This window comes from Anopheles merus, chromosome 2R (assembly GCF_017562075.2).
Source record: "Anopheles merus strain MAF chromosome 2R, AmerM5.1, whole genome shotgun sequence".
In the NCBI taxonomy this organism is placed as follows: Eukaryota; Metazoa; Arthropoda; class Insecta; order Diptera; family Culicidae; genus Anopheles; species Anopheles merus.
In genome coordinates, this window is record NC_054082.1 from 62,805,203 (window position 1) to 62,877,291 (window position 72,089).

Genomic DNA, 72,089 nt, shown 5'->3' on the forward strand with positions numbered 1-72,089 from the left:
TGCCTGGATCGCGACGTATTCGATTACCTCGGGTGTGGGGAGAGGTACTCTGTTGAAGCTGTGACTGCTACGAATACCAATTAACACTCCCCCACCACGCCTATCGCTAGTTGGATCACGTCGATCTTGACGAATAATATTATATTCTGGGAAGGTAATATTTTTATCGGGTGAGAGCCAAGTTTCACTTAGGGCCAATGCGTTACAATTGTGTTGCCCTATAAGTATTTTAAATGAATCAATTTTACCTAAAAAACTTCTGCAGTTCCACTGTAGTATAGTGGTCATTGGAGGCATTAATCATCCAAACGGACCATCATACTAACACAAGGCCATTTTGATAACCACTGCTTGACCATTCCTCTTAGGAAGGGAAATGCCAGGGGAATCAATCCAGTAAGGGGTTCCGGGAGGTGGAGGGAGTCAAGGAGAGAGTGTAAAATTTCTGTCAGGCTTGGGAGGGATGGCCTGGAGAAAAATCTGGGTTTGCTAGGGAACGCCAGATTGCTGGGATTGAAATGGTTATGGGAACGTGGATGGGTGCGAGCGTCACAGGGGGGTTTGGAGCCCTGGGGTTGGCGGGGGTCGCGTTGTTGTGACGTCAATGTGCCTTTTTGGGTGAACCTTAAATAAATTTTATTTTTTTTTGGTACCCGTGCTGTATGCAATCTTTTAACTCCATTTAATGGTGCCAGATTGGGCAACGGTTCATTACCCTCCAATAGGGAAACGTTATCGAACGGATTCACACTTGAGGTCGAAAAACATCAGCGTACAAGACGGCCCGTTTGTGTTCTGATTGTTTTGTTTCGGTACACAGAACACAACGACATTTCGTGCCATTCCTGCTTGCAGTGAATGCATTAGGCATGGGACAATTGTGCGAAACCTATGCCGCACACTCAGTTCATTATAGTGTGCGGTTGATCGCCGCACGCGAAAAAGTGAACGGGTAGGTCTTCCGCACGCATACAGATCTGACTGAAATGTGCTCCGAACAAGATGCAAGATAACTGTCGGTGTCTTAGACTGAACGAAAAAAAAAAAACATTCGTTTTGGGTCGGCAGAATTTTTCACACACAACGACACAAGAAGATCGATCGCACTTTGAGCGAGAAAGAATGCACATATTGCTAGCGTGGTCAGATTGATCAATCGCACACAGCCACACAAAAAGAACTCCTGCCGCACCCTGACGCCATACTGAGTGAGAAAGAACACTCATAGCCGATGGGACATTCGCACACAGCCGCACGCGTGCTCAGTTGGGTCAGTCGCACACTACCGCACAAAAAGAACTCTTGTCGCACACTGCCGCACCCGCGTTCTGTTAGTTCAGTCGCTCACTGCTGCACGCGTATTCAGTAGGGTCAGTCGCGCACTACCGCACAAAAAAGATCTCTTGTCGCACACTGCCGCACGCGCGTTCAGTTAGTTCAGTCGCACACTGCCGCCCTCGTATTCAGTGGGGTCAGTCGCACACTACCACACAAAAAGAACTCTTGTCGCACACTGCCGCACGCGCGTTCAGTCGCACAAAAAGAACTTGTTAAGTGCACAGCAACATAAAAGAGAAAGCTTGTAGATTTTACTCGTTTAGATCAGCTTTCGTTACAAATCAACTTAAGTATATACAGTCTGTTCTCGAGCTACGTTTTCTAAGTTATTGTGTGCAATTAGTATAATTGGCTCAAAGGATTCTCAAATGCAAGATAAATTAATGTTTTGCCAAAAATTTGAGAGCCTCTTAAAACCCAGAAATATTAAAATTTTCTGCATTAATTGTGATACATACATGGTTTAATGTAAAAACCTAGTTACCTAGTTATGCATAAACCGCGTATCTCTTACTGACTGTATTTATAATTAAAAATGCAGCCTTAAAAGCAGTAATTTCGGTTCTTGCATTAAAATCTCGATAAAATTAAACATGATGTTTCAAGAAATGGTACATGCTCTAATTGAGCGACTAACCTAGCGCACGCGTTCAGTTCATCATACTGAACGAACTACATCGCACGCGTTCACTGAAAAGAATCAAGTTGCCCAAGCCTAGAATGCATTTCTGGGTTTCGGCCTTGCATTCGGATGTTGAATGCGATCCCTTGCATTTGCCACACTTCACGGAGTTTGTGCAGTAAGGCTCTGAATGTCCAATATGGCTACATTTTGTGCAGCATGCTATTTTTTGCACAAATGGTCGACGGATGGGCACTCTGAGTCCTTCAATGTACAGCGTGTTTGGCAGGACTGTACCCTCGAAGGTGATCCGGAGTGAGGAAGTCTCACGGAACACCTTCTTTCCATCGACCGCACTTGAAGCGTAAAGTTTTTTAACTTCAATGACCTTTACCCGTGGCGAAGATTGGTGTAGAAAAGCCCCTTGTCCGTACTTTAGGATGTTCTCTAAGGGGTTATCTAAGTCATCAATGACACCGACGACTTCCACCAATCCACCGGGAATATATACCCGGTAATCCTCCGTATAGGACGGATCGGCCGCAATAGCATTGGCTTGCATCCGGTCTTTTGCGGTGACCCGCAGCTTGTTTGGACGCGGGCGAATAATGTCTAAGACATCTGGATATTTTTTATATACGGATGCCGTAATTGCTCTTACATCGAGCTGTTTATTTTTCGGCATAAAAATACATCATGTATCCCGTTTTAAGATGCGGGATATGCTCGGAATCTGAGATTCCCTTTCAACGATTGACCCATCAATTGATCACGGAACGTTGAAGGTAAGGGCTCTTTACCAGCCTTTTTTTCGCATTCTGTCCTGGATCAGAACTTTTTCGCTTCACTGTAGTAAAGCCCTCCTCCGATTCATCCATCAGCTCCGCCTCCATGAGAGAGTCGGAGCGAGAAAACGAAACCTAACCCCAAACGACCAAAACGCGATGAATGGGTAAAACTATGGACCTGAGATGGGGCCCTATCTCAGTACCCAAACTGGTACCCAAAGGCAGTCAATTTTGGACTTATTTTTTGAGAGAGAGCGAAAAAAGCTGATGCTTCTCCCTCTTCTCACACTTCTCTCCAGAATTTCATTTGTATGAGTTCTAGAAGAATAGGAAAGGAGAGGAGATGTAGCAAGTGAATTAAATTGATGAGGAGGGGACACATTCATCAGTCACCGCTATAATTCACAGGAGTGAATTCTACACGAAGACGTGTTTTTTAACAAAGACGTGTTTGATCTAGTGAAGGAAAAGAAACGCGGACGCGACTGCTTTGGTTCAGTTCTAGTTTGTAAGTCGTTTATTAACAATGAAAAAAATGTCTTATATTCTATTTTACTTTCTAGGTTAACCCGATTTTCCGGGGTACGCTTTTTCCTATCTTTGCCTGGATCGCTTGTCTCCTTTCTTTTCCGCGAGGACCGAGGATGTAAATGTTCGCCCGCCCTATTCTATGTTTCGCATGAAGTTTTTTTTACCGCGATCCTTTTGCCTGTTTATTGTGTTTTATTGATTTACCCTGTTCTAACGTTCGTCGTGCGCGGGCGTGGGTTGTTTATGCTATTGCCGTGATTGGATGCATGGATCGCTTGCGATCCTAGCCCATTGTTTTATTGCACCGGGTTGTGCGTATGCAGATTTCATTTCTGATAATCGTTTGTTTAGGGTAGCGAAACTGGCGATCCCTAGTTATGGTTACATCCTGCTATGTTGAGTCATGCTCATTAATTGGTGTTTTCATGAAACAGTGTTTATGCAGCTGCATGTTATAAACAATTTATAGCTGTGCGATCTTCTATTTATTTTGAAACTGCGCCTTGCTTTTAGTTGATTTTTACATGAATCCTTTGTGGTGATTTCCGAAATATTTTTTTTATTAATAACAACTTTTTATTCCGTCCAATCGAATAGTCGCGTCTATCCTAGCTAAGATCAATCGCAAGACAGACGATTCTCCTCCTCTCCTCGAAAAGCCTCCTATTTTGACATTTCCATACGAACGGATGTATCGCCTCTCGCTATCTCACTCTCTCTGCGATTAGCCTGATTTTTATTTTGAATGCGGCGATACTTTTCGTTAATCGCTATTCTATCTTAACTGTTTTCATGTTTCTACTTAATAAACTTATATTTTGTAACGTCCGGACTAATATCGCCCACTGTGCACTCAACCCGAACCCCAAACGCAGCGGTATATACGCATTATACCTTGACCGCTGGAGCACCCGGTGTGCTAGATGAACTGTCATAAAATAAAGCTCTCTTCTAGGCGCGACATTGAACTGAACAGACGTAAGCCACTGACTTCTGTGTTTAATTAATTGTGTGCTCTTCCGAATTGTGCTAAATATTATTAAAACGGCCAATTAACCTTCCGCCACCCGTAAAACGCTTGGTCGTTACATCTCAGAAGTGGGATAACCAACAAAAAATCGCCTACAAAACCGCCTGCTAGCCGCCTTACCAGCCGGTATACGTGTGTCTGTGTATGTGTGTGCGTGTGACATAATGCCATTTCATAAAATGGTAGGCAAAGACGAATTTCGCCGGGCGCTCCTCGAAGCCGGCGTCGACGTACCGAATACCGCCACCGTCACACAACTTCGGCAACTTTACGCCTCTCTCGAGCTGGTCGCTCGTTCCCCCCGTGCGGCGCAGCCCACCACCTCGGCTATGGCATCAGTTTCCGCTTGCGCAAACCATCCCGAGGCCGCCTGAATGGAGCTGATCGACAACCTTCATTTCGTCGCTACTCCTGAATCTGTGTACCGCCTACTCCGTAATCGTCGGCTGCAGCCCCAAGAATCTGCCCTCCGCTACCTGTTCGATATGCAGCGCATAGCTGGCCAAGCCGACATCTCTGATTCGGAACTGATCCCGATCGTCATCGATGGCTTGGGAAGCCCGTCAATTACTTCAAGCCTGCATTTCATGCCCCTCACGATGGAAGATTTCCGGAAGAAGCTGAAGCTTTTCGAGTCTTGCCGTCATCTTCGAGCCATCAAGCCCCCTTCCGCCGATGTTCGGGCCCCGACGAACAGCCGTATGGAACGGCCCCAACTGTCGCAGGAACCTGTCCGCTGCTTCAACTGCTCCCGATTTGGACACCTTCAGAGTGCCTGCTCCAAGCCGAAGCGCCCACCCGGCGGATGTTTCCGCTGTTTCCAGACTGGGCACGTCTACCGCAATTGTCCTGAACGTCGGGCCAACGCCACTGTTGAGGGCGGTATTAGCTCGGAAGATACTCTCGGCACAAACCAAGAGGTGAGTTTGACATTTTTACACCCTTCTACTAAGCGTACCACCCTCAATCGCGTTCGTTCCCTTCTCGATACGGGGAGTCCTGTGAGCTTCATCAGTGACACAGTAGTACCAGCTAGGCTGCTAGGACCTCTTTCAACAACTGAATATTGCACTATGGTTAAGGGACCACTTTATTCTCGAGGACGAATTAATTGCACAATCCAGTTTAGGGATCATTCTGTTCGACATTCTTTTATTATATTACCTGGAATTGCGTGGCCTGTCATTATTGGTCGCGATTTACTTAATTCTCTTAATATTTCCCTTACTTATTCATCTTTTTCAAAATCATGTATTACTAAAACCCCGTTGACGGAACTTGAAGAAGTCGATACAACTCTTCCAGAAAAATTAGAAGATGCTATTAGGAGTATTTGCTCGCTCGATGTAATCGAAGCCGAAAATGAACTGGATTTAGGAGATACTCTATCCTTAGAGCAGCGTTCTTAACTCATATCTTACTACTCTTAGATCTGTCTTAGAAAAGATTAAACAGAACAATTTGGAACTCCGTCATGATAAATGCAAATTTGCTCACGAGGAAATAGAATACTTGGGCTACAAAGCTAATTTCAATGGAATTCAACCTAGTGATCGGCATATTCAAGCCCTTACCAATTACCCTATGCCCACTAACCTGAAGCAGCTTAGGCGTTGCCTTGGGTTGTTTTCAGAAGGATGAAGCATTTAATTTCGATTCAACTTGCGTACACGCTTTTGAAGCCCTACGTGACAAACTTGTTCATTCCCCTGTTCTTTCCATCTTCGACCCAAAGCGGGAAACCGAATTACACTGTGACGCGAGTTCTTTTGGTTTTGGTGCCATACTCCTTCAAAAACAAGATGACAATAAATTACACCCTGTCGCTTACTTTTCCAAAACCACTTCAAAAGATGAGTCCAAGTTACACAGCTATGAACTTGAAACTCTTTCCATCATTTACGCTCTTAAGCGCTTCCACACTTATGCTCATGGGCTCCCCATTAAAATAGTTACCGATTGCAACTCCCTGGTTGAAACCCTTAAGAACCGTAATGCTTCCGCTAAGATTGCCAGGTGGTCCTTGTTTCTGGAAAATTACGATTACACCATCTGTCATCGCTCAGGTACCTCTATGCCCCATGTCGATGCACTGAGTCGCACTGAGATTGACCTTGACTTCCAGCTTCAAGTAGCTCAGACACGTGACCCATCTATCGAAGCTCTTAAACATCGGTTAGAATCAGAAGAAGTTGACGGATTCTTACTTCAAGATGGGCTTGTCTATCGCGACATACCTGATGGTCAACCTCAATTGTATGTCCCTTCGGAAATGGTCGACAACGTAATTAGACACACTCACGTGCGAATTGGCCACCTAGGAATTAACAAAACCTTTAGAAAAATTAGTCAGCATTATTGGTTCCCCCATATGAAGCCCACCATCGACAAATTCATTAAGAACTGCCTCAAGTGTATTGTTTATTCTGCACCTCATCATACTAATGCCAGAAATATGTACAGCATCCCTAAAGAACCTTTGCCCTTCGATACAATCCATATCGATCATTTAGGTCCACTGCCTAGTTCCCCTTTACGCAAGAAGTACATACTTGTTGTTATCGATGCTTTCCTTAAATTAACCAAACTTTACCCAACCTCTTCCACTAATGCAAAAGAAGTGTGTTCTGCCCTCTCTCAATACATGTCTTACTATAGCCGCCCTAAGCGGATTGTTAGCGATCGTGCTACTTGTTTCACCTCCACCTTGTTTGAGGACTTTTTGGAATCGCATAACATTAGTCATGTCCTCAACGCCACCGGATCCCCACAAGCCAATGGACAGGTAGAACGGGTGAACCGCGTGTTGCGTCCCATCCTTAGCAAACTATCTGATGCTCCAGACCAGGCCGATTGGGTGTCCAAGTTGCGATCAGCTGAGTATGCCTTAAACAATACCGTCCACACATCTACGAACTTCTGCCCCTCTGTCTTGCTCTTTGGTGTTGAACAACGCGGTAAGATTCCAGATGAAATAGTCGAACACTTAGACGAAAAATTTGACCAAGTGCCTAGGGACTTAGGAGCCATTCGGGCTAAAGCGTTAGAAAACATAGAAAAATCTCAACGGAAGAATGAGGATTATTTTAGCAAGAAGCATAAACCACCACAATGCTACAAAGAAGGTGAATTAGTAGCCATACGTAATACCGATACGACCGATAGCGGTAATAAGAAGCTCAATCCCAAGTTCAGGGGACCGTATGTCATTCATAAAGTGTTACCTCATGATAGGTACGTGGTACGTGATGTAGAAGGATGTCAACTCACACAACTACCCTACGATGGGGTTCTAGAAGCGAATAAGTTGCGACGTTGGACCGAGTCCAGTGATTAGGAAATTGAGGGCAATTTATTGTTCAGGATAGCCGAGCTGTAACGTCCGGACTAATATCGCCCACTGTGCACTCAACCCGAACCCCAAACGCAGCGGTATATACGCATTATACCTTGACCGCTGGAGCACCCGGTGTGCTAGATGAACTGTCATAAAATAAAGCTCTCTTCTTGGCGCGACATTGAACTGAACAGACGTAAGCCACTGACTTCTGTGTTTAATTAATTGTGTGCTCTTCCGAATTGTGCTAAATATTATTAAAACGGCCAATTAACCTTCCGCCACCCGTAAAACGCTTGGTCGTTATAATTTGTATGTTCTTATCTGATTATCTGATCATTATTAAATGATTGTTACTTGCCTTATTTGAATCTATACTATATATTTATTTTCCTGGCTGCTCTCGATCCCTACATCCTTGTTCCCTCTTTTCTGACGTTCGTCTTGACTGTCCGTTAAGTTTAAAATGTGAACTTATGAGGTTTTTTAATGAACATGGTTTTATATAATATATATATATATATATATATATATATATATATATATATATATATATATATATATATATATATATATATATATATATATATATATATATATATATTATCTACTATTATCGTTGCGTCAACAACCGCCAATATCGAAAATTTGACATTGGCAGGTGGTGTTTGGGTTATCGGCGTTCCGTGTGGACCACCGATGCGAATTGAAACCCGCTGTGCAAAGCGACGGAAGAAATCAGGGCGTTCGGAGAATTTTATCATGCCTTCCTTTTCTCTCCAACAGCAAATTTGTCAAGCAGCCAGTCGAGCTACCCGTCCCTGGCTCCGCCTCATACCCCTCGCCTGAGCGCGGTGTCGAAGGTTTGGATGTGTTGGTGCGTCAGACGACCAATCGCTGTCAGCCGTCGTCCGTGCCTTTTCCCTCCATAACGCTATCTCTTTCTCGCGTGTGGTCAATGCTCGCGAGCTGTTGTAGCGCTTAAAAAAGCCGTTAACAAACATTGCGACGATGAAGTTTAATTTTCACAAATCAAACCAAAAAAGCCCAATGAGTTCAAACGCTGCCAAGTAAAAATGACTAAGGAATCGCTAGCTCACGCTGGAGGGTTTGCTGTGCAATTCGCAGAACCCTAAACCGCATTAACACATTCAACCCGGCGCTGATTTTCATCAACATTCTGTTCCGCCGGCATCTAGAACGCAAGTTGATTGTGAAATCAGTATACTGGAAAGTCCACTGGCAGTCCCTGGGGTTTGCCATCGAACTGAACGTGTTAAGCATTAAGCATAACTTTATTACACTAAGCTTTTTTGCTTTCGTATGGTGTAGATTACGTATGGTGTAGATTAGATATGCTGAGCCATCTGCGCAAGGGTGTGAGTGTGCGTGTGTGTGCAAAACTGTCGCCGAATGTATGCTCTTCCGGAATGTTATAATCCATCGGAAAGGAAGGTGTTCATGAAAAGCGGAAAGACGAATTGAGACCCCTGTAAATGGTAACTGATGACCGGAGGGAGGGGGTACTGGCACACAGCTGTTGGGAGATTTAACAGTATATCTAAATTGCCAGCAGAGGGAGGGAGGGGGGAGGGGGCTTAGGCCATGGGACCTTTACGATCATCGGTCACAGGCCCTACAATTATTGCCGGCATGAGGGGGGAGGCGGGGGGGAAATGGTTCTCCCGCCACGGGGCCCCAACGACCATCTTTCCGCGGGCCCTTGTCGCTAATATTCTGTCCACTTGTAAATATACGCCATACTACATACTAGAGATCTTCGGCGACCACCTAGTCCGTCTACCGTTAGATCCGCCGCTGGTTCATGACGGTGTTTTTTTGTTGAGGAGGTGCATCCTTCCTCCTGCCTGCTGCGTATGCACCGGACAGGAGACAGTGTGGCAGTATGCAAGTTGCACGCTGGATAGGAGCGGTCCCGCAACACCGCCGTCATTCCTCACATCTGCATGCTCGTCGTGAGTTCTAGCCGCGTATGGATCGTCCGCCGTAGCAAGGGCTGACTATCCGGCTACGTGTACGTCAAGTCCTGAAAAGGCCAACATGATCGCGTAGGCCGTAATGACAAGAATAATAATAAGAAAAAGAACTTTGAAGCGGCATCCGTACCGGGGAAGAGTTGTTATGACTTTGTTGCTGCCGGGTGTCCCGCCGTGGCGCGACAAATGCACGGAATACACTTGAACAAAGGACATGAACCTACCGAGCCTTACCCATTCCAAGGCAGTGCCGGTCGCACGGCGTCATGATACCGACTCTAAGTCAACAAGCCGCGATATTCTGGACGGACAGGTGCAGCACCATACGCGCACCGTAATAAACCAATCCAGAATCCTCTTTTGTATGAGTTCAATTCAAGTTTTGATTCCACTTGCGTCTGCTAGCTGAATTGGAAAGAAATGTGCTACATATCACACGCACGTTTGCTTCGATCGTGTTTCTTTTTAACACCCCCAACAGCAGAGCCGATCGCAAAGATGGTGGTGCCCATCCGATAGTTGTGTTGTCTCTCAGGTAGCGAAATCGAGAATGCATGGACTTTGTAGCCGCAACGGATGAAAATGTACGCAACAGAATCAAATAGTTTTGGGGTTTCCACACGCACGCACACACACAAACACGCACGCACGCACACACGCGAGCACGCAACCCCCAAACCCCCCCCCCTCCTGCACGAACCAGAACGACTACCTTATCGGTAGAACGGCTGGTTCAGCTATCTTGTAGCGCATCCTCATTCAAAGCGCCGGGCGGGGTGGGGAATCGCGGCATGATAGAGTGAACGGTCACTTTCCCCGCGCTGTGTGTGTGTGTGTGTGTGTGTGTGTGTGTGTGTGAGTCGAGACCCGAAAACGCGAGACAGATTTCGGCACATTAAAAAAATAAAATTTATTGCCACTATACACTGTGTTAAATGATGCTTAGAAGGTCGTTGAAGCATCAAACATGCTAAAATTAAAAAAAAATAGATTAGTATTAGACGTTCTTCTACGCTTGTTTTAAATAGGCTTCTTCACCCTCGATTGGCACGGGCATCGAATGGTCTCATCAGCAGCGGCAAGAAATAAAATAAACCATCAATACACCGATAACACTTTAAATCCCAAAACAGCTTCTCCCGCATCGTCTCAAGGTCACACACTAATTAATAAATTCTAACACCCACCAATAACAATACACAACTGCAATGCACGTATGAGTATCAACGCATACACCACAACACCCAATCAGCTGGCGGCGGAAGCCACGGGCTGAAGCGCAAGTAAGGCAAGGCAGGTTGAGGGAGGGAGAAGAAGCGGACGAAAAATTGGGCGCCAATATTTTTAAAATTTTTGACCGTTTTTTTGCTCCGCCGCCATAAATTGTTTGTCCATTTCGCCAACAGATGGCGCTAACCCTGCGCTGAAATCGCTGAAGTCCCGCGCGGGAGATCAGCCAAAATCTGCGCTGGCCAGCGCAGGCTTTGGTACATTTCCTGCGCAGGAAACTGCTTGAATTTGCGCAGCGGGAATAGTTGTGTATATTTTCGTACAGTATCTCATTGTCACGGAACCTTACAAATGTTACTGCGCGGTTGAATCAGGAATCGCGAATCGAGTCGATGGAAGAAGGGAGTACGACCGAGGGGGGAAAAGAGGAAGCACAGAGAAAAACGCTGCACATTCACTCATACATTCTTACAGCAGCAGGCAATTCGCGAGAACATGAAATCGGGAGAGTATATTTTAACGCTCGCGAATGAGCGCAAGCAGGTGCGGTATAGAAGATAGAGCAAGACAGCCCAGTTTTTGTTCAAGCTAAGTCCAAAATGTTTTCTTGGGACTGTGTGACGAGAAAGGATAGGTAAACAAGAGAGGATCACTTACCACAAATAGACACACGAGAGCGAGAGTACACGACGAACGAGCGCTACGCACCTGTTCGACGAATGCGCTCTACACTCACAAACCTACACAACAGTACACTCGCAGCGCGTATACACGCGCTGCACACAACTCTACGCACTACACACTGTACGCACTATACACTAAGCACAGATCGCTTTCCGATCGTTATCACACGTATTCCTTTGCAGTGCGTATGGTCGAGGTTGTCCGGCAAAAAATCCATCCACTTGGAGCGCATATCGAACACGTCTGATTCGCTTCGTGGTTGGGGACAGAATGATCCGGAAGCTGTTAGCAAACCTAAAATGTAAAAAAAACAATGGTAAGAAAATTTAACTAAGGATTGTATTGTATTGTATTTACTTACGCTTGATCAGGTAGTTGCACAATATCTGTTTCTTTTCTCAATTTCTTACGAGTATTCCTCAACAACAGTTGTTCTTCTTCGTCATCATCATCATAATATTGCATGTAATTCATTTTTAATTTGTTTTTAAGTGGTAAAATTACAACAAGAAACACACAAATCAAACTGTTAAAATAACAAAAACAAGAATGACATAACAATCCAAATGACAGTGACAGAGCTTAATACTAGATTATAAACGCATGAATGGTGCTGTCATACGTTCATTTTGAATTGAGCGACGAATGGATCGCGACGAATTGTTTCAACTATTATTCGTGGTTCGCGATTTGATCGTAGTGGCATGCGACTCGAAGCAGGCGGTTTGCGATTTGAACGTAGATGGAAACAGGTGTAATTGTTGTCTGCACGATAAAACACAAATATTTAAAATTGGAAAACAGACCATCAATCATTGAACATTTTGACGTATTGCATTTTCTTCTATCCCATAGTGGCGACTGCCCCCCTAAATGGCAGATTGAAGTACAGGCGGTCCCCGAAATACACGGTACCTCTTAAAGGGTTTCTCAAGCCAGCTCAACGTCGTAACACTATTTTTCGAACACGTTAAACGATTGTCAACATCGTACATACAATTCGAATCCGTAAACTCTTTTCGATTTGGTAACACGTGTTAACATGCGCCCCTCATACTTACTTACTTACTTATCCGGCGCTACAACTGCTTTGCGGTCTTGGCCTGCCTCAGGAGTGTCCGAAACCGCTCACAGTCTCGCGCCTTCGTCTTCCAGTCCGTTATCCCGGCCTTAATGGCGGACGCCTCCACGCCATCTTGCCACCTCAATTTGGGCCTACCACGCCTCCTCTGTCCTTGTGGACGGCCTCAAAAGACTTTACGGGCTGGGTCGTCCGTTTCCATGCGTACAACATGGCCAGCCCACCGGAGCCTGGCGAGCTTGATACGCTGTACGACAGTGAGGTCGCCGTACATCTCGTATACCTCGTCATTATAGCGGCTCCTCCACACATACGGGGCCAATTATCCTTCTGAGCATCTTTCTCTCGAAACGCGACTAAGAGGGTTTCGTCAGATTTGGACAGTGTCCATGTCTCAGAGGCGTATGTGAGTACCGGAACTATATAGGTGCTATATAGTCCCAGCTTCGTCCGTCGCGACAGTTCTTTGAGGTGAACTGCTTTTTCAGGCTGTAGAATGACCGGTTGGCCCCCAGCATCCTTGCGCGCAACTCAGCTTTCATACTGTTGTCGTTGCTGACCTTTGACCCCAGATAGGTGAATTCTGGGACGACTTCAAACGTGCGTTCACCTATCTGTACATCGCGCCTATGTAAATTCTGATTATTTATTGGTAGGCCCGCTGATGTTGCCACCATCAGTTTGGTCTTTGCCTTGTTTATCTGCAATCCGAGGCTCTCTGCCACCTGCTCAATCCCTTGGTAGGCTTCTGCTACATAGGAGAGCCGCAGACCAATGATGTCTATATCATCAGCGTATGCCAGGATCTGGGTTGACTTATAGAAGATGGTTCCCGTAGTCTCCACCCTCGAGTCGCGGATGGCCCTCTCTAGCACCAAGTTGAATAGGAGACAGGCAAGCCCGTCCCCCTGGCGCAGACTCTTGGTGGTAGCAAAAGGTCCTGAGAGTTTTCCATCCACCCTCACCTGGCATGTGACGTTGGTCATAGTCATTCTAACTAGCCTTATCAGTTTGGCCGGGATTCCAAATGAGCTCATAGCGTCGTACAGTTTTACCCTGGTTATGCTATCGTATGCGGCTTTGAAGTCTATGAAGAGATGGTATGTGTCGTTTCTGTATTCAGCCATCTTCTCCAAGATCTGCCGCATGGTGAAGATCTGATCAGTGATTGATTTTCCGTTTCGGAATCCTCTTTGATAGTTTCCTACTATCTCTTCGACGTGCGGGACAAGGCGATCCTGAAGGATCAGGGAGAATATTTTATAGGCGGTATTCAACACCGCGCCCCTCATAGTCGCACATTTTCATCATTTCTACGATGGTCAACAGCTGTACGTCGGACGCCTACAGCCACCGGGATAGCCTCCCCGACTGGCAAAGTATTGTAATGTACAAAATGAAACAATTGAAGACACGACTGTTCAGCGTGAAGGCTAATCAAAAATTAATATATTTCTTTTATCTCAATGTGTACTGTGATCACATGATGTAATCACATGGCATATCTTCTTTTTTAATTCCATTTTACGAAAAATGGAGCGAACCTTTCTGGCCGTTTAATATTTCTTTTTGGTCGTCCTATTTCGATCTCTAGTTGTTGTCTTGATTCTTCATTCTGTTGTCCAACCGGACGATCAACAGAATTTGATGGTTGTTCTTGTTCTTTTGATGGAAATGCTGGAATAGGTGCGATTGTTATTTCTTGTTCATTTTCCAAATCTGCTGTTTCCTATTGTGGAATTGGTGGTGAATCAGGTGCAACTATTATCTCTTGTTCGTTGGTGATCTCCAAATTTGCTATTTCCTGTTGAAGTGGTGTAACTATTGTTTCTTGTCCATTTGTGGTCTCCAAATTTGCTATTTCCTGTTGAAGTGGTGTAACTATTGTTTCTTGTCCATTTGTGGTCTCCAAATTTACTTTTTCGTTTAAGTCCAAACATATCAACCAAAATATTTAAGGGACTGTTCGATTTTTCATCTGGTTGATCACACGTTTTTGACATTAGTTGGTTGATATAGCTTCGAATGAGTTTTCGACTTCCATGTATATCGGTTAATAAAAAAGTGTAATTTACCTTTCCAATCCGCTGGATGATATCACCAGCTGCACAACTCCATTTGTTTCTTGAATACATTTTCGCGTAGAGATTTTCTCCCTTCCGAAAGCTTCGTCTTACTTGTTTGATGGGACTTGATGTTCCTTTTCGAGTTCCAACAAAGTTAACATCGTTTTCATTTTCCTTCCTAACATGAGTTCAGCTGGCATTTTTCCGTTTAATTTTCTGCATGGTGTTGAACGGAAAACCTGAAGGAAAACCTGTAGAGATCTCGCTATTTTTTCTCTCTTCCGCACAAATCTCTCTTCCTGGCCATTGGACTGTGGGTGGTATGGAGCTGATTTTAAATGATTAATTCCATTTTCTTTATAAAAATTATGCAATTGCGTGGATGTGAATTGACTTCCATTATAAGAAACAATTGTTGATGGATTCGCATACCGCGCAAATAACTCTTCGAGGAATTCTATAGTGGATGATGTTGTTGCCGATGGCATAATCTTCACCTCTGGCCATTTCGAGTAAGCATCCAGAACGATAAATAAAAATTTATCGAAAAGTGGACCCTCAAAATCAATGTGAATTCTCTCCCACGACCTGGTTGCTTGTGGCCATGGCTGTGGTTGAAGTCGGCATGGTGATTTGGCTTGGCTCATGTAACTAACACAGTTTTTAACGAAATTTTCAATGTGTTTGTCTAATTTCGGCCAAAACACGTGACTTCTCGCTATTGACTTCATGCGTTCTGTCCCGGAATGTCCCCGATGAAGCTGTTTTAAAATGCGATTTCGGAATTCTTCTGGAATTGCTATTCGATCTGCCATCATTAGACATCCTTTTACTGTTGAGATGGCTTCTCGATGAGCAAAATATCCACGAACTTCTTCATTTTCGATAGCTTTAGCTCGTCTAGGCCATCCTTCTTTAAACAATTTCTTAACATCCTGCAACACAGGACACCTTGATGTAGCATTTCAAATTATGTTGAATGTTGGAGGTAACGAACTCTTCATCTGTTTTGGAGTAATTGTTCATGAGCCGCGAGAGAACGTCCGCATATCCAAAATTAGATGTAGATATGTATTCTATTTCAAAATCAAAGCATAATTATGCTAAAGCCCATCCTCAAAATAAAACAACCGCAGACAATTCAAAATGACCGTTTCATAACCTTTACATTCCAACATAGTGGCCACCTAAATTTACCAAATTTACTTCTTTCCATTACTTCACAAAATGCCTTTATGATATCTAATTCACTCCCTCAAACGGAAGAATACTAATTCGATTCGCTGGCCTCTTATACAAGCCGTTCATAGTCCTGATACTAACAACTCTCACTACGCCATCTGGGCCAGGAAATACCTCAGCAATCCGTCCCATTAGCCAATGGTGAGGAGTCTTCCCATCCTCTTTCAACAGGACCATTTGTCCTACCTTTAGCTCTACTACTGTCTTGCCGCGTTGATGTTCGTTATGTAGTTCGCTAAAATATTCCCAACGCCAACGCGCCCAATGATTCTGTACCACTCTACGCAATTCCTCATACCGCTTCAATCTATTGATTGGTACATCACCCACGTCAGGCTCCGGTAGAACGTTCATCGGAGCCCCGATTAGAAAATGCCCCGGCGTCAATACATCAAGTTCTTCCGGATCCTCCGACAACGGTGTAAGCGGTCTGCTGTTGAGTTGAGCTTCCACTTGTGCCAGTACCGTCGACATCTCCCCAAATGCCAGCTGCCGATCACCAACAACCTTCAGTAGGACGCGTTTTGCCGCCTTTACCGCTGCCTTCCAAAGGCCGCCGTTCGGTGCATGGGGCGGGATGAAGTGCCAATTAACGCCAGCGCCAACAGCATACCTCGATATATCCTCCACCGCCGAATCGCTGTTCATCAACGTGTAGAAGTCATCGATCACCTTACTCGCTCCTTACAAGTTGAGATCGTTGTCAGAATAGACCTCGCTGGGCAAACCACGTCTTGCCACTAACCGACGAAACGCCGCTAGAAATGTATGAGTTGATAGAGACTCCACAAGCTCGATGAGAACAGCCTTTACTGAAAAACACACAAAGATTGAAATATATGCTTTTTCAGCAGCTGCTCGGCGATGCACCGGCTTCAAGTAAATGGGTCCACAGAAATCAACCCCTACGATCGAAAATGATCGAACTGGCATAGCACGAGACACGGGTAGCTGTCCTGGTGGTTGTTGAACTAACGCGGGATTCATCCTGAAGCATACTGGACAGCCTCTGCAAACACTATTGACCAAAGATCGCCCTTGAATTGGCCAAAATTCTCTCCTGAGTGCGCTCAATGTTGCAGTTGGCCCACCATGAAGTGTCAATCGATGATAATATTCTGCCTTTAGCCTAGTAAATCGTGACTTCTTGGGTAGCGCCAACGGAAATCTGCTACAAACTTGCCACCAACTCGGAGTAAACCATCACCGTCCAAAAAAGCTCCTAATGTCTTCAGTGATGATTTGGGACGTACCGTTTGTCCAGAAGACAACTCCTTTATCTCAGCCGCAAAGTAAATGCGTTTTTCTCTTTTCACCAGTCGAATTTTTGCCTCTGCTAGCTCGCTCACCAACAAAACACCTTTGTGTTTAAGATCCAGCTTTCGTTGGCAACAACGAATAAATCTCATACAATACGCAGTGATCCGCAGTAATTTGTCATAGTTGGAAAATCTATCACACCAATCATCGCTCTCGCTACTTTCTGCGGCCACCAATGAGCTCTTCCTTCGTTCCAATAACTCCTCTTCGGGAATTGCCAACACACTGCTGGCATTTTTCTTCCTCCGATAGTTGTAACCACCCGGGACCATGGACATGGGAATATTGATTCTTTTTAAAGATCAAGTGCGGTCCAGTTCGCTCAGTGAAATGAACTGATCGCGTGCGGTGGTTCGTTCGCTCGCCCGAGGTGGTATGATGTTGTACGACGATTGTGTGATTAAAATAGATTCCATCCTGTTTTTTGCAAATCTGCTCCAGCAAGTAGTACAAACTGTATGGTGTTTATGCAATCAAAAAAGTGAAAAAATCAACATTTGAAAATTTGGCATGAATAATTAATGATGTTATATTTTACTTTTCAACTTTTATTTATAAGTAAATTCATATCACTTTCTTATAAACAAAATCGATTTTCAGCTTAGCTATTGAGAACTCCTCAAATAAAATTTAAGAGTAAAAATGTATTTATGCAAAAATTGAATCGTTTGGAAGTTCCTAATCAATTTCTCTGATCAGTTTTTGAATTCAAACAATTGAAACTTAATTTTAAAGTTCTTAATTAATCTAAAAACCGTTGCGTTGTAGAAAAAGTAGCTCAGTAAGTTTTTTAGAATCCAATCGCGATCTTTTTCCGGTATAGATTTGTCCAGCTTTTGAGAATACTCGTTCGCATGGCACGGATGTGGCTGGTATATAAAAAATACCTTGTACTAATTTATACAGGTTTGGAAACCTAGATTGGTTTTGCTTCCACCATGCCAAAGGGTCAGTTTCTACTTCAGCATATTCCGATGCAATGTAATCGTCTAGTCCTTGGTTTGCTTTAGTTTTAGGATCGGACACCACTTGTCTAATAGATATTCTACTGACAAAGTCTCCAAATAAGTGTTGACGATATTGATCCTTTTCTTGGTTGTCTTGACTTAGAGAGTTTGATGTGGCTGTATCAATAATGTTCTGATTTGGATAAATTGTTTCGATAATATCGATAATAGATTGATATGTTTGTTCGTATCTGTTTTCTTCGTTTTCAAAACTTTGACGTTTCATACGTGGATCGAGTAACATTGCTTGATTTACGATCGTATTTCGAAACATGGGATCAAATCTTTCTTCAAGACCATGAATCAAATAGTTTCCTAATTTTCGCACTGAACTTTCAAATTCTTCGTTCAACAAATCAGTAGTTTTAGTTATGAGAATTTTGATAAGGAGTCCCATGTGTGATAATGTAACGGTTTTTTTCTGATGAAGCAATTTTTGTAGCGTAGTCGAAGTTTTGTACAATTTTGATTGCCTGCTCTATCACAATCCAGTCTTTGTTTTGCACAGAAGTTTTCATCTTAATTGTATCTAAACAAGATAGTAATGGTATTTTGTTCTTAAAAACCGTTCCAGCATATCGTAAGTCGAATTCCAACGAGTAACAATGTCTTGTTTTAGTTTAAGAACGGGATAATTTTATTGGGTTTGTACTTCGGAAAGTTTTTTAGTTGCCGTACTGCTTTTTTTAAAGAACGTAACAATACGTTTTACTTCGTCAACTGTGGTTTCAATTGTTTCTTCTATCGGTTTTTTACCAACTAAATTTAAACTATGTGCAAAACATGGAAAATGATTTACTTGTTTTAGTTCCTTTGCAGCTGAGTTACTCGCGTTGTCAGTTACTAAAACAACTACTTTCTCCGTTATATCAAACTTCTCTGTTACTTCATTTACCCACTCTGCAATATTATGGCCAGTGTGTTGATACGGAAACTCCGAACATTCGAGTAAATTGGAACATAACTTATTATCGTTATCGATGTAATGTGCTGTTAGTGCATAAAAGCTAGTATTGGGGGCCTTCACGATTCTAGTTAGTTTTTTGTATGGAGTTTGACAGTTGGAGGCTGAAATCATGTAAAAAATCCATACAAAACCACACAAAAAACTAGCCTGCGATTTTCAGTCTAGATTATTCTAGCTTCTAAGCTAGAATTAGATTCGAGTACCTGCTCGAAAACACGGTGTTGTTTACATTTATCCCAAGGTGCATTAAAGAAATCAGGTGATCGAATCTGGAATCAAAGTGTATGTAGTCCAGGTGGTCTCATAGCATTTTTTTATAATCATTTTGAATATCACTTTTTGACAGAAAGAGTGAAAACTTTTGCTCCAACGAGCTTTCTGGAGGCTTGACGAATGCTCAAAACACTCTTAAAATCTGCATTCAGAAGCAGAAGCGATAAAAATCAGTCTTCTAAATTCATATACCTTGGGATAAGCCCACCTGTATATTATACTCCCTCAGATAGCTGCTCGAAAACTACTATACAATGCAAACAGCTGACAGGCTGAAATTTCAGCCTACGAGCTTCAAACGGAAAGGGCCTCATTGTTGATGTTCGACCATCCACCTGAGGTCAGCGCTATTTTTGTGGTATTTTCCAAAGCAAGTTTTGACCTGTTGCAGGCTTTTGTTATACTCCCGATTCAAAATAGCTTCTGAAACAGTTTTGCGGCTAGCTAATTCATAGTTTGAATTTAACCCAGAACTATATTTCTTAAACGCCTCACTTTCGGTAATAGAGAAAGGAAGCGACTCTTGGCAAATTAGTTTTAATAAAAGCTCATCCTGCTTTCTTTTGGCTTCTAATGTAAACGGTTTCAGTGCAGTAAAGAAAGAGTCCATGGTGGCCGGTCGAGAAATCCCTGCTGAGGATTGTTGAATTTGGGAACATTCCTCAACATTAGACTCTCCATTCGACGAGGAAGCTCTACAGGGTTTCACACTTTATCTCAAGACCGCGGGACCCCTTCCCGAATCTTTCTTAGCCAATGCCAAGACTGCGGTATAATGCTTGAAAACGTTGATGATACCTGAATTCATCGGATGCAATGCTGACTCTGCGGCACATTTCTCGAAAACACTGGTCCGCGCCGAGGACATGCGGTCGAATATTTTTTTACACGTATAACCTTTGTGTACATCAGTGTATTAGAAACACCCAATTAACCTTTTCGTGTTTCTACCAAAAACAGACAATTTAATAAAATTAGTAAATGCATATGTTGTGAACAGCGTTTCTTTACAAACAGAAAGCCTGACAAATCTTTTACGCTCGTGACTGTTGTAGGGTTTTTTCTGACGGCTTACCAGGATAGGGCATAGGGCTAAGCTGCCCTCCATTTGTAACCGCGGTTTACGATGGCGGTGGGGAGAGAGGGAGAGTATAAATAGAGCCGAAGGATGCGCCTTCGGCCTCTTACAACCACAAAAGTCAAAGGAAGGAATAAAAACTAATTTTGTGATTTTTCCCCAGCAGAAATATCCACATTTTTTTCCTTTTCTTAAGTGACTTTCGCAACATTTCACAAAATTAGTTCTTCACAGTGATAAATACACAAACTTTGGACTCGTTCACCACACTGAAACGTATATAAATCTTCAACCGAAGTAGTACGAACAAACGCGCGAAATAACTCGTAAATCTTTCCGTGGAAAGTATAGTGAAGACGCCGCGAACGTGCAGTGACGAGTAATCGTTTATAGTATTCCGAAGTTACGCGCGCGATACTATCGTATATAAATCTCGCCACCGGGAGTAGTGCGAATCCGCGAGCGACAAAACCGTGAAGGAACGTCGTTTGGTTGCGATGATGGACGAAAGAGCAGTACAGGACGCAAGCTGTGTGGTGGTGGAGACACAGCAGCAGCTAGGTGAAACGTCCAGCATCTCCCCGGAGAGGCGCGTGAGCGTCGTGGAAGATGCTGCAAACAAAGACGAGTCAGCCTCGCATCCCGCGGGACTACCCCGCGACCTGGAGGTGAGGAGGAAGCGGCTTGAGATCCCTAGGAAACAGTTCGAGCTCGAGAAGGTTCAGAAGGAGCTCGAACTATGCGAACTGGAACTCGAGGAAGAGATTTCAGATCGAGGCAGCCATGTAAGCGATTTTGTGCGGAAAACAGAAGTCTGGATGCAAAAGACGAAGGATATTGGCACAAACTCGATGGTTCATCGCGATGGCGGCGAACGCATCGGTCATTCACCTTCGACCACGGTGAGACATAACTTAGCAACAGCGAGTGCTATGCAGTTAGTCGATGAAGCGACACCAACCTCATCACGAGAGGAATGCGCGATGGCGGGCGCAAGCCGGTGTCATCAACCGTCGTCCCCAGCGATGTCCAGCTTCCCCCCGGATTACGACCGGACCTTGGCAGAAGACCAAGCCGCTGCCATGGAACGAGAATATGCACAATGGAGACGCGCGGTGGAAGACTCCATCAAAACGCATCGTACCAAGCACTTTGGCCAGCCAAACCAGGCTGGCGCGATGGCGATGGCGGCGCCACACGGCGTCAACTCGACGTTGAAGCCGACACCCGCGAATCAAAATGCCGTAATGGGGAACCTTTTGACACCAAGTCAAAAGGCCGCGCGGGATAGCACACCCAAGGAGCTCCCTATGTTCTCAGGGTCTATGGAGCAGTGGCCGCTGTTCATAGCCGTTTACGAACGATCCACCAAGGCTTGTGGTTTCACTGATGACGAAAATCTCATCCGACTCCAGCAGGCACTACGCGGACCAGCTCTAGAGTCCGTGGATCATCTGCTCTTGCTACCGGATGGACTAGCGGAAGTGCTAGACATTTTACGAACGGAGTATGGTCGGCCCGATCTAATAGTGGATAGCCTGGTGGAAAAGGTGAGAAGTTTGCCTCAAATTAGAACCGATCGCCTTGAAACGTTGGCAATCTTCGGGAAGGCAGTGCGTAAGATGTGCGCCACCATAAAAGCTTCCGGACTGAAAGAGTACGACTGCAACGTGACGCTGTTAAAGGAGTTGGTAGCAAAACTGCCGGCCGAACGACGATTAGAGTGGGCCCGCCACAAGGCGAAACTATCGAAGAGAACTGTAGGAGAATTCGGTAAATGGTTCACGGAGATCGCGGTAGCGGCAAGCACTGAAGTGAATCCCTTCGAAAAACACTCGCACCACAATGATTTGTCGCGATCACTACCAGCCCGAAGGACACTAGCAAACAACCATCACGTGAATGTTCACAGCACTAGGACTTGCAACCTGTGTCACGACTCATGCCGCACACTGGTCGACTGCGCCCGTTTCCGCGAGCTTACTGTGCAGGAACGCCGCGCACACGTAAATAGACATCGTTTGTGTTACACATGTCTTGGGGCACATAGAGGCACATGCTTCGTACGAACACCTTGCGGTACTGAGGGATGTCGGGCGATTCACCACAGTTTACTGCACGCTGAAGAGGAAACACCGCGGCCCATCACTTCAAAACACCATACACAGCACTCGGTTAACACTCATTTTAGCACTAGCACTCGCCACCTTTTCCGATATGTCCCGGTAATAATCCACAACCGAGAGAAAACCGTAAACACCTTCGCTTTCTTGGATGAGGGTTCATCGGCAACGTTTGTTGATCGAGAGTTGATCGAAGAGTTGGGCATGGAAGGTACTGCCCATCCACTTAGCCTAAAATGGACTGATGGCACAACTCGTAAGGAAAGCGACTCGCTGATGTTGTCGCTTCGTGTATCAGGCGTACACAAAGGTGCTACTACGTACGAGCTACCCACCGCGTACAGCCTAAAAAAGCTTGCGCTGCCACCACAGACGATATCGTTTGACGAGCTTACCAGAGAGTTTCCGTACCTGCAAGGACTCCCAATTGCTTCCTACACTGATGTTGTGCCACGTATCCTCATCGGCGTGGACAATATATATTTAGGAAAACCATCGCGGTGCGTCGAGGGTAAATTCGACGAACCAATTGCCGTAAAGTCAAGGCTCGGTTGGTCGGTGTACGGTACCTGCTCTGCATCCGCGCCCGTTAAACCCGAGGTGTACAGCAATTTTCATCTTTGCACCTACAACAAAGAGGAGAATGAGAAGCGAAACATCGAGGTAATGGAATACTCTCCATCTGACGCCAGCAATATCAACGCTTCTGACCAGCCGGTTCCTGAACGGGGTGAGCGTATAAATTGGGCGATTTGTGCCACTGAACCGCGGGAGGATCGTCGCCAGCTGGAGGTTTGTGATGCGGTGCCGTTTCCTCCAAATCGCGTGCTGGATGTAGTACCTCTACAAGGAGAAAAGACGGATGAGAGATCGCAGCGGGTAGTGGACCTGTTTTCCAGCCGTAAAAGGAAGGTATCTTATGTGACCTTGTTAATCCGCAGCCTTGTTGCGCTGTTCGAAATATTTTCTCGATTTTTTAAGAATGTTTTGCAGGACCGTACATTTTCCCATATGCATCTACGCAGTTCCGACTTAAACAAGGCAGCAACTGATGATAATTCATCACGGCCGATACGACCATCGTACGATGATGTATTTGTGAATACGGAAACGGCCTGGAAAAGATGGAGAGGAAGAGATAATCTTCAACACTTAGACGCAAGGTTGCATGGTATCACCGGGAGCCAAGCAACAAGGGAAAAGTTGCGCGAAAACTTACCATGGAACGTTAACCCTACTAGAGAAATGTGTGAGGAACCGTTTAATATTCGCAAATCTGGGCAGCAACGTAACTTCGCGGCATAAGACGACCGTATAGGGCACAAACAAAAGAAGTAGAACCGCGTGGGTTGACAATAACAAACGTTACGGGCAAGACAGGAAACAAACGTCAGGGAAGTGTGTTGTAGATGGGGCGGAACCGTAATTAAATCAATTGTACTACCGAACTGTTTTATCTCTGTCTAAATATATTTGTAGTCCTGTAGTGCTTGTAGTTCGGCTTCTCTTCTTCAAGTGTCGTAGAACGGTAGCGGAAGCGATCGCAGTGTATATAGAATCTAGCTATTCATACCACGGTGTGTATAGAAGGTAGTTGTTCATACCACGGTGTGTATGGGGAATAGCGTATGACAGCTCCAGTGCTGCCAGAAGTGTAGCTCAGATATAACAGCTCTTCCGCGCAAAATAGAATTCGTTGTTATAGGTTGAGCCTTTGCGGAGGCTTGATGGTCCGCAGAGAACGACGCAACCTTTGGTCCACCGGCAAGTCCGCTGACCCTGTGGGTTGATCAATTGCAGCTGTTTCGTTAGAAATCGGTAGTTGGATACCCGTTTCAGGATTAGGAGTAGTCGGGATAACAGGGAGGGACATGTCAGTGGATGTATAAGTGTTATCGTAGTTGTATGTATTTGTAGTAATGTCTGGAGTGACTGCGATAGTGTTGTCGTAGAAATTTTCACCACCAATCTCTTCACGGCGCAAAGAAATTTCTTCCTTAGTAGATTCCGATAGCCCTGCACCAACACTACGTAGTTGATCGATATGCCTTTTCCAGGTCCGCCCGTCATTAAGTTTCACTAAATAGTGGAGTTTACCTAGACGTTCTTTAATTGTCCCAAACTCCCACTTGTTTCCGTGAACGTATTCTCGAGCTGCAACTTTTGATCCAGTAGTCAATGCACGTATTTTAGACTGAACTTCTTTTGAGTTTGGATCGTTTGATGGTATCATGAGATCCAGCCTTGAACGGATCTGACGACCGAACACTAATTTTGAAGGTGAAAATCCGGTGGCTGGGTGAATCATTTTACGGTATGAGAGCAGTATATTGCAAATTTCACTGTGAACTTCCCCTCGATCACATTGTAGCGACTTTAGTTTAGATTTCATTGTTTGTATAAATCTTTCAGCCTGTCCATTAGTGGCTGGATGGTACGGAGTACTAAGTTTATGAGTAATTCCGTTTAGTTTAAGAAATCTTGAAAATTCAGTAGAGGTAAATTGAGGACCGTTGTCACTCACAAAGACAGAAGGTAATCCATAAGTACTGAAAAACTCCCGGCACAAACGAATTGTCGTTTCCGTAGTCATGTTTTTCACAACGTAGACCATAGGCCACTTCGAGTATGCGTCAATCAATATGAGGTAGTAAAGTCCCATGAATGGGCCAGCATAGTCCGCATGAACACGCTGAAACGGTTCCGTAGGTGTTTCCCAATAATGAAAAGTGACTTTGGGAGGATTAGCCTTTGCAGCCTGACAGGAAGCATAATCGTTGACCAGGTTTTCGATGTCTCTGTCTATGCCTTCCCACCAACAATAACTCCGAGCAAGTGATTTGATTCGTGTTATACCGAAATGTGTTGAATGGAGTTCTTCAAGCACCTTTCTTCGCAATGCAGGTGGTATGTATACTCGGCTACCACGCATCAAGCAATCTTTATGTAAGTTGAATTCTTCCTGATTCACACCAAATCTATGTTTCCCTTCAACTGAGTTTCCAGTTCTTAGGGCACGTAGCAATTCGCGAACATTCACATCCGCTAGGGTAGCTGCACTCAATTCATCTACAGTCAGTGGGAGTGTTTGTATTGCATTTACCTCGACTACCTCCGGTTCTTCAATTTCCGATTCAGGGTCAGTAGTTGAAACCGGTAGGCGAGACATAGCATCGGCATTGAAATGTTCCGACGAACGGCGATGTCGAATCTTATAATCGAACGCCTGTAGGAATGCCGCGTAATGCTGCATGCGCATTGCGGACATAGTAGGAAGTCCTTTAGATTCCGAAAAGATTTGGCTGATAGGTTTATTGTCTGTTACCAGAATAAATTTGCGACCGTAAAGGTATTGATGAAACTTGCGAACACCAAAAATGATCGAGTAGGCTTCCTTATCGATCTGAGAATATTTTTGTTGCGTTCGAGTAAGGGTCTGAGATGCGTACTGTAATGGCCGTTCAGTTCCATCAGGATACTGATGACTAAGAACTGCCCCAACCCCGTATGGGAACGCGTCAGTAGCTAAAATTACCGGAAGTGACGGGTCATAATGTACTAAAAACCTATCGGATTGCATCTCCCTTTTTACCAATGTAAACGATTTATCACAATCAGCACTCCACACAAATGGAACGTCATCTTTAAGTAAGTTATTCAGTGGGTACAAAATAGTACTGAGGTTAGGGAAAAATCTACCATAGTAGTTAATGAGTCCAACAAAAGACCGTACTTGCTCCTTATTTTTAGGAATAGGCATGTTTTGTATTGCATCAATCTTTTCGCGAAGTTTGTGGATTCCTTGCTTGTCCACCATGTACCCGCAGTACTCAATTCGATCAGAGAAAAAGTCACACTTTTCTCTATTGACACGTAATCCATATTTATCTAATCTGTTAAGTACTTCCTCAAGTCTAAGTAAATGCATTTTTGTATCAGGACCAGTAACGCGAATTTCATCAATGAAGACAGTAACGCCAGGTATGCCCTGCAAAATTTCCTCCATCAGACGTTGAAAGATTGCAGGTGCGGAAACAACTCCATACATGAGTCGAGTGGGACGAAACAAGCCTCTATGAGTGCTCAATGTAAGTAAGTCCCTATCCTCGGGTCGAACTTTTGAGAATGTCTCCCCTCCCGCAACAGTAGCAAAAAGTTCTTGGACCGTCGGAAGAGGATGTTCATCCACCAGTAGGTTTGGGTTAAGAGTAATTTTGTAATCGCCGCACAACCGCACTTTGCCTCCAGCTTTCCTAACAGCAACAACAGGTGTAGCCCACTCTGAGTGGTCCACTTTTTCCCATATACCTTCTTTCACGAAATAATCAATTTCCTTATCAACCACTGGCCACTGGCCTAGCTTTTATGTATACCGGTTTTGTATTTTTCCTAACAGTAAGTGTAGCTTGTATTCCTTCAATTTTACCTACACGTTCATCAAAGACACGTGAAAATTTTGTAAGTAAGTTATTCAATGCATTAGTGGTAGACTGATTTTTGCCAATACAGTAGGAAACTGAATGTGTACCTGGTTGGAATACACGATTGAAATCTAAATTCAAAGCAAGTAGCCAATCACGCCCTAACAACGGATGTCTACTAGATTCTGCGACATGTAGAGGCAATGTGAATTCCTCACCATTTGCAATTACTTTTACCGTTATTTTCCCAAGCACACCAATGTCATTATCGCAGTAACTCACGAGTCGAATGTTAGTAGGGGAAATGTCAAAATTGTTAAAGTATTTTCGTTTGTTCGTTCAACAACAAGGTCTCAACCTGTGTTGTTAGGTTGATTAAGGATACGGGTGAACCAGTGTCGACCTCGAACGTTAGCTGTTTTTGATTTATCCACAGACTCAACAAAAACTTACCAGCAATACCTTGGATCGCGTTCAGGTGTAACACATCCTTCATAACACACGGCTGCTCCTCCAGGTGATGTGCGTCATCCGTCCCCTTCTCGTTGGTCTTGGTGAGACACATCCTCTCAAGGTGCCCCGCTTTCTTGCAGTATTTGCAGATCGTAGCTTTATGTTTGCATTTGTCTGCGTAGTGGTCAGGATCCCCGCAACGATAACATCGTTTATTTCCACCATTCTGCTTGTTCGACAGGCGACCGGAACTTTGACTGGAACTGCCTTGGCTCGATGACTGGAAGCTTTTTTTAGTTTTGTTTGCTCCATGCTCGATGTACTGAACCTCACTTTTTTGTGCATTTCACGTGAGTTGTGCATTTCATCGGTTCCACGATGAGACATTTCCATTCCGAATGCGATCTCCTTTGCCTTTGTCAAGGTTAAGTCGCGCACTTCCAGCAATCGAGACTGTATCACACGGTTCTGGATGCCAAAAACGAACTGGTTCCGGAGGGCCTTGTCCATGTAGTCCCCGAAATTGCATGTTTGGGCGAGCTTCTCCAAATGCATCAGGTAATCGCTTAGAGTTTCTTGCTCTAGCTGTTTACGGCTCGCGAACTTGAAATTCTCCAGTATTTCCAAAGGAGTAGGACTGTAATGTTCCTTCAGTAGAGCTACAATCTCGTCGTACGTTTTCGTATGTGGCTCAGCATTTTTCAGCTTATTGCACAGCACATCGTATGTAGGGTCGCCCATGTAGTGTAGCAGAAAATCGCGTTTATCGGCTTCACGCACGTGGTAAATCCGGAATGAAATTTGTAGTCGATTTAACCATCGGTCAAATTTAGATGAAGCAGGATTGAATGGCTCGAAATAAAATGTAACTGGTACCGCAGCACCATTCACAGCAGGCAAAGCGGGACCGGCGACTGCCGGATCGTCGACAACCGGGTTAGGAAGCGCCATTGTAATGTAAAATTACGCAGTAGACAGCCAAATTCACGATGCAGCAACTTTTTTGTATGTGTATTGCGCCTAGCACATTCACGTAGCTTCGTACTTCTCGTCGCCAAATTGTTGTAGATGGGGCGGAACCGTAATTAAATCAATTGTACAACCGAACTGTTTTATCTCTGTCTAAATATATTTGTAGTCCTGTAGTGCTTGTAGTTCGGCTTCTCTTCTTCAAGTGTCGTAGAACGGTAACGGAAGCGATCGCAGTGTATATAGAATCTAGCTATTCATACCACGGTGTGTATAGAAGGTAGTTGTTCATACCACGGTGTGTATGGGGAATAGCGTATGACAGCTCCAGTGCTGCCAGAAGTGTAGCTCAGATATAACAAAGTGTAACGCTCGGGAGCGTTACACTGGTGGGGAGAATGTTGTGAACAGCGTTTGTTTACAAACAGAAAGCCTGACAAATCTTTTACGCTCGTGACTGTTGTAGGGTTTTTTCTGACGGCTTACCAGGATAGGGCATAGGGCTAAGCTGCCCTCCATTTGTAACCGCGGTTTACGATGGCGGTGGGGAGAGAGGGAGAGTATAAATAGAGCCGAAGGATGCGCCTTCGGCCTCTTACAACCACAAAAGTCAAAGGAAGGAATAAAAACTAATTTTGTGATTTTCCTCAGCAGAAATATCCACATTTTTTTCCTTTTCTTAAGTGACTTTCGCAACAGCATATTTGTTTAATTAAAATTTTTACAAGTGTTAAGAAAGTAGTTTCATTTGTTTAAATACGCTTTTTTGGTAAAAACACGAAAAAAATAATTAGCTGCTTTCAGTACACTGATATACACAAAGGTTATACTAGTAAAAAAATATTCGACCGCATGTCCTCGGCGCGGACCAGTGTGTTCGAGAAATGTGCCGCAGATTCAGCATTGCATCCGATGAATTCAGGTATCATCAACGTTTTCAGGAATCATCAACGTTTTCAAGCATCATACCGCAGTCTTGGCTTTGGCTAAGACGGGAAGGGGATTCGGGAAGGGGTCCCGCGGTCTTGAGATAAAGTGTGAAACCCTGTAACGCGCTGTAAAGGTAATCCGACATGTTTTGCAGTCAGATGCCGTTTCAAATTAGATGACGATCCTTTTGTGCATCGAATGATCTTAGCACAATATAAACATTTTCCAGCATTTTCCGTTTTCTCAAAGTGTTGCCATACATCGCCTGTCACTCGTACCGTGCTCATCGTTTCAATTCTGTGTAAAAATATAATAATTAAGATGTTAATTATTATTGCCTTCTTTAAAATCCGTATCTGATCGATGAATTACTATTAACCTTATAAACCTTTTTAAGCTACATTCTTAGCACTTTGAACGCCGGGCTGACGTCACAGTTACCCAACGGGACAAAAGTAGAAAGCTTTGAGCAAAATAATCGTTTGTCTCATTCTATCCTCTATACTGCGCTTGCTTGCACTCATGCGCGAGCATTCGAGTATATTCTATATTCCCCACCCCCACACACCCACTTACACTCTCCGCGCACTCTCAAATATGGTGCGCACGCTACGTACAACACAATACAAAAGGTCGTTCAGTTCAATACATAATCAGTGCGCGCGGTTAAGCACTGATCAAAGTCGCGATGGTCCAATCGGAACGCCGACACTCTAAGTCAGAGATTTGGTGTGAAAGAAAAAGTTTTTCTTCTGACCATGGGACCCTTTCCGTTTGAAGTTCGCAGGCTGCAATTTCAGCCTGTCAGCTGTTTGTATTGTATAGCAGTTTTCAAGCAGCTATCTATGTGAGTACAATTTACAGGTGGGCTTATCCCAAGGTGTATGAATTTAAAAGGCTGATTTTTATCGCTTCTACTTCAGAATTATGATTTTAAGAGTGTTTTGTGTATTCGTCAAGCCTCCAGAAAGCTCGTTGGAGCAAAAGTTTTTACTAGTTCTGTCAAAAAGTGATGTTCAAAATTGGTTATAAAAAATGTTATTAGACCACCTGGACTACATACACCCCGCTGCGCAAAGCGACGGAAGAAATCAAGGCGTTCGGAGAATTTTATCATGCCTTCCTTTTCTCTCCAACGGCAAATTTGTCGAGCAGCTCCCCGCTGCGCAAAGCGACGGAAGAAATCAAGGCGTTCGGAGAATTTTATCATGCCTTCCTTTTCTCTCCAACGGCAAATTTGTCGAGCAGCTCGTCGAGCTGCCCGTCCCTGGCTCCGCCTCATTCCCCTCGCCTGAGCGCGCTGCCGAAGGTTTGGATGTGTTGGTGCGTCAGACGGCCAATCGCTGTCAGCCGTCGTCCGTGCTTTTTCCCTCCATAGCGCCATCTCTTTCTCGCGTGTGGTCAATGCTCGCGAGCGGTTGTGGCGCCTAAAAATGCCGTTAACAAACATTGCGGCGATGAAGTTGCATTTTCACAAATCAAACCAAAAAAGCGCAATGAGTTTAATCGATGCAATGTAAAAATGGCTACGGAATCACTAGCGCACGATGGAGGGTTTGCTGTGCAACGCGCAGAACCCTAATTCGCTCTAACACGTTCAGCCCGGCGCTGATTTTCATCAACATTCCGTTCCGCCGGCATCTAGAACGTAAGCTGATTGTGAAACCGGTATACCTGAAAGTTCACTGGCAGTCCCTGGGGCCTGCCATCGAACTGAACGTGCTGAGCATTAAGCATAACACTAAGCTTTTGCTTTCGTCTGTTGTGGATTACATAGATATGCTAAGCATCCTGCGCATGGTTGTGAGTGTGCGTGTGTCTGTCGTCAAATGTAATTTCTTCCGGAATGTTATGATCCATCGGTCAAAGAAAGGAAGGTGTTCATGAAAAGCGGAAAGACGAATTGAGGCCCCTGAGGAGGGGGTACTGACACACAGCTGTTGGAAGATTGAACAGTATACTTAAATTGCCAGCGGATGGGGGGGGTGGCCATGGGACCCCTACGATCATCGGTCACAGGCCCTAAAATTGTTGTCGCCATGGGGGGAGGGGAGGTGCAAATGGTTCTCCCGCCACGGAGCCCTAACGACCATCTTTCCGGGGACCCTTGTCGCTAATAATCTGTCCACTTGTAGACATACGGCATACTACAGACTAAAAATCTTCGGCGACCGCCTAGTCCGCCAACCGTTAGGTCCACCGCTGGTTCATGACGGTGTTTTTTCTATCGTGGAGGTGCATCCTTCCCCCTGCCTGCAGCGTATGCATCGAGCAGGAGACAGTGTGGCAGTATGCAAGTTGCACGCTGGATAGGAGCGGGCCCGCAACACCGCCATCATTCCGCACATCTGCATGCCCGTCGTGGGTTCTAACCGCGTATGAACCGTCCGCCGTAGCAAGGGCTGACTATCCGGCTACGTGGTACTCAAGTCCTGAAAAGGCCGGCATGATCGCGTAGACTATTACGCCAAATAATAATAATAATAATAATAATAATAATAAGAACTTAGCAAAGCAGTCCACACACGGGGAAGGTTTTTGTTTTGACTTTGGTGCTGCCGGGTCTACCGCTGTGGCGCGACAAATGCACGGAATTCACTCGACTAAAACATGAACCTACCGATCCGAACCCATTCCAAGGCAATGCCGGTCAATCGGCGTCATGATAACTTTTCCAAACCAACAAGCCGCCAGATTCTGGACGGGCAGGTGCAGCACCATATGCGCGAAAGAAATTTGCTACATATCACACGCACGTTTGCTTCGATCGTGTGCCTTTTTAACACCCCCAACAGCAGAACCGATCGCAAAGATCGTGGTGCCAATCCGATAGTTGTGTTGTCTCTCAGGTAGCGAAATCGAAAATGCATGGACTTTGTAGCCGCAGCGGATGAAAATGTACGCATCAGAATCAAATAGTTTTGGGGTTTCCACACGCACACACACACACACACACACACACACACACACACACACACACACACACACAAACACACACACACACACACGCACGCGAGCACGCACGCACGCACACATGCACGTACGCGTGTACGCGGGCAGGTACCCGCGAAAGCGCAAACGCAAGCACGCACCCACGAAAGCGCGAACGCAAGCACGCACTCCCCCCCCCACCAGACCCCCCCCCTCCCCGCATGATCGATTACGGCTACCGTATCGGTAGAACGGCTGGTTCAGCTTTCTTGTATCGCATCCTCATCCACAGCGTCGGGCAGGGTGGGGGATCGCGACATGATAGAGTGAACGGTCACTTTCCCCGCGCTGTGTGCGTGTGTGTGTCGAGACCCAAAACTGTTACTCCTGAATAAAAAAAAAATTATTGCCACTATACGCCGTGCTACATGATGCTTAGAAGGTCATTGAAGCATCAAACATGTTCTAATAAAAAAATATTAGATTAGTGTTAGACGTTCTCCTACGCTTGTTTTAAATAGGCTTCTTCACCCTCAGTTGGCAGGGGCATCGAATGGTCTCATCAGCAGCGGCACGAAATAAAATAATCCATCAATACACCGATAACACTTTAAATCCCAAAATGAACCAGCTTCTCCCGCATCGTCAAGGTCACACACGAATAAATAAATGCTAACACCCACCAATTACAATACACAACCGCAATGTACATATACACCAACGCATACACACTGATTAGCTGACGGCGAAAGGCACGGGCTGAAGCGCAAGTATAAGGCAAGGCAGGGAGGGGAAGGGAGTTAGAGGAAGAGGAGGAGGAAGGAATGGGCGCCAATAGTTTTGAATTTTTCGGCCGTTTTTTTTTGCTCCACCGTCTGAAATAGTTCATCCATTCCTTCAACAGATGGCGCTCGTTCCGCACCTAAAAACTGCAATAAATACGCTGGCTATCGTAGTTTCGGCTGAAGTCCAGCGCTGTTTTTTGCGTATTTTTTGACACAAAACGACGCAAAAAACTACGCAGAAAACTGCTCGAATCTGCGCAGCGGGACTTTGATTCCAGATTCCACCACCTGATCTCTTTAATGCACCTTGGGATAAATGTAAACAACACCGTGTTTTCGAGCAGGTACTCGAATCTAATTCTAGCTTTTAGGCTAAAATTTTCTAGACTGAAAATTGCAGGCTAGTTTTTTGTGTGGTTTTGTATGTGTGTGTGTGTGTGAGTGTGTGTGTGTGTGTGTGTGTGTGTGTGTGTGTGTGTGTGTGTGTGTGTGTGTGTGTGTGTGTGTGTGTGTGTGGTGTGTGTGTGTGTGTGTGTGTGTGTGTGTGTGTGTGTGTGTGTGTGTGAGTGTACACGCGAGTACTCATGTTTTTGCTCTTTCCTGGAACCCACATGTTCTACATTCTTCTGATTTTAAGCAACAAAAGTAGAACGGGAAGTAGAATGCTACTTCATATTCTATTTTCCTTACTACTTTCGAGCGTTTTGAATCGCTTGGGTATTGAGTGTGCACGTAGCGCATGGCAAGAGAGCGAAGAGAGCGACAATTTCTCGTGCCATTGTTATCACTTTTTTGTTTCATTGCTTTTCCATAAGTTGGGACTTGGGCGAAATTTAATATGCTGGTTAGAATCGTACCTTGTCAATCGATCGTATGCTGTATCTTTCTCACGGTGCCATTCAAGGTCTTTCATTGCATTATCTGGTGTGCCACAAGGTAGCAACCTGGGTCCACTACTGTTCGTACTGTTCATCAACGACCTATCGTATGTAGTACCAGCAGCGAATCATTTAATGTATGCAGATGACATTAAAATCTACATGACGATAAAAAATGACACAGACCACTCCGAGCTACAACAATACCTTCTCGATTTTCACCAATGGTGCAATCGAAACCGCCTGAGCCTCTGCATTGAAAAATGCCGAGTCATTTCATTCACACGAGCACGAGAAATTAAGAGCACCAGCTACACAGTTAACGGTTTACCAATAGAACGCACTAATGCTATGAAGGATCTCGGAGTCATACTTGATTCAAAGCTGTCATTTGACCAGCAAACAGACGAGGTGATTACCCGAGGTAATCAATTGCTTGGCATGTTGTTTCGGATAACAAGAGATTTCAAAGACCCAGTCTGCATCAAAGCGTTATACTGTGGTATTATCCCAGGTGACAACTGTTCTACATTTTTAGCTTAAACTCCTCGTGAACAGCTCGATTTAACCCATTGCCTCATATAAACGCTTGAAAACATAGATGTCCCAGGTGACAACTGTTCTACATTTTTAGCTTAAACTCCTTGTGAACAGCTCGATTTAACCCATTGCCTCATACAAACGCTTAAAAACAAGGATGTGTGAGTGAACAACAATGTGTTGAAGCGTTGATGTTTATGTCAGAACTTCGGTAGAAGCCGGACAAACAAGAAGCTTGCAGTTTCGTCTCCGGTGTTCAACAACCAAAACACTGAGTAAGAAGAAAAAACGATCTATCCAGGAGTATCAGAATAGCGGAGAAACGCAGGGAAAGTAACAAAACAACGTGAAAGAGTATTTTATAATAAACTTTTTGTTTGATACGGATTGAAGATTACGCATGTTTTGTTTTGTTCCGGTAGCTTGTGCACAACGTGATGACAATTCTCAAAATGGCTCCAGAAAAAACGCTTCACTCTGACGTTTCAACCCAAGTGACATTTTCGAGCAGATTGTTTGCGTTTTTTGAGTTGCTGGAAGCTTAAAGTGCAGGCTTAAAACTGGCTTAAAGAGCAAGCGATATTGCAGAGTTTAAGCTTATTATAACAGTTGAAACGTCAGAGTGAAGCGTTTTTTCTGGAGCCATTTTGAGAATTGTCATCACGTTGTGCACAAGCTACCGGAACAAAACAAAACATGCGTAATCTTCAATCCGTATCAAACAAAAAGTTTATTATAAAATACTCTTTCACGTTGTTTTGTTACTTTCCCTGCGTTTCTCCGCTATTCTGATACTCCTGGATAGATCGTTTTTTCTTCTTACTCAGTGTTTTGGTTGTTGAACACCGGAGACAAAACTGCAAGCTTCTTGTTTGTCCAGCTTCTACCGAAGTTCTGACATAAACATCAACGCTTCAACACATTGTTGTTCACTCACACATCCTTGTTTTTAAGCGTTTGTATGAGGCAATGGGTTAAATCGAGCTGTTCACAAGGAGTTTAAGCTAAAAATGTAGAACAGTTGTCACCTGGGAACTGTTATAATAAGCTTAAACTCTGCAATATCGCTTGCTCTTTAAGCCAGTTTTAAGCCTGCACTTTAAGCTTCCAGCAACTCAAAAAACGCAAACAATCTGCTCGAAAATGTCACTTGGGGTGTGAGTGAACAACGATGTGTTGAAGCGTTGAAGTTAATGTCAGAACTTCGGTAGAAGCCGGACAAACAAGAAGCTTACCGTTTTGTCCTCAGTGTACAACAACCAAAACCTTGAGTAAGAATAAATAAACGATCTATCTAGGAGTATCAGAATAGCGGTGAAACGCATGGACCAAGAAAACAACATGAAAAGTGTTTTATAATAAACTTTTTGTTTGGTATGGATTGAAGAGTGCGAATTTTTTGTTTTGGGTCGGTAGCTTGTGCACAACGTGATGACAATTCTCAAAATGGCACCAGAAAAAACGCTTCACTCTGACGTTTCAACTGTTATAATAAGCTTAAACTCTGCAATATCGCTTGCTCTTTAAGCCAGTTTTAAGCCTGCTCTTTAAGCTTGTAGGAACTCGAAAAAGGCTAACAATCTGCTCGAAAATGTCACTTGGGATCCGCCCGGTACTCGAATACGCCTGTGTCGTCTGGAAGCCCTCAACCCAAAGACTTTCTGAGAGAATGGAATCGATACAGCGTCGCTTATCCCGATACGCAACACGCTTGTTACCTTGGCCACCTGGCAGTCAGTTACCACCTTATGAAACGCGACTTCTGCTCCTTGGACTGCAACCGCTCCACATCCGACGCCGTACCGCACAACAACTATTTGTGGCTGGTTTACTGCAAAGTAACATCGACTGTCCTTCCCTACTCCAGCAGTTAAACTTTTACGCGCCTGCTGTTCAGCTTCGCTCTCGTCCGTTACTTGCCCTGAACCGTAGTCGAACTGGATATGGATCTAGAGACTCCCTCAACTCCATGATTAGGGTGTTTAACGAAGTTCGTCATTTGTTTGATTTTGGAACCTCAGTGCAATCCTTTAAAAACTGCCTTAGAAGCGAATTATTAAGATGATCTTACTACTTATTTTAATCTAATATTAGACTTAAGAACATTCACACGGATCCATTGTTATCCATTGAACGAGTAATAAACAAATTAAACAAATTGCGATAAGCGGCGGAGCACATGTCGTTCTCGTTCTCTCTTTCCTACCTCATTCGTTCTCAAGATCATCACTGAGTGTCAGATACAAAGCTGAACGGTGAGCAAAACCATCATGCGAATTTATGTGATACGGCGCTTAAAGTGTTAACCATTGTAACATACTGCCACTACTATAAATCAATCATCTATTCTCCCTACCCTACTATATAAAACTATTATCTTTAAGATTTCGATTTGACAATAAAGAGTTCTCTGCGTGCCCATTGAAGAGAAAGGGTGTTCTTTTTGCACTCCACTGCACAGTGGGCAACGGCCATACAAACGCCGGGATGAAAATCAATTCCTTGTGCTATTGCAGTTTTTCGTCATTCTATACAATTGCTCTTACTATACAGGGCAGTCGTATACTAAAATCGTCAAGACAGCGAATAAGAAATAATAATTATCGCTCACAACATTGTACTAATGCGTAGTAGTCAACAGCATTAACAACAATTGTTAGGAATTAAAACGAAGGCGGGATAAGTTTCTTACTGAAAATGAATTTTTATAGTATTAGGCATTAGAAAAGTTGTGTTTTTCATGGTTGGGTTTGAAAGAAACTGATTCCTATCTAGCGACCTTTTTTGAACTGGTTTTCCTCTCTTCAGCTTTGTTTTTTGCCTGTTTGTTTCAAATGCCCGTTTATGACAGGTAGTTGGATACTGGTGGTGTATGGCTCATACAACAACACGTCAAAATCGCTCGCGCTATTTTCAAGATAAAGCTTAATAATTTTCGGGGTCGCAGATGGTCGCAGCTAATTTTAACGACAATACGTAGGAAAAATGTTGATCTTTCTTATGATATACGACTCGCGAGTGAAATCGAGTCGAATCATAAAAAAATCACTCTCCAAAATGAAAATATCCAAAAATTCAGCAGTGATGTTTGGTTTTCAATCATTTATGAACTTCAAAAACAAGTTTTTGCCAAATATTCATACATAACATCAAAGTATGACAAAAAACCTTTCCAACAACACATTAATTATCAAATCTAACAATCATGTACTACAATATGATGGTTTATGTCCAATCGAAAAATAGCTTAAATTTGGGACAAAAAACACAAAGTTTGTACTTTGATGGCCTATAGCTCAGTAAGTTTAAGATAAAAACGTAAAATATTTTGGTTTCAACTAAGTTTAAGTATCTTTTTTAAGAAAATGTTTATGGTGTTAACCTTCGACAAAGTTGGTTTTTCGATTTTTATACAGGCATTTGCCCAATGTGCACTGGCGCCAGTAGGACGTTGCACATTTAAAGCATTTTAACATTTATCAGGATTTAAAGCGTCATCAAGCTAGTACTTCAGTATTTTGAGCTTAAAAACTCTCAAATAATTTGTTAACTAAAATAGGAAACTGCATAAATGCTAATACGCATATTATTATAATAATAATATATTATAATATATTATAATATTATAATAACACAAACACAATAGATCTTTCGTAATATAAGGACAAAAAGCATATTTTACTGTATATAGCCATCAGAACGGCATCGTATTCTCTATATTTTTAAAACTCACCGCTTATTCGTACAGGTTTATGATACCGTTTGCTTAGGTTTCTCGATCTCATCGATCGATTTTTAGTTGTGCCACGTTCAATTGCTAACTATCGACTGACTTATTTTGGTTTTAACGGTTTTTATCGGCGTGCACCAGCACTGCTAAAAAATCGTTAAAAGTTTTAAATCATAATTACGCCGGACAATACACTTACAACTGTCTTTATATTAAACACCACTTCATTCTAACCTTTTTATTCTTCACTGTTGATACACACTTCACACTCATGTCGTGGTAGTACACTTGTGTCCCACACTTGCAGGGGCCACAGTGTTGACGAGCAGATTTTTTTTGCACACATTGATAATTATCCATAACCGAAAGAGCTGCCGATAAACTGATGTTTTCAACTGATGTGCTATCTCGCCTTACTTAACTAAAAGAGCGGGAAGGTAAGGTTTTTTTACATTTTTTTGTCCTTTCATTTTAAATCTCTGCGCTATACAGTTCGATCTCACCAATTGAACTACGAGTGCATGATAACCATTGAGGTTTTATATAATAGCTTACCTTTTTTATGTGAAATAAAACTAGAATTTTTCCACATAGACTATATGTAATTTTTTTGCATTTTTAATATAAAATCATGCTTTTCAATTTAACTGACTGTAAACTTTAGTGTATCCAACTTGAGAACATGCTTACTATCAATCGTGCAACTATAGAGTTTCGACCGTACATCAGGAAATTTTTGCACACTTGCATAGTTGACATCGAACGTCCACAAGAGAAACCTACGTTTTTCGCACACTTGCTTAGTTGACATCGAACGTCGGCAAGAGGAACCAAACCACACCGTATATGTGCGGTGATTTTTCGCACACTTTCATATTCGGCGCGGTGAGCATCAGCACAGAGAATCAATACCGCACCGTATGCGTGTGGTGATTTTTCGCACACTTTCATAGTCGACGCGGTGAGCACCCGCACGGAGAATCAATACCGCACAGTTAGCACAGTAATTAGCACAGTACCGTGCGGAAAAATCATTTTCATTCGTCTAGCTGTGCGATACTCTTTGACTCAGAGTAAAGATCGGAATGAATCACTCAGTTCTGATTCAATTCGCCCATGTCTACATGGAACCACAGCTTCGATGCTAACAACTTGTTCGGCATAGCTCCACGCGATACAATATCGGCAGGATTGTCAACGCCCTTCACGTGCATCCATTTGTAGCCATGCGTCAATTCCTGAATCTCGGATACCCTGTTCGCTACGTACGTAGCCCAAGAATGGGATGGTGCTCGAATCCAATGCAGCACGATTGTCGCATCAGTCCACATAAAGGTTTCCACGTCTGGAATTCTCAACGCTTGGCGTACCACTTTCTGCAACCTTGCTGCCAGTAATGCTCCACAAAGTTCTAACCGGGCCAAACTGACTCTTTTCAGCGGCGCAGGACGAGACTTTGAGCAAGCAACTCAACTACCACTTCCCCGCTGCTACCAATCGTTCTAACATACACGCATGCCCCATAAGCGGCTTCAGTTGCATCCGAAAAGCAATGTAGTTGAACAGCAACAGGACTACATGTACTACAGCGTGGCGCGAAAACTTAACCTCCTTCAGCAACACGAGTTGTGATTGAAAAGGATACCATCGTTCTTGCATGACAGCCGGTATTTCTTCATCCCATTCATTAGTTGCCAACCACAACGATTGCATATTTATCTTGGCCCAAGATGTCACATGAGCCACCAGCCCCAAAGGGTCGTATATATGCGCTACTAAAGAGTAAACCTTTCTACGGGACCAGCTCTCGTTGTTCATCTGAATGTTCAAGTCTATGTACAGTTGGTCCGATTCTGGTAGCCACGCGATACCTAGAGTTTTTACTGGCTCTTCTGGAACTTCAAACATTTTAACATTGGATGTTGCTCTGTCTTCCGCTGAAACGCTAGACAAAATATCTAGAGGCACCACCAATGTAGTCATCGACATAGAAGTCCTCTAACAACGCCTGTCTCGCCAAAGGAAAGTTTTCCCCTTCATCAATTGCCAATTGCTGCAGTACTCGAATGGCCAGAAAGGAAAACGGGGCAACTCCAAATGTGACACGCTGCAACTCGTAGACTTCGATTGACTCAACAGATGACCATCGCCACAATACACGTTGAAAACGTGTATCGTGGGGATGCACCTTGACTTGCAGATACATCTGTTTTATGTCTGCCACTAATGCCACGCTCCTCATCCGAAATTTCAGCAACAACGCCAACAAGTCGTCGCGAATCACAGGACCAGTCATTAACAAATCATTAAGAGACTTACCACCGTCGATAAAGGCCGATCCATCAAACACAGGTCGTACCTTTGTACTGGTACTGGACGCCTTGATTACCGGATGATGCGGTAAGAAATAATGACCATGAGCTACCTCAGAATCAGGGTTCGCAGCCACCTTGACTAACATCCCTTTGTCGATGTAGTCGTTAATAACTTTGTTTCAACAAATCGTATACTTTTGCTTCAACCATGGTTCCCGATTGAAACGCCGTTCTAACTGCAAGAACCGTTTTCTCGCTATCGCACCGGACGGTTCCAATTGGCTCTGTAAGTCACACTTAAATGGCAGCTTCACTATATATCTCCCTTCACTATCCCGCTGATTAGTTTGCACAAAATGTGCTTCGCAATCCCTTTCCTCCTGACTATGCTGAAGCGGCTCACATATTTCTTCAATAACACAAAAACGCTCAATTAAATCGTTCAACCTAGTACACGTGCCACAAGTAACATAATTGCTACCTTCAGAAGCCAGCGGAATTTTCCCAGTTGCAACCCATCCAAAAACAGTGCAAAGAAATGTTGGGAGCGCTGGTAGCTCGAGCCTAATTTTACCACGGTTGTCCGGTTTCAAACAAGTCGCGTAAAATTTGGAGCCCAACAATAAATCCACTTCAGCATCACTATCGAAATTAGGATCCGCAAGCACAAAATTCATCGGAAGATTCTGCCTGCTAATTTGTTTTCCAGTTACCGGCCTGTAGCTATAAATTCTCGGCAACACTAGAAACTGCATACGTTCTTGACAGTTACAACTTCTGGAACGTATGACAGTCGTTACCGACGTCGTTATGTCCACTTTCGAATGTCAAACTCCCGATAATGCCGTTTTACTTTCGTACTGCGGTAACTTAAGCCGCGCAGCCAAGCCCTTTGTCATCAGGTTCACCTGAGACCCACTATTGATCAATGCTCTTGCCGCAATCATTTGTTACCACACGCACGCACACTCACTATCGCCGTTGACAATAACACAGAAGTGCACTCTCTGTTCGATGACGCGTTCACCAACACATTTTGCGTGCCACTGGTAGATGGAATTTCTTCACGCACCGACGGACCGATCGTTTCACTTACATTTTCATCTTGCAGAAGGGAATGATGTTTACGATTGCAAATATTGCATCGCGCACGTAACCAACACTTTGCTTGAAAATGCCCTTGCCTCAAACAATTAAGGCAAAGTATCTTAGCTTCAACCACTGCACGACGACGCGGCAACGTCAAACTACGAAACGAGTCACAATTTTCCACCATGTGCTATCTATCACATTTTGCGCACTTTGCTTCTGCTGCCACATTCGACGTAACACGACGTTCACTTGTAGATTTGCCAGCCGCCATTGACCTATCCACAGGAAACGCGTCCATTATGTGCGTCTGTGTGCGCAAAAAGTTTAACAAATCCGTCACCGTTTTTTGCTCACTTTCTTCAACGTGCCTTTCCCACTTTTGTTGGGTGCTTTCGTCCAACATTGAAATGATTATCTGAATAATCAAACATCCCCACTGTTCGGTCACTTCACCTAGTTGCTTTTTAATTTTTAAGTTCCTCTCGAAACATTCGATAAGTCCATGAATACCCACCGTGTTCATGAATTTCATCCGTGGCCATTGTAGCATCGCGTTAACATGACGCTTTTTCAAAATATATTCGTTAGAATATCGCTTTTTCAAAACATCCCAAGCCACGTCATAATTCGCATTGCAGGCTTGCAAAGTATCCACCACTTTCAGCCCTTCACCTTTCAGAGAACCCTACAAATAAAGCATCTTTTCAACCTGTGACAATTTCTCGTTCCCATGAACAGTAACAACAAACATGTCGTGATACGGGAGCCATTCGTCATATTTTCCGGAAAATTGAGGAAGCGTCAACTGAGGCAAACGAACACTACTATAATCATCGCACACGCGATTTCGAGCCAAAACTTGAAACTCCCCCCTACGCTCGTTCAATAGATCGAGACGAGGCGTCAATTCTGGGAAATCACTCTCTTTGTACTGAGCCAAAAACGTGTCGATTCTTGTCAACGATTGCACGACTCGGTCGCGCTCGTGCTTTAGGATAATCATATCCAGTTCTTCTGCTTGTGTGTGTTGCATTGTATTGTTCGAACCCGACGCGTCAGAGAAACCGGCAAAATCTTCACTAACCGACATTTCTAATACGTGACACAAAATGCATACACACGCAAAGAACACCCACTAGCACAATAATTTCTCACGCTTTTGCGATTTTTTCTTATTCAGAAATCCACCAACACTCGATACGGAACTTTCAGATTTCACACACGTTACGCGTATTTCGCCAAAGAAATCACTCAAAGTTCTTCACTTTAACCATTCAAACCAAACCACAAGTATTAGACCATCCTGGTCACGGCACCAATGTTGCGTTCTGGAACATGGTTTGTTAGTTCCTTACCCCCTTGACGCCCCTACGCCCTACGTTGTGTTTTGTTGTGTCGTCATCGATCGCCAAAGAAGACAAAGTAAAAGAACACGTCCGGCTCGTATCGAGTTTCATGCGCTAGTGCCGCTTTATTCGCACACATACACCTGTGGACATAAAAATAGGAACTTTTTTTCTGACCGAAAGAGATAGTTCTTTTCATATTTTTTGGTAGCCCTGAAAAGAGCTGATTAAGTGGTGGTTGGGAGATGGTGTTGCGGTGTTCCACAGAGCGAAAACACATTCTAACGGTCAATGTGTTGACCATTATTGCCTTTGACTGCCTGGCAGCGAGTAGCCATATCGCGGATGAGATTCTGGCATCTTTCTGGAGAAATGCGTTTCCACAAATCCTCGCAGCGTGCCCATAGGTCATCCGCTGATGATGATGATGATGCTTGAGCTTGTCCTTAAGAATTGACCACAGATTTTCAATTGGATTGAGGTCAGGACTCAACGCAGGCCACGGTAGAACTTGCACATCCTGGTTTGCCAAATAACATCTAACTGTTCGTGATGTGTGCTTTGAGTCGTTATCATGCTGAAAGATGTAATGCTCTTCGTCTCCGAATGTTTGTCGAGCGAATGGCAACATCTTACGACTAAGTATTTTTCTGTACCCTTCCGAGTCCAGTGTCCCGATGATACGGAACAAAAGACCCGGGCCGTGCCAGGAGAAGCAACCCCACACCATTACGTGGCCGCCTCCGTGACTAAGGGTATTTATCGTGTTTTTCGGATGATACGCCTGATTGGGAAGGCGCCAGACGTATTTAATGCCGTCCGAACCATCCAGATTGATTCTGGACTCATCCGAAAAAAATATTTTCATCCACCAAGTGATGGATGCAGTTAGATGTTCTTCGGCAAACCGAAAGCGCGCTTCTACGTAGTGCGGCAGCAGCTTCCGAACCTTCCGCGGTCTCCGGGCACAGAAACCATCCGCGTGTAAACGGCGAGACACCGTCTTCGACGAAACTTGCAATCCAAGCTCCTGCTTGATACAAGTGCAAGTAGTGAAAGGGTCCGCCCTGACCTTTTCAACAATCTGCTCGTCAACGTTAGCCGTAGTTTTTCGCGGACGACCGGTCGACTTACCCGTAGCCTCCCTACGAATGCACAATGGGCAGTTTAGAACAAATTTTGGGATAAAATTATTTTGCAGAAATTGTTTGTTTTTATCGTTTATAGTAAAGAGTTATGATAGTAAATAACATTTTATATGTAGTTCGCATCCATACCACCAGGTGGCGCTACATAAAATAGTGTTTTAAGGGACCTTTGCTTAATTTTATTAATTTTGTGTGTTTTTTTTCTTGTATTTGTTGTTTCTAATAGTATAAACCATATTAAAATATACTGTAATGTTTTATAATATATAAACAAAACATAATAATTTTGAATAAGATAATATTTTCTGTTTTGTATAGAACAATTGTAGCTAATTTTCATCACTTTTACTCACAGGTAGTACAAATATTAAAATTTTACATACACAACTTAGGTGGATGCTATTACAAGCTTCTGACGTCTTGTTCACATTTCTAGAGACATGAATAAAGGCATTTAAATAATTCGGTAGAGCAGGTACATTGAAATAAAGTAGTTCCCAAATTCGTCATGAAAAGCAGCTCATATTGTTAGTCTTTGAATATTCATCCTATACTTTTCCAAGTCCTGTACTGCCTTCAGAAGGGGTAATAAAACTAAACATTGTATGTTCTTGGTTTTACAACTATCCGAAAAAATCAGAGTTCAACGATAGCTACAAACAAAGTATTTACTACATTAGTAAAGTTAAACTCTGTCTTTGTTTTAGTGCGTGTAGCTACTGATATTGAATTGGTTAACGAATCAGAGGAATACAGCTCATTATACAAAATGTCCTTCTGGATGCATTTTCTTTCTTGCATAATATTCTTTGTAGCATACTCCCCTATATCCTTATATTTAGTTTGTCATGACTTTTGGGAGTTTCTTCTCCCAAAGCGCCAATAGATGCTGGTGCATTCATAACGTTTTCCTGTTATGCGTATAATTTCAGAATTATTTTCCTTACATCCGTCTATAATTTGGAGTAGGACCAAAAGTTATTTGATTCTAATTTGCTTCATTATATTTAATAATAAAGTTAGGTTAGAATAGAAATTTACATATTAGATAAGTACATGAGCTGAAACTAAGATACACAGCTTCGTAATGGAAATTAAAATCACGTAGAATATAGTTTTGTAGAATACACTAAATACGCTACACTAGGCTCCTATGGAGCCGCCTAGTTGCGCATGTGTCTGTTTTTAGAAAAAGTTGATGTGAAAAAACTTCAATAAAATTCGCGTTCGCAAACTTTCGCAGAATATTTCTTCACAGATTGATAGTATATATATTACACTATTATGTGACATATATGAGACAACGCCACTCTACGCCACTTCAATAATGGTGTAGCATATCTGCTATACAGAACTTATTATAATACACACTATCAGCTATAGACACATTGTAACACACTTTAGAAAGCCAAACCACACCATTGTTACACATTCAATATAACACATTCAGCAAATCAGATCATACCATAGCACCGCAACCGGAAGAGTTCAGGCCGTCCATTCAAACAAATAACAGACGTGACACACTTATCAAAAACAACCGAAACGGGCAACATAAGCAATTCAAGCGTTACTGCAGCAAAGTGGACAAACAGAGAACGCATAGCAACTTATTGCTAAAAGCGCAGTGTAGGCAAAGATCGACGAACGCACCCGTTCTTTAGCTAGAACAGTTTATACTTTCCAGAACCTTCGTAAAAACATAGACACCTCACTCCAACATAATGTATAAATTGCACCTCATATCAATAACCTTTAATTAGGACAAAAACACATTCCAAAACCGAATGTACGAAACTTATTGAGTATAAATAAAACCAAATCCGACCGTGGCAGGTCAGATTCGTTCGGACTGCCAAGATAGGACGTTACGCTTCCTAATACTTCGCCTTCCAACTTATTTCAAGAGTTTAGTTATGTCCCCCTACCCAAGGTAAGGCTTCTAAACTCCAACGTTTCCAGTAAGGGAAACCTCCTAAAGGTTTCTATGATCGGCTGGACGATCAAGTGTTGAAAAGTCCGCTTCGAACAAAAGTGTTATTCCACCTCGGCTCATGTCAGTAAAAACTGACCTACCGCGACGGTACTTGAGGTACAGCTGTACGCTCATCATATGGCGACCGTAGCTATCGCCCTAACCCATTACATGGCGACCGTGACCATAATCTGCAATCGACGGGCAGATTTGTTAACAAAGTGAATTCAAGTAAAATGTGATACGAACAACGGTAACGTACAGCGTAAGTGTCGTATGACGAACCGAAAGTATTGTGACCATAACCGGCATTCGACGGAAAGTGCAAAAAGTGTCAAATGTGCAAATTTATATGGAACATTCTACAACGCCGCTGGCACAAGTGACCCATATATATATATATATATATATATATATATATATATATATATATATATATATATATATATATATATATATATATATATATATATATATATATATATATATATATATATATTTATTATAGAGTATCGAGCCTCCATGGCCTACATACACAATTAAAACTAATGTCTTATAAACTATGTGTTCCTAAAATTAGACGTAATGCAATCTCGAATGACGCTAGTACATTTCGGTACACTAAAGGACAGGTCTACAAAATTTGAAAATAAATTAAAATTCTTGGACATTAATAACAACGGATCCCTAGCACAGAAAAGACGATAACGAAAGTCAGTTATTAAAAATTGTCGAGTTCTTAAAGGTCTAGTAGGGACATACAAATTTACATGACTTAGCAATAGAGGTGCATTGATTCTTCCAGTTAATAGTTTGAACATAAAAATTCCTTGGGCAACCATTCTTCTCTTTTCCAAAGTTTCAAGCCCTAACAACTGACACCTCGTATGATAAGCTGGTAGCACGTCGTTATGTCTCCACGGAAGCCGCTTAATAGCTACCCGGGTAAATTTTCGCTGGATCCTCTCAAGCCTCTCAATTCTAGTGACTTGCTCCGGAAACCAAGCAACTGAAGCGTACTCAATCAAAGGACGAACAAGGCAACAGTAAAGTGATTTTAAACAGAGAGGGTCATGAAACATTTTGCTACTTCTAATTATGTGTCCAAGAGTCCTGTTAGCCCTAGCAATTACGTCGTCAAATTGTTTGTCTAAACAAAGTTTCGTGTCTAATATAATGCCTAAGTCCCTAACAGTTTCAGATCGAGGCAATAAAGTGTCAGAAAGAATATAATTAAAACATAATGGAGTTCTCGCACGAGTAAACGAAATGACCGAGCACTTACTAACATTGAGTGACAAACAGTTTAAGGAACACCAAAGGTTAAAAACAGAAAGAAAGCCTTGTAATCGGAGACAGTCAATAGAACTACGCACAGGAAAGTACATTTTAAGGTCATCTGCGTACAGTAGCACCGGGCAGTCAGGTATAGCGTAAACAATGTCATTAATAAAGAGATTAAATAATAGAGGCCCTAAAATGCTGCCTTGAGGAACACCAGAGACCCTGCTAAATTCACTAGAGATGCAATCTCCAATCTTAATACGTACTGAACGACGCGACAAGTACGAATTCAGCCACCTAACTATGCTGATATGAAAACCAAGTTTTAAAAGTTTGCTAGTCAAGGTATGGATATTGACGCTATCGAAAGCAGAGTGAAAATCAGTGTAAACAGTATCTACTTGGAACCCTTTGTCTAGCTGCTTGTAAGTAAAATGCAAGAACTGCACTAGGTTTGTGACGGTGGAGCGTCCAGGTAGGAAGCCATGTTGCAAAGGTGTAAATATGTTAATAGCACCATGCATTATATGTTTATGGACTAATAATTCGAACAGCTTACTGGGAGCACATAGCATCGAAATAGCTCGATAATTTGAGATGGAAGTTCTGTCGCCTTTTTTGTAAACGGGAAATATCCATGACTTTTTCCATAGGTCAGGGAAGAAACCAGTGCGAAGTGAATTATTAAAAATGGATGCTAGTGGTGAAGCCAATTCATCGATGCATGATACGATAACTATTCCCGGAATGTTATCGGGTCCAGAGGCTAAGGAGGGTTTCAGCTTTGAAGCCATTGAACGAACATCATCGATAGTAAAAGAAGGCAATGAAATGTCAACGGAGTCTTGTGCCACGAAACGTAACGCTTCCTCTACCTTCTGGTTTTGTTCGGGAAAGCTCGTGCAGCTACGCGCAAACAGCTCAGCAAAACCATTACATATTTCTTGCGTGTCTGTAAACAATCGACCATCAAGTGTCATGCATGATGGGAGGGAAGTACGTTTCATCTTACGGTCCATAAAGTTCCAAAATGATTTTGGACATGCCCGAATGGATATCTGGACACGGCGAATGTAATTAGCATACAATTTTCGGTTATGAAACTTGAAGATTCTTGCAGCCTCCAGGAAATTGCTTCTATCGGCTTCATTGCGTGTACGACTGAATATACGATACGCAGAACGACGCATTCTTTCTAACCTTTTAAGGTATCTAGTGCACCATGGTTGAGAATTTGTAAATATTCGTTTAGGTACGAATTGCTCAATAATGTCTGACACTGCTGACGTAAGGTATTCAGAAGCAGCTTCTACATCCATGTTTCGAAGTCCAGTCCAATCAGTGTCCTTCAACGCTTTATGCTAACAAAATCAGCTCTGGCAAAATTATAAGCAGATACAGCACCAAGCAAGACTATGCCGGAATTATCGTCTGAACTAGTGTGGGAAAACTGCAGCTTGATTTCCAATGGTGGATGGTGGTTATCAACCGGAACAATCGCGACAAGGGAGACATAGACTGACTGCACAGGCACGCTATCTTCAAGATCATTTGAAACAAACACAAGATCCAATTGCCTTCCTAGGTCATTTACTATGCCACTGATTTGTTTTAAGCAATGATAATTTATCAAATCCAAAAAGCGATTTTGACCAGGCATGGATGACGCGGGTTCATAGTGCCTATCGATAGCACGCCAGGAGATCATTGGTTGGTTGAAGTCACCCAACAGACACATCGTATCGTTGTCGTTCATAGAAACACTCACACTATCAAGAGCCTCGTCGAGAGCAGTCATAGTTGCAGTATTTGTACTAAGGTCAGGAAGGATGTAACTTACACCGACAAATATTTTACTTGAAGGCAACAGGATTTTAACCCAGCAGTGTTCAATACTCGTTATATTGGTGTGCACAGGAAGGCATTTGAGACGTTTGGAAACAGCAATCAGGACACCACCACCTATCTGTCTGGCACTGTTATTAGCATTTCTATCGCTTCTATAGATAGCGTATTTGTCACAGATTACTTGCTGCGAAAGTATGGTATCATCAAGCCATGTTTCTGTGAGAACAATAATATCATGATCAAGCTCACTAGAAGCAATGTACACATCCTCAAGTTTAGTGCGTAGTCCATGAACGTTTTGGTAATAAATGCTAAGGTCATTATTCGTCATTGTTCGTCCTTGATTATTACGGCAGGCGACCCCTGTAGGATTGACATGATAGTCATACGATTGTGTGAGTGTAGTGTCCGTTCTATGGCGATGGTTTGTTTTGGTCTCACGATCATCAAGCTGCGTGCGCCCTTCGTCAAGCACTGCCTCAGCAGAAAGAATATCGTTTGTTGCTGGAAGAACATTCGTCAGGTAAGTGCAATTAACATTCACTAAAGTTGTTTCAGCGCCAGTGTTCCTCGATTCATGAGTCGTGTCAGGATTATTTGTGTGACTGTGAGTGTGTGCAATGCGCGTGAAATGAATACCGGAAAATATTAGTGGGTCTACGGTGTTGGTGAAGTGCGTGGAGTGTGTGCCGATAAAATTGTGTGGTCCAGCAGTGGCGGTGACCGAATATTTAGCACCGTAGGCAAAGTTGTAGGGGTGGAGAGACCCATTGGCGGTTGTAGACAAAAATTTGCACCCGGTTGTTGATTTCGGTAGTCAATGAATTCACGTACTGACAGGCCAAGGGGCCAGGTGTCGGGGGAAAGAGCCTTGTCACGTAGTGATAAAGGCACTAACACTTTAAATGACAGGAATGAGAGTGTCGCTTTATTTGTACCCTGGCGAATAAGGCAGTATGCAGTAGCATCATCAATCGATAAAGCTTGTTTGACCATTTGTACAATTTGGTCACTGGTTGTATCGGGAGAGAGCCGGGAAATATACAGCGCGCATTTTTGCACCGTTGAATGAGCGGGAACTATTTTGATAGGAAAAGATGCTTGTTGACGCTTCGCTTGGATGTCAAATGATAACTTGACGAAAGTGAGTTTCGTCAAGTGAGAATGAGCACGGTAGGAAATGATGAGTAGCGGGTGAGTTGCCACTCGCGTGAGTGGCAATCATAGAAAAATTATAAATAGGGCAACATAATGAATACACTTTCTCTTGCACTTTGGAAATTCAACACACAGCGGTAAATATTCAGCCCACGCAAAATCATCCGAAACATACGCGATTGTTCATGGTGCCGTGACCAGGATTGTGCGAATATCTGGTTTTTAAATCGCAAGTTTCGATAATTGCATCGGGGTTTCGTTTTACCGCTTGTGCCACACACTTTTTGGATTGCCGCAAACTTACAGCTGATTTTGCCGCATCACGCAAGTCACTGTAATCGCAAACACCCACATCCACTAACATAATGGCCACACCGCCCGTTGTTTTGGCGTCCCGGCGGACTGTTTTATTGGGAATTCTCTCGCGATACGAGAAATTCATTAAGGATTTCGTCCCTGAACGGGATCAAGTAGAGGTGGAAATACGCGTTAAAAGGTTCGATAAGCTGTGTGCGGATTTGGAAGCTGTGCAGCAACAATTGGAAGATTCTGCCGACACTCCGGAAGAAGTGTCGCAAAATGCTACACTCAGAGAAAGTTTTGAGGATAGATTAATTCTTGTGCAATCCCAGCTGCAAGCAAGGTTACCAAAAGAGCAGTTTCAAAATGCCCAATCGAGTACCGGAGCGAATCCGTTAAAGGGCATCAAACTTCCTACCATTGCGCTGCCTGAATTCACGGGGGACTATATGCAATGGTTGACATTCCGCGATACGTTTGAGTGCTTAATTCATAATAATATGGATTTACCGGCCATTCAAAAATTTCACTATTTGCGCGCCGCGGTTAAAGGAGAAGCTGCTCAAGTGATAGAATCAATCACCATAAGCGCAGCTAATTATGATTTAGCATGGAACACTCTAACGGAGCGATACTCGAATGAATACCTCCTGAAAAAACGCCATTTGCAAGCAATGTTTGCCATCCCAGCTGTACAGAAGGAAAGCGTTGCAACATTGCACCACCTTGTAGATGAATTTGAGAGACACACAAAGATTTTGCAACACTTAGGAGAAGAAACAAATACATGGGGTAGCATTCTCGAGCATTTGCTATGCACTAAACTTCCGATAATTACTTTACGCGATTGGGAGGAGCAAGCCTCAAGCAATAACGATCCCAGTTACGACAGTTTGATTTCGTTCTTGCACCGTCGTATGCGTGTATTGGAGACGTTGCTTGTAAACAACTGTCATACGTCTCAGGGTAACGACCTAGCTCCCGTACGGAGAATGACCGTTCTTCGCCAAGCCAGTTTTGCTTCCACATCGCATGAAATGCCGAATTGCATGCTATGCAACTCCGCGCACAACCTTCTGAAATGTCCGCGTTTCGAGCGGATGGACCCGAAGGAACGCCATCGGTTTGCTATGACCTCGCGTTTGTGCTTAAATTGTTTACGCGATAATCATATGGCTCGAGATTGTCCATCACAGTACAAATGCCGTTACTGTAATGCCGCACACCACACAAAATTGCACTACGCACATAACAGCCAAGCTTCCACTACACCACAGCATCACGCTCACCATAACCCAAATTTCACTGCACCTCAGCAACACACACACAACACCACTAGCGATCACACAGCCACAAACAATACACAACGCACATTTGCAGCAGCATTGCAGCATGCACCCGAACAAGTCATACTGCAAACTGCTATGATAAATATCATAGACGATTTCGGAATAGCACATCCTGCGCGGGCGCTGTTGGACAGCGCATCGCAACCGAATCTAATAAGCGATCGACTCGCTCATCGCTTACGGCTGAAGAAAAGTAATGTGAACATTACCGTCATTGGAGCAGGACAAGCTACAAAGACAGTACGGGAGTCCGTACAGGCACAGATTGTCTCTCGATCCAGTTCGTTCACTGTGAACACTGAGTTGTTGATTGTTGACAATTTGATTGCAAATCTACCAACGCGCGACATAGACATCAGCGATTGGAAGATACCACCTGGTTTCGCTTTAGCAGACCCTCTGTTCAACAAAGCTGCTCCTGTAGACCTCATTCTTGGTGCTCGTCATTACCACACTTTCTTTGAGAATGCAACTCAGTTCCGTCCTGCACCTCATCAGCCCGTGATGATAGACAGCGTTTTCGGCTGGGTAATGACTGGTCCAACTGGCAGTGACAATTCTTCACCTAAAACCGATCCCACCGCATCATATACAATCGTCTGTATGGCATCCTTGGAGGATTCGTTACAAAGATTTTGGCAATTAGAAAATTTAACCATGAATGATGGATACTCACCAGACGAACGACATTGTGAATCGTTCTATAAGCATACCACCAAACGTGACGATAGTGGTAGATATATTGTTCGCCTACCGAAACAGCCCGACTTTGATGCAAAGCTCGGCCTTTCTAGACCTCAGGCCATTCGTCGTTTTGAGCTTCTCGAGCGGAGATTGGAACGAGATCCAGCACTTCGAGAAGCGTACCAAGACTTTATGAAGGAGTACTTAGCACTGGGTCACATGTCTCCTATAAGCACTGATTGTGATGATACAGCTGCTTATTATTTACCACACCATCCAGTTTTTAAAGCGTCAAGTACCACCACAAAGGTCAGAGTAGTTTTTGATGGCTCGGCTAAAACGTCAACTGGCTTTTCGCTGAATGAAACTCTGCGGGTTGGACCCATAGTTCAGGATGAACTCATCGATATTATTTTGCGTTTCCGCACCTATAAGATTGCTGTCGTAGCTGATATCGCCAAAATGTATCGACAAATTGTGCTGCATCCGGATGATCGACGATTGGTTCGCATTTTCTTCCGTTTCTCACCGCAATCGCCGATTGAATTGTACGAGCTGAATACTGTGACATATGGTTTGTCTCCATCATCGTTCTTGGCCACTCGTACATTGCTGCAGCTTGCGGAAGATGAAGGTGCTGACTTTCCACTAGCTTCACCCGCACTGAGACACAATTTTTATGTAGACGACTTCATTGGCGGAGCTAACAGCGTGAGTGAAGCTCGCGAGCTTCGTCAGCAACTTTCCGAGTTACTCTCCAAGGGCGGGTTTGAACTCCGGAAGTGGACATCCAACTGTTTAGGCGTACTAAGTGGTTTACCAGCAGAGCATATCGGTACACAGTCATCACTGCAGTTTGTGCCGAACGAGACTGTGAAGGCACTTGGTATCGCATGGAAGCCCGAACTAGATGTTTTGTGCTTTGAGTCGACTGCAATAATGGAAACCGCCAACCTCACCATGCGATCCATATTGTCAAACATTGCTCGAATGTTTGATCCACTTGGATTGATCGCTCCAGTCATCATACGCGCGAAATTGCTAATGCAGGAGTTGTGGCTGCAGAAAATCGGATGGGACGATCCGGTCCCTGTACACATCTGTAACAAATGGAAATCGGTTACTGACGACTGGAAGGATTTGGAAAGCTTCAAAAGCGAACGGTATGTGCTCTTACCTAACTCTAAAATACAGTTCCATACATTTGCAGACGCGTCAGAAGTTGCTTATGGTGCCTGCATTTATGCGCGCTGTGAGGACCAGCAGGGACGAGTACGAGTCAGCCTGCTCGCGTCGAAATCGCGTGTAGCTCCACTAAAACGAGTTACATTACCAAGATTGGAGCTCTGCGCGGCCGTGTTAGGAGCACATCTTCATCATCGTGTTAGACGCGCTATGGGAATCGACACAACCGAATCGTTTTTCTGGTCGGATTCGACGGTAACGCTAAACTGGATAGCGTCTCCACCCAACACCTGGAAAACATTCGTGGCGAATCGTGTTGCTGAGATCCAGAACTATTCGCACCCTCGTCAATGGAAACACATTCCCGGTTCATCGAATCCCGCCGATCTGGTGTCTCGAGGGATGTCAGCAGCTGAAATGCTAAAAGGATCGATTTGGAGCTGTGGTCCTGAATGGTTGGCGCTATCCCCCTCCAAATGGCCAATGTCAAATCCATCACTGACTGCTGAAACGGATATGGAAATTCGTCAGGTGAGTGCTGTAGTTGCAAGTATACAAACCACTCACCATTGGTTCAATTTGTCGTCGTCCTACACCAAATTGGTACATATAATTGCATACTGCACACGTTTCATACACAACACAAAACACAAGACACGTACACTACAGTCATCACAAGTTACCTCAGCAGCATTACCGATCACCCCTGAGGCTATAGAAGCAGCTAAAATCGTGCTTTGTAAACTGGCACAAGAGCACGAGTTTTCATCAGAGATCCAACTGCTGAAAAAGGGAGAAATGGTACGAAAACAATCACCTCTACGGCGATTGAATCCGTTTCTCGACAACGATGGAATATTACGAGTAGGAGGCCGCTTGAAACTTGCACAGCTACCGTACCAGTTCAAGCATCCCATCCTGCTTCCCAAAAACCATCAGCTGGCTCATCTCATCGCGGTGCACATACATGAGAAGCTGATGCATGGCGGGGGAAGACTACTACTTTCCCGGATACGTGAGGAATATTGGCCACTCGATGGACGTCGGCTAGTAAAAAACGTAGTGAGGAATTGCTTTCGTTGCATTCGTCAGGATCCGCAGCTGACACAACAACAAACTGGTCAACTCCCGTATGAACGCATCACCCCGAGCCGGCCGTTTTCCATAACTGGAGTGGATTATGCCGGCCCGCTGTATCTGAAACCCGCACACAAGAGAGCCGCTGCCGCTAAATGCTACTTGTGTGTGTTTGTGTGTTTTTCAACGAAGGCAGTGCATTTGGAGCTGGTGGGCGATCTCTCCACGGCAGGCTTCTTGGCCGCATTACATCGCTTCACATCCCGGCGAGGATTACCATCGGACATATACTCCGATAACGGAAAAAACTTTGAAGGTGCGGCACACGAACTTAATGAATTGTTTGATATGTTACAGAACGAACAGCACCAAAACGTCATCGCATCCAACTGTTCGGACAGGGGCATAACTTGGCACTTTACCCCACCTAAGGCCCCACATTTTGGTGGATTGTGGGAAGCAGCGGTTAAGACGGCCAAACGACATCTCTACAGGCAGCTAGGCAGTTCGAGGCTGTCTTACGAGGGATACAGCACCATTCTGCAGCAAATAGAAGCGGCAATGAACTCGCGTCCTTTGTTGCCAATGACGGATGACCCCAATGATTTGGCAGCGCTTACGCCGGCGCACTTCCTGATCGGTTCTTCTATGCATGCTGTCCCGGTTCCCGACTACACACGACTGAAACCATACACGTTAGACGAATTGCAGAGCTGGCAATTGCTTGTGCAACGCTTTTGGAAGCATTGGACAACCGAATATCTGCAGGAAATGCAGAAGGATAATAAGGTAGTGAATCGTAGCGAAATAGTACCTGGCAGACTGGTCATCCTTGCGGACGATTCGCTCCCTATCACCCGATGGCCACTTGCTCGCATCATCGATGTACACCCAGGAGAAGATCAGCTTACGCGTGTAGTGAAGTTGAAAACGGCAAAAGGAATAGTTACGCGTCCAGTAGCTAAAATTTGCTTGTTGCCTGTTGCGAAGCCTTCCGATTAGCAGCACGTGTAGTTTGTTTTTGTTCATGACATTCTGTCATGGGGGGGAGTATGTTGACGCTTCGCTTGGATGTCAAATGATAACTTGACGAAAGTGAGTTTCGTCAAGTGAGAATGAGCACGGTAGGAAATGATGAGTAGCGGGTGAGTTGCCACTCGCGTGAGTGGCAATCATAGAAAAATTATAAATAGGGCAACATAATGAATACACTTTCTCTTGCACTTTGGAAATTCAACACACAGCGGTAAATATTCAGCCCACGCAAAATCATCCGAAACATACGCGATTGTTCAATGCTATATCCTTTTTTGTGCCAGTTATTACAGGTGGTGCATGAGTTTTGCGTTGAATATCGACAATTCGCTCCGTATTGTTGTTTTGGCTATTTCTTTGATTGCTCGTAGCACCGAATGTAAACAATGCGTGATTGTCCTTAGTGACATCAGAAAACAAACGTTTGGATGGATTTATGCGACGAATTTTTGCGGGAGGGTGACTGCTACGTGGAGTTTTTAGATCAAGTTGGCTCAACCGTGCAAACCCAGATTTGATTTCACTAGTCAAAGGCTCCATAACGGTCTTGATGCTTTCGGCTACTGTTGTAATTGCCGCCTGGAAGCCAGATTGCATGGCTGCATCTTTTACGAACTTGGTGCGCGGATTCATAAATACGTTGTTGCAGCCAACACAGCACCAGTGTATTTGTTTATATTCCGAAATGCGCTGGAACAGATCAGCAGGAACCGAAGTGCAGCGCTGATGAAATGGAGAGTCGCACAGGCAGCAGCTGATAGATGCCTCCGCAATTTCCATGGTGCAGGCGTTGCAAATACGGGCCATTCTGCGGGAACGATGCAGGTTGTCGTTGCAGCAACAAGAGCGATGGCGGTCAGGACGCGCGAACTCAGATGCGATCCGAAAAACGAAATTTACGGGAGTATTTTGGGTCAGCAGAGACAAACGCACTATTGAACGATAATGGAACCGTGTTCCAAAATACTGTGATTATACAGAAACCGGAAAATAGTATGATAAACAGCGCGATTTTCAAGAAAATACACTGAGCGATATGCGAATGCGTCTTTTACGTTGCGAGTTTGACATGTTACATATATATATATATATAAACATGTTTGACATGTTGTATATATATATATATATATAAAACAATAACGATAATTGAGCGGCCAGAAACAAGTAGAGTGTGGTGTATAAAATGACAATTCATCGAAAATATAAGTGATGAACCGTTTGAAAAAATAATGTATACGGTGAACAACAACTATGCGTTATTATGCAAAAAAGGTTAGTGACAACCTACCCCAACGTGCAGAAATGCAACAAGTTATAAATAAAGACTTAAGTGATGAACAAACCTTAAGTGAATAAAGACTTAAGGTTTGCAAAGTAGAGCAGACTTGAAGTGAGACGGAACGCATAAAGTCCAACGTAAGCGGAAATAACAAATAACGATGTCACCATCATACAGACACAGTGCAGTTACCATTAGCGATACGTATGTAAAAATGATGTTCATCTAAAAGGTGATAGAGTGAACGGCGAGACTACGGCCCACGAGATGTAACCAGGGTGATTGAATGGAACAACCGTTCCCAACGTGGAAGACGAAAAGACGAGACGAGCTCACTGCCCAATATGGATTGGCAGACACGAATGGACAAAGGGTCCCAATTCCGACAAGACATCGAACGACGACTGATGACATCGTAGAAATTCATATCAAACACCAAGCACGGATTAAAACACCAAGCACCGGTAACGAGCGTAGCATCATCATGAGCAGCAACAACAAAAATACATGCTATGTATTTAAAAAAAGGTACAGTAAATTTAAAATTTTACTGATGAGACTGCATAAATGTGCAATAATAGCAACAAAAAAAAAAACAGCTCAGGAATTTACTTTAATTGTCTATAGACTATAACAATACTAACAATAACGAAACTGAATGATGCAAAAACTATTAGAAAATATATATAAAAAAATCAGATATAATTTATGATCAGGCGAAACAGCTGAACAACTGCAGGCTCTGTGCATTAACAACATTAAGGGAAAATACTTAGGAAATTTTCGACATTATCAGAGAACCAATTTGAAATGGCTCAAATTATGGAATTGATTAAAATCACCACTTCTCTCATATCAAAATATGACGGTAATGAGAAAGATTTGAAAGATGTGGTGTCAAATTTAAACGTACTAAAGAAAATAGTAAATCCAGAAAATAAAGAAACAATAATAGAACTGGTATTAGGACGTCTTACAGGAAAAGCGCGAAGTGTCGTAGGGAAAACCCCAACCTCAATTGAAGAAATAGTTAGCAAATTACAAAACAGGTGCAGCATAAAGGTAACACCAGAGATCATAGTATTGAAAATGGATAGTACTAAACAGACGGGAACAATAGAAGATTTTGGAAGCGTTATTGAAAAACTAACCCAACAACTAGAAGAAGCATACATTGCAGAAGAGATAGCACCAGAAGTAGCCAGAAAAAAAGCAACTAAATCAGGAATCAGTGCATTGAGTTATGGACTCAAAGATTTTGAGACCAAAATTATAATGAGATCGAGTAAATTCGAAACCTTGCATGAAGCAATAGAGCGAGCAGTAGAGTTGGAGCTAGAAGACAGAATGAAAAAGGGAAAGAATGATCATATAAAGATCCTATATTCAAACGCTACCAGGAACAATAGAGGGTATGGAAACAACTACCAGGGAAGTAACAATTTCAATGAATTCCCAAATAATAACAGATTTCATACACAAAACCCACCCAGGCTCCCACCCGTTAAATATGGACAGAACAACAATAGAAGCAACAATAGGCATTTTGAACATAAAGATACCCTAATTAATTATCAAATTTACCCAAATTTTAATCAATCAATAACAACTCAAACGCCATCCGACAACTACAGTTATAGAAATAATAACAATTACAGTTTCCATAAACGCCACTCTCAGTTAAACAATTGTAGCAGTAACAATCAAGTTAACCAAGGATATAATAATCGCGAATACAACTATAACAACAGTAGTCAAAACAATTCCAAAAAAATCAAATGCTTTTATATAAAAACAGAACAAAACAATCATACACAATTGAATAATAATATTAAACAACAGAAAAGTCGTACTTACAATCTAAATTACGAAAACTATACAAATACGAATCAAATGAACGATCAAACTCATAAAGATTATAAAAATATTAAAAGCAAAACGAACTATAGTAACAGAAAATTTGAAGATAAATTAAAAAGAAGAAATGCATTGAATAATGAAACAATTAATGGTATGATAGGGTCAAGAGACTCTGAAAGAATATTTAAGGAGAATAATTGCTTAACAAAAGAATGTGAAAATGATACTAACCATGATTATAAACATGAAAACAAACAACATATGCAAATGATTACAACAAGTAATGACAATGAGAAAAATATTGTTCAAGAACAAGTAACAGATAGTTTATTACTGCTAGATAACACGGAAATAAATAATGAGATTCCTTGTAACGAAAATCATGCAACCGAGCTAAAACATATTATGAGAAGAAAACGTAGCATCAAATCAAAGAAGAAGTATATAAAAGAACTAAACAATGAATTATATTGCCAGGATAAAACGGCTAGAAAAATGAATTATTCCACATTATGTGATGTAAATGTGAAAGAACCAAGAAGAACTATTGCTTACCAAAAATATCTAAAAGAGCTCCTGGTAAAATTTCATAATGTTATCTACAGACTAAAAGTAATAACATCTATAAAAGCAGAAAACTCTATAAACGAGCTAAACAAACTATTTATAGAAAAATCAAAATATTTCATAAGAAAATTAAATATTCTCAATCCATTACCTCTAGATATTAGATATATTTACATAAAATATTACCCACCTTAAGAAATAAGAAATGATTTTATAAGTAAATCAAAAATAAAATATATAGCAACAACTCAGTTTAATTAAATGAAAAAGAATAACTTCAAATAATTTCATTATTTTCGTTATTCTCCTAAAGGGAGGAGGTGTAGCATATCTGCTATACAGAACTTATTATAATACACACTATCAGCTATAGACACATTGTAACACACTTTAGAAAGCCAAACCACACCATTGTTACACATTCATTATAACACATTCAGCAAATCAGATCATACCATAGCACCGCAACCGGAAGAGTTCAGGCCGTCCATTCAAACAAATAACAGACGTGACACACTTATCAAAAACAACCGAAACGGGCAACATAAGCAATTCAAGCGTTACTGCAGCAAAGTGGACAAACAGAGAACGCATAGCAACTTATTGCTAAAAGCGCAGTGTAGGCAAAGATCGACGAACGCACCCGTTCTTTAGCTAGAACAGTTTATACTTTCCAGAACCTTCGTAAAAACATAGACACCTCACTCCAATATAATGTATAAATTGCACCTCATATCAATAACCTTTAATTAGGACAAAAACACATTCCAAAACCGAATGTACGAAACTTATTGAGTATAAATAAAACCAAATCCGACCGTGGCAGGTCAGATTCGTTCGGACTGCCAAGATAGGACGTTACGCTTCCTAATACTTCGCCTTCCAACTTATTTCAAGAGTTTAGTTATGTCCCCCTACCCAAGGTAAGGCTTCTAAACTCCAACGTTTCCAGTAAGGGAAACCTCCTAAAGGTTTCTATGATCGCCTGGACGATCAAGTGTTGAAAAGTCCGCTTCGAACAAAAGTGTTATTCCACCTCGGCTCATGTCAGTAAAAACTGACCTACCGCGACGGTACTTGAGGTACAGCTGTACGCTCATCATATGGCGACCGTAGCTATCGCCCTAACCCATTACAATGGCATCATGTCAAAAATTAAAATGATGGAATTTTTTAGGAAGTTTCTTCAGTTATTATCGTTTATTTTTGCATAAAATTAACTTAACTCAAAATCTTTAATGTATTTTTAAAGCTGACTAAATATCCTTTTTAAAATGTCTAAACTTATCAAAATCGGTTTATATTTGAAAAAGTTACAAAGGTTCAAAATTTTCCAAAAAAGTGAAAAATTTGCTGCGTTTTTTTTAACAAATCTCGACTTTGAAAGGTCTTTTCTAGAGAACCAGAAAAGATAAAGAGCTCATATTTGGTATTTTTCTTAGTTTAACCCTTAGTATTAAAACCGATTATTTGGAATTGCGCTATTACAAAGTTTATTTTTTGAATTTTATCCCGGCAAATGCCCATTGTGGAATGGCGTGGTCCACAAACGTCCGCGAACGGCCGAACGCCTTGCAGATTGTTTTTATTGGGACGTTCTCACGAAACAGCCCCTGAATGTGTTTTCGCTCCTCTGGTGTGCAGTGCTTACCCCGACCCATGATGATTTTGTGGAATTTTTTTACAGTAACATTACACCTTGACCACTGACTGAAGAGCGAAGTGCAAAACGATTTGGCTCTCCTTTTATACTGCCGCGACACGTCATCGGCACTCGTAACTCAGGTTAGTAGCGCATCAAAAATGGAAGTATAAAAGGCAAAAATTGGCGATTGCAACTTCAGTGTACCTTGCACTCTTGCCGATGACACATCCAGCGCATGCATTGAGCCAAAAACCAAAAACACACACAAGTTTTTTCCTATTTTTATGTCCAGCGGTGTACTTGATCAAAAAATTGTCGATCGGCAGTGCTGCCAGAAAATACATTTAACTTTTAATTCCCAACTGACAAAACAACCGCAAACAATTCAAAATGACCGTTTAATAACCCTAACATTCCAACACTTTCTTTGATCCAAAAATTCGTAGCAAAGGTTGATGATCTGTCCGGAGTGTAAATTTTCTTCCTAAAATCATCCGATGAAATTTCATCATCGCAAACACTATAGCTAAACCTTCTTTCTCGATCTGGCTATAACCAATTTCTGCTTTGGAAAGTGCTCGTGATGCGTGCGAAATTGCTTGAATGTTGCCATCCGCAAAATGATGCATAGCCACTGCTCCTATGCCATATTTTGATGCGTCCGCTGCTATGATGATTCCGTTCTCCTTGAATGTAACATCCTTCTTCAATAATTCATCCAAGGGCCGTCTCGATTGATGCATGTTCTTTACAAACTTCGCGTAAAAGTTTACAGCACCAAGAAATGAACGAAGGCTTGTAACATCGGTAGGTGCAGGCATGTTTGTTATTGCTTCAATTTTGGAAGGATCTGGACGAATTCTGCTAGCATTTACGATGTGTCCCCAAAATTTTTTGTTGTTGAAGCAAACTGCATTTTTCCTCCTTAAGGTAAAACCTGTAATCTTCCATACGTTTGAAAAGTGCTCTTAAAAATGTGTGATGATCTTGTTCTGTTTTGCTGAACACTATAATGTCGTCCAGAAAAGATTCAGTGCCTTCAAGATTCGATATCATACCACTCATGAGCTGCTGGAATGCTCCAGGAGCAGATTTTACACCTGGCGCTAATCTATTGATCCGGTGTTAATGGTTAGCAATTCTTTGGAGGGATCGTCGACTTCGACTTGCAGATATGCATCTGAAAGGTCAATGATACTAAAAATATTTGATCCATTAAGTTTTGCAAAAATCTTTTCCGGAACGGGTAATGGGAAGTGGTTTGATTCAAGAGCAGCGTTTAAGCCTGTGGAGTAGTCTGCACATATACGCACTTTTCCATTCGGCTTTTTAACGATAACTACAGGTTATCAGGTTATCAGGTTATTTAATCATAACTACAGGATAACTACAGGCCCACGAAGAAAAATCGACAGGGGTGATAATGTTCAATTTTTCTAAACGATCGATCTCTTCGTCAACTTTTGAAAATGCAGTAAATGGCACCAGACGCTTTGGTCTGAAAATTGGACGAGCATCCTGTTTCAGGAACAGCTTGACTTTTGTTTTCTTGCACAGACCAAGATGTTCATTGAAAACGTTTGGAAATTCCTCTTTGTATTGCAAAATTGGGATTTGAAATGATTGAACACGATTGCAAATTGATAAGAGAGGCTGTGATTCTAAACCAAATAATTCGATCCAATCTACTCCGAACATATTCAAATTGGTGTTTTCTTAGACAAAGCATGATGTATTTTTCAAAACATCTTTGAACTGAACAGTGCTAGTAAGTTCGCCTAATATGCTCAACATCTTTCCAGAAGCAGTCCTTGCTGAATGATTAGTAGGTTTAAGTTCTGGTGATCCAAGTTTCAACCATGATTGTTTTGAAATTATGGTTATGCAGTGTCGAATTGCACACGAATGCTTTTTCCCAGTATGGTTACTTGTAAAAATTTCCTAAGTGATTTTCCATTAAGCTGTAGAACGGAAAATATTGCATTTGTCTTAGTATTCTTCACGAAGTCTTGCTTTTTTTGCTTTTGGTGTAACACAATTGCAGTAACCTTCTTTATGGCCTACTTTGCGGCATGCTTTGCAAAAATGCTTTTGAAAAGGGAAATCTTTTGAAAAGTACATCTCACCGACTTGCCAACATAGTGTTTTAGGAAGTTTTTGATAATCGTTTACCTTAGCCCGTGGATCAGATTGTGATGATAGAGGATGATTCTGTTTGATTGCATAGACTGATATATCTACCGATGTTTTCTTTTCCACAAGCGCAGTGTCGAGTTTCAAGTTTTACATCCGTTCACATTCGTGTACTAATTTTTCTAATGTTAATTCAACTCCTTCTTCATCCAGTTTTGCCAGTAACCTCGTCCTAAAATCAGCTACCTTTGGTGAACGTAATCCAATAACGAAAATTAACGACTTGAATTGATCTGCTGTTAGGCGATTCACTTCAAAATCTTCGCATAGTTTGTTCACTCTTGCCCGATAAGAAATGAAGTCTTCCTCAGCACACATTGATGTTCCGAAACACTAAAACGTTTGCTGAACAATGATGATCTTGTACCAAACAACGTTTTCAATTTTTTAACTGTATCTTCGATTGAGAACCCTCGTGGGTGCTTCGGTAGAATGAAATGTTGATATTTATCGTGAACAGTGACACTGAGTTTTCTCAGCAACAGTCTCACTTTGGCAGCATCTTCAAGATTTTCACCGTCACGCAAGAAACTGTCCTCGTATTTTGAATACCACCGATCGAAAGTTAAACCATTTTTAGGATCGAATGAAAATTCTGAAATACTATTTGCTAGCGCTTCGGGTACAACCTCTACTGGTACGGTAGCTTGGTTCAAAGAACTACGCTGCATGTATGAAACCATTTCCATAAAAAACTGCTTGAATGTTTCATCTTGAGGTGTATCCATTTTCGATGTGGTTCTAGATCAAAGTTTTCAAATTCGAAGTTCTTCTAGATCAAAGTCTTGAAATTCTTCTTATTTTTTGATGTTTGATAAAACTCTAATTCACTCAAATCCTCATCGCCAAATATTTTAATGTACAAAATGAAACAATTGAAGACACGACTGTTCAGCTTGAAGGCTAATCAACAATTGATATACTTCTCTCATCTCAATGTGTACTGTGATCACATGATGTAATCACATGGTAACACAAAGAGAGCGAAATTTACAGGCGAGGGGCATAGAAACTGTTGGGCAGAGGTATTTTCACAATAAATTAATAATTACAGAGCGTTCACAATACAAAATAAAAGGATCGATTTTATTCACGTCTTAACGCTGATGATAGTTCAAAGCCGGAGAGAGAAAAGAAAGAATAAATGATGTAAACTTTATTATTATTATTATTATTATATTAATATTATTATGATTAATATTATTATTATGATTATGATTATTATTATTATTATTATTATTATTATTATTATTATTATTATTATTATTATTATTATTATTATTATTATTATTATTATTATTATTATTATTATTATTATTATTATTTAATAATTTGTTGGCCTCTAGGGATTTACAAATGTGTTCTTATAATCTAACAACATATGGGGGGAAATGGGAAACATATGGGACGAGGAATCACGAAGACGGAAGCGGAATTGGGAAACTGGGACGTTGAAGTCGAATAGCAGATACGAGTCGTTAAATGCAGAAAGAACGCGCAGAAAGGAAGAAAGGGTCATTCTGGCCATGACGAGTTTGTCGGGAAGGAATAGGAGCAGGGGTCGGTCACCAAGACGACGTGAGGGGGCATAGATAGGACTTTAGGCGCGTCACACCGGATTGTTTATCTGTCAAACAGATGATGTTGGCAGCTCTGTTATGACAATCAGGATTATGGCAAAAATCAGTTGATGTTTCAACAGAAACAGGGGGAAGGGGTTTGGTCGAATTCGTATTGTCCGCCATAGTCGAATCACTACTAGCAATGAGAATGTAAAAGTGTGGGTCTTTCAGGCGAGGGGCATGTAGAAGCAGGGGGAGACAGTTGGAAATACGCGGAATTGCTCAGAGGCGAGAGCGTGTTTTGCTTTCTACACAGTTTTAGCACTCACACAATCACACATGTGTGAATGTGTGCGTTCACTTTCAGCCTGCGCGCTCAGTTTGGTTTTCTCGCAGCGGCTTGCTGGTGTCGGTGTCTCGCTCGCACTAGTGCAGCGAGTGTTCCTCGTGCGTTCTCTTTCTTGCTACCACACAAAATCGTCAGTACAGTTCAAGCCTTCGCAGTGTGAGGCCGCGCGCGTTTTAGCCTAAGTCCCGGGCGCTCGATGTAATTTGAAGTGAAGTGTTGAAGTGTGTTTTATTTCAATTCACATTATTACGGCCTCGGTCGTATTTTCAAGAGTTGAAGTGTTGTGCGCATTGAAATAAAGCAGCGTTAATCTTTCATAGTTCAACATGAATATGTAAATTATGTTGCTTTATTTCAATGCTTGTTTTTACAGTATTCAACATACACAACATACAGGCAGTAAGGCGGGTGCTTAAAGTGACGATTTTTTTTATTATTTATAATACACACATATATGTGGTTTTGGTTTTGAAACAGTTTGACGTTTAACTGTTCGGCCGCACTTTCGTCGCGCTCCGTGATTTTTCAGTAATTTTCTTGTGTTTTCTGCGTCGCATTGGATTGTTGCTTATTCTACGGACTATTAAACTGCTTCACATCATCGTTGCGTGTTGGCGAATTGTTTAGTTGCACCGCAACTGTGGTTTCCTGCTGTTTTTCCTGCTCGGCTTAGCAGTGTTGTGCTGTGATTACGCGTGATTTCGCGATGGCGGCTATTTGCTTCTCGTGTGCTGAACCGCTAGAGGCCACCGGCTGCATCATCAGTTGTGCATATTGTGACGCTACGTTCCACCGCGGCTGTTGCAAATTGCCCCCCGAGCTGATTGACGCAGTATTGTCCAATGTCGACCTGCACTGGAGTTGCATTGGCTGCACTAACATTCTTAAAAATCCGCGCTGCCGTTCGATAAAAGAAATAGGCGCCCAGATCGGTTTCCAAGCCGCCCTCACCTCAGCTGTAGCAGCTATCGGCAAGCTCGTTGAGCCTATTGTCGCCGAAGTTCGCAGTGGTTTTACCCTTCTTCAAACTGCATCCACGCCTCACATTCGGAATCCTGATCCTCGACCGGCTACGGGTAGAAAGCGGAGGCGCGTAATCGAGGATTCGGCATCTCCTGGTGTAAACAAAATTGTAAACAATCGCGGTAACATCCTTTGTGCCGCGTCATCGCCAAACGCATACACCAATACCACGATTGCCGTCCAGCCGGCACCTACACAACCTCATGAACTGGTGGGAACCGATCCGTTATCATCACCGCTTCAAGCTGCACCTCGTGAGCCATTCACAGATAGGATCTGGATCCGCCTATCCCGCTTATCAACAGCCGTCACTGTGGAACAAGTGGTCGCTTCTGTAAAGCGTCGCTTAGCCACCGATGACGTTATAGCGTATTGCCTGCTGAGAAGAGGGGTTAGTGTGGACAGCATGAATTGGCTTTCATTCAAAGTGAGAGTCCCGGCTATCCTTCGAGATGCGGCACTCACACCATCCACTTGGCCAGTCGGTATCGGTGTACGTGAGTTTTTTCCATCCCGTCAACACGACCACCAAACCTCATCTCCTATAGCCACCCGAAACCGCTTTACAACACGCACACCAGCTACTAGTACTGATCACCGCTACACCACACGCACACCAACAACGACTCACCGTTTAGCAGCACGCACGTCTACTCCACCTTGTCCTGAAACAACATCATCACAACAGTGTCACCCCCCGGTGAATGATACCTTGGAAGCACCCAACTCAACACTTGTTTCTGGACCGCCCCAAAACCACCGCGCTTCATCTCCGCACCTGCAACAGTCTACAATCGATCGCTTTTTTCTCAACTAGACGAAGTTCCGCTCATTGCACGCAACAAACACGCCAAGCCTCATGCTCTGACAACGCAGCTCAATTGACTTACCGTATACCCGCTTTATCCAACCACCACAATGACAACGCTACCGCTGAGTATTATCAAAACTATTATCAAAACGTTAGAGGTTTGCGCACTAAAACAAAAAAATTTCACATAGCTGTATCGGAGGCTGACTTCGACCTTATCGCCCTCACGGAAACTTGGCTTGTTGACAACATTCCATCTGCTCTTCTCTTCAACAACAACTTCTCGGTTTACCGCTGTGATCACTCTCTCAGCGGCTCTAGCTCTCGCGGTGGTGGTGTTTTGCTAGCCGTTTCTAACGCATACGAGTCGATAGAATTACCTTCCCGTGATCGTTCTCTCGAGTATATTTGTGTGCGCGTCACCTGCAATAACGCACATCTGTACGTCATGGTAGTATACATTCCACCGCAGCTTAGCTCCGAGATATCGACTCTTCGCTCACTACATGATTGTATCAGCGGCTTCACTCTCACACTGAAGCCTTCGGATCTGCTGTTTGTTATTGGCGATTTCAATCAGGCTAGCATAAGCTGGTCCACAGCTGATCCTTCGTCCTCGCCAGCATACTCATCAATCACGCACTATGAACCAACTGCGCGCTCACTGGCCAACAACACCTTTGTGGATGGATTTAAATTTAACGGATTAGTGCAACTTAATCACATCAATAATTCGCACGGACCCATGCTTGACCTGCTCTACGCTAACAATGCTGCAGCTAAATTGTGTTCGCCTGTCTTTCCAAGTGTTGTTCCGCTTGTACCTCTTGACTCCTATCACCCGGCGTTTGACTTCAATATACGTATTAACTCGTCGACCCGACGCAATTCGACGACTCGACAAAACTCGACGACAACCGCATTTTATCGTTATAACTTTGCTAAAGCTGACTATGTGAAACTGAACGACATGATTTCAATGTTTAACAATAGCTTTCGTTGTTCCAATTTTGTTTCACTTGACGAAGCAGTATGTTCATTCTCGTCCTTTATGCTGCAAGGATTTGTTGTATGCGTCCCAGTTCAGCGTCCTAAACCTAACCCCCCCCTGGGCGGACCGCACACTCAAACGACTCAAACTTGTAAAAAGAGCTGCTTATCGTCACTACCAAACGCGCCGCTGCCAAAGATCTCGCTCGATCTACTTTGACACGCACTCTTTATACTGCAGCTTTAACAAGATTCGATATCGCAGATATTTGAGTAAAATCCAACGTAACCTCTGCAGGTGGCCTGACTCGTTTTGGCGCTTCTACAACAGCAAAACAAAATCCACGCATACACCGAAATCCATTACGTACAAAGGAGCAACAAGTGCCAACACTAATGAAATGTGCAATCTCTTCGCGGATCGCTTCGCAGATTGCTTTTCACCGGCCATGAATGATACCGATACCATTGATGCTGCTCTCGTCAACACTCCGGCTGGCGCAATTAACATGAGCACTCCTTTCATCGACAGTGAGATCGTTTCATCTGCCCTAGCGCAACTAAAGCCTTCCTTCGCTCCTGGACCCGACGGAATTCCTTCTACCGTGCTGAAACGCTGTCAAACGACAGTAGTACCTATCCTTGCAAAATTGTTCAATGCATCGCTAGCCAATGGCTACTTTCGCAAAACATGGAGGAAATCTTGGATGGTTCCTATTTACAAAAAGGGCGACAGGACAGATGCCATCAACTACCGGGGTATTACATCTTTGTGTGCCATTGCCAAGGTGTTCGAACTAGTGATATACAAACATCTGCTACATGCATGCCGCAGCTACCTAAGCCCGTATCAACATGGATTCGTGCCAAAAAAGTCGACTACCACGAACCTGGTTGAATTTGTAACCTATTGCACTAGTCAAATTGATACCAGAGCTCAAGTCGATGCAATTTATACAGATCTGAAAGCAGCATTCGACTCTCTTCCGCACGCAATTCTTCTCGCTAAACTCGACAAGCTCGGAGTTCCCAGCTTGTTCGAACAGTGGCTTAAGTCTTACCTAATTAATCGCACATACATCGTGAAAATTGATAAGCACATGTCCAAAGAAATAGTCAGCAGCTCGGGTGTGCCACAAGGAAGCAATATTGTCCCGCTTCTCTTCATATTGTTTATCAACGATGTTACCCTCGCTTTACCTCCCGACAGTATCAGTCTGTTTGCCGACGACGCAAAAATTGTTGCGCCTATTCACAACACAGGTGATTGTACATTCCTGCAAGACTGCATCGAAATTTTCTGTTCGTGGTGCAAGCGTAATGGACTGACTATCTGCATCGAGAAATGCTACTGTGTGTCTTTTAGTCGATGCAGGAGCCCAGTGACTGGGACCTACTTCATGGACGGCACTGCAGTTAATCGACAGAATCATGCCAAAGACCTGGGCGTTCTGCTTGACTCTAGTTTGAACTTTAAACAGCATATCGATGACGTTGTAGCCAGAGGAAATCAATTACTTGGCGTGGTTATCCGGACAACTAATGAATTCCGCAACCCCATGTGCATCAAAGCTGCATCGTTCGTTCGGTTCTGGAATATTCGTGCGTAGTCTGGAGCCCAACTACCGCTTCTTCAATTGCTCGACTTGAGGCGATTCAACGTAAGCTCACGAGATATGCCCTACGCCGACTTCCCTGGCAGGATCGCAATAATCTTCCTCCGTATGCTGCGCGGTGCCGTCTTCTAGGCCTTGAACCTCTTTCGGTTAGAAGACGCAATGCACAGTGCTCTTTCATCGCTGGATTGCTAAATGGCTCTATCGACTCATCGCCTTTGTAGCATCGAGTCGATATCTATGCACCATCCCGAACACTTAGGTCTAGAGAAACTCTACGGCTCGCTCAACCCCGTTCCAGTGCTGGTCGGTCTGACCCTATGTTCCGCATGTCGGCTGTCTTCAACACTGTCTCGGATTGCTTCGACTTCGACATCTCAACTCAGTGCTTCAAGAAACGTCTCCGGCTTTTGCCGTGGCCGCAGTGAATTGCGATGCAAATCTTATTTTTGCTATGTATTTTTTTTTTCAATTGAACTGTTACATCTTAATTAGGCCATACGGCCCGTTGAAGATTAAATAAATAATAATAATAATAATAATAATAATAATAAAATACACAACATACAGGCAGTAAGGCGGGTGCTTGAAGTGACGATTTTTTTTATTATTTATAATAAAATATATGTGTGGTTTTGTGGCAAGATTGTGGTTAGCGATGTGTGGAACTGTGCCTTAAGTTTAAATAAAGTGTTAAAATATCAAACGAGTTTGATGTGTTTAAGTTTTATTTCGATGCATGCGATTTTATTACGCTGCAAATCAAAGTGAACGAAAGCGCACAGCGCAAAACGCGCAACGAAAGAAACGAGGGGGAGGGGGTGTCCAGCGCTACGCGCAAAGTGCGGCAACAGCGCTGCGCAAACCGAAAAGAACGCGCGGCAGGGGGTGTCCAGCGCAGCGCGCAAAGTGCGGCAACAGTGCAGCGCAAACCAAGAGAAATGCGAGAGAGGGCAAACAGCTGATCCGCGCATCCAGCGCAGTGCGAGAGGAAAGAAAAGGGAGGGAGGGGGTATCAGCTGATCAGCTGTTTTGTATCGCGAGAGCGCCCCGTGTAATTTGAAGGCAAGCGAGAGAGCGCTGCGCGCTTACTCTCAATTAGGAAAAAATCACTTCCGCGCGACTATAGCGAACAATCCAAATTCGACCGAACCCCTTCCCCCTGTTTCTACATGCCCCTCGCCTGTAAATTTCGCTCTCTTTGCCTGTAGGGGATGAAAGTAATTTTTTGCCGAATTGAGAGTAAGCGCGCGCAGCGCTCTCTCGCTTGCCTTCAAATTACACGGGGCGCTCTCGAGATACAAACAGCTGATCAGCTGATACCCCCTCCCCCCGTCCCTACAGGTAAAGAGAGCGAAATTTACAGGCGAGGGGCATGTAGAAACAGGGGGAAGGGGTTCGGTCGAATTTGTATTGTCCGCCATAGTCGAACCGCAGTGATTTTTTTCCGAATTGAGAGTAAGCGCACGCAGCGCTCTCTCGCTTGCCTTCAAATTACACGGGACGCTCTCGCGCTGCGCAGGATACGCGGATCAGCTGTTCCCCCTCTCTCGCGTTTCTTTCGGTTTGCGCTGCGCTGTTGCCGCACTTTTCGTGTTGCACTGGACACCAGTGCTGGAAAATGTCATGAGTATCACGAGATTTTCACCAACGAAAACAATGAACATATCCGTGGTAGCTTGATGCTCATTACTGATAGTCAGTAAAAGTGCGTCATGACCTGCTGAACACGACATGTGAATTTTTGAGTCTAACGCGATACTCTGACTGACAAGCTTAGCTTAATGCCGGCGCACGCATTATCATGATTTTTTTTCTGGCTGTGAACAGTGCTGCCAAATGCCACTGTTTCAATCATCAACACTCATGACTGAAACGAAGCTCAAATCAGATCACGTACACAACTGAGATGATCAGTGACGATACTCAAACAGCTGGTGGATCAATCACATGCTTGGTGATATTTAGTTTAGCATCCAACTTTTGGTCACTCACTTGGTCACGACATTTTTGTCGGCGATAATCACGACATTCTTGGAATACACTT

At 43.1% G+C, this 72,089-nt stretch overlaps 2 protein-coding genes across 3 annotated transcripts; one reads left to right on the forward strand and one right to left on the reverse strand.

Moving 5' to 3' along the window:
* Nucleotides 1-22,910: 22,910 nt before the first annotated feature.
* LOC121590579 (uncharacterized protein K02A2.6-like) lies at nucleotides 22,911-28,904 on the reverse strand. 2 transcript variants are annotated; one of them, XM_041910375.1, is made up of 3 exons: nucleotides 27,589-28,904; nucleotides 23,934-24,493; nucleotides 22,911-23,829 (listed from the first exon to the last, which is right to left on the reverse strand). In XM_041910375.1, the coding sequence occupies exon 1, from the start codon at nucleotides 28,537-28,539 to the stop codon at nucleotides 27,628-27,630; it is 912 nt and encodes a 303-aa protein (XP_041766309.1). In that variant the 5' UTR covers nucleotides 28,540-28,904; the 3' UTR covers nucleotides 22,911-23,829; nucleotides 23,934-24,493; nucleotides 27,589-27,627. The 2 variants fall into 2 exon arrangements, with proteins under 2 accessions (XP_041766309.1, XP_041766308.1); XM_041910374.1 differs by lacking the exon at nucleotides 27,589-28,904 and having other exon boundaries at nucleotides 23,934-25,485.
* Nucleotides 28,905-50,470: 21,566 nt separating this feature from the next.
* On the forward strand, nucleotides 50,471-56,393 carry LOC121590392. The gene is made up of 2 exons (XM_041910043.1): nucleotides 50,471-54,566; nucleotides 54,690-56,393. Exons 1-2 carry the CDS (start codon nucleotides 50,883-50,885, stop codon nucleotides 56,112-56,114), a joined length of 5,109 nt encoding a protein of 1,702 aa, XP_041765977.1. The 5' UTR covers nucleotides 50,471-50,882; the 3' UTR covers nucleotides 56,115-56,393.
* The last annotated feature ends 15,696 nt before the right edge of the window (nucleotides 56,394-72,089 follow it).

What these genes read in the sequence shown, in the direction of transcription:
- LOC121590579 (XM_041910374.1), bottom strand. Translation starts at nt 25,376, where the DNA reads ATGGGACTTTACTACCTCATATTGATTGACGCATACTCGAAGTGGCCT.
- LOC121590392 (XM_041910043.1), top strand. Translation starts at nt 50,883, where the DNA reads ATGGCCACACCGCCCGTTGTTTTGGCGTCCCGGCGGACTGTTTTATTG. An exon ending in CGGATATGGAAATTCGTCAG is followed by an intron (nt 54,567 to 54,689) that starts GTGAGTGCTGTA and finishes ACAAAACACAAG; the next exon opens with ACACGTACACTACAGTCATC.